The sequence below is a fragment of the Crocuta crocuta genome, unplaced genomic scaffold, assembly GCF_008692635.1.
Source record: "Crocuta crocuta isolate KB4526 unplaced genomic scaffold, BGI_CrCroc_1.0 scaffold170, whole genome shotgun sequence".
Classification (NCBI taxonomy): domain Eukaryota; kingdom Metazoa; phylum Chordata; class Mammalia; order Carnivora; family Hyaenidae; genus Crocuta; species Crocuta crocuta.
In genome coordinates, this window is record NW_027527853.1 from 4,170,606 (window position 1) to 4,242,694 (window position 72,089).

The following is a 72,089-nucleotide window of genomic DNA, read 5'->3' on the forward strand; positions in this document are numbered from 1 at the left end:
ATTCTTTTTCTTAAAAAGTTTTTAAACTGATGTGCCCATGACTACCTTCTGTTCAAATTGCCTGGCAGGACTGGAGAGAGGAGATAACACAAAGGGGAGAATGATAGGGAAAACTAAAGGGCAGAGTGGACAGTAGGAGACGTGATCCTTATGAGCGATGCAGAATCCCAGCTTCATGGCTGTGGTTTCGGCATAGTGAGCTTGTCTTAGTTGGTTTTGTTTTGTTTTTCTTAAGATGTGGCTACTTCTTTGATCAGTGTGCTTTTTTTCAAAATTCATTCTTCATAGCGAAGATGTCCAGAGTAGTGTTCCAATGTTGCAGTTGTGAAAATGGATACTCCACTTTCTACTACTGAAGAATAAAATAGATTCTGGAGGGGCACCTGGGTGGCTTAGTCGGTTAAGCGTCCGACTTTCGCTTAGGTCATGATCTCGCGGTTCGTGGGTTCGAGCCCCGCGTCGGGCTCTGTGCTGACTGCCAGCTCGGAGCCTGGAGCCTATTTCAGAGTCTGCTTCCCTCTCTCTCTGACCCTCCCCTGCTCACGCTGTCTCTCTCTCTCTCCTAGAAATAAATAAAAATATTAAAAAAAAATAGATTCTGGAATTTTGTGTGAAATGGTCTCAGATGGTTTTGCAGTCTGAGAAACATTCTAAGAAGTTAGCTTCAGGAGAAGCGAACTGCTATGACAAAAGATGTAGTAGCTAAAGGAAACTTACTATCCAAGAAAGTGATGTCCAGAAAAGTAGTGAGTACAGAGTAAGAATATCTGGGTCAATGTTTTTATTTTAGCGTTTTTTCTCACTATTTATTTATTTTTGAGAGAGAGAGCGGGGGAAGGGCAGAGAGGGAGAATCCCAAGGAGGCTCTGATGCTGACAGCACAGAAGGTGCTGACATGGGGCTCAGTCCCATGCACCATGAGATCATGACCTGAGCTGAAATCAAGAGTTGGATACTAAACTGACTGAGCCACCTGGGCACCCCTAAAAAAAGTAAATAAATTGGGGTGCCCAGGTGGCTCAGTCAGTTAAGTGTCCAGCTTCGGCTCAGATCATGATTTCATGATCTGTGGGTTTGAGCCCCGTGTTGGGCTCTGTGCTGACAGCTCAGAGCCTGGAGTCTGCTTCGGATTCTGTGTCTCCCTCTCTCTCTGCTCTTCCCTGCTCATGCTCTTTCTCTTTCTCTCCTTCAAAAATAAATAAAACATTTAAAAAAACACAAATAAACATTGCAAAGAGACAAACTTTTCTGAACTCCCCTTTTTATTTACCCTCTGTAAAACTGTCAACTCACTATTTCAACAAATTGTTTGGTGTCCGAGTCTGCAAGGTACACACTCAACAAATGTTTGTAGGATATAATGTTTGTAGTTGAAATACTTTCCAGTATAGAGTTCATAAGTCATACAGTTGACCATTGAACAACACGGGGATAAGGAGGAGCCAACACCGGTGTAGCTGAAAACCCACATATAACTTGACTATTAAAGTAAGACACACAGCTCTCAGAATGCGGACAACTCCTTTCATTCTAGATTATCTTACCTATTTTGTTGAAAACATCTAGGTTTTTAGCCCCTTTTTAATTTTTTTATTTTAATTTTTAAAATTTATGTATTTTGAGAGAGAAAGAGAGAGAATTAGTGGGGGGTGGGCAGAGGAGGGGGGCCACAGAGGGTCCAAAGTGGGCTCTGCACTGACAGCAGAGAGCCTGATGCAGCATTTGAACTCATGAACCATGGATCATGACCTGAGCCAAAGTCTGACACTTAACTAATTGAGCCACCTCGGCACCCCAGAGCTCCCTTTTTAAATGAAAAATAACTTAATTTCTTCAAGCTTTACAATCACCTTATCAGTCATTATTTAGACTCAGAAAGTTTTACTTGCATCCAGGCCAGAACTCAAGATGGTTGCACTCTTGTTGAGACATGCTGGCCGTCATTGCCTCTGTGCCCACCTTAGTCTTCAGCTCTGCATCAGAAACGCTGTTCCTTTGGGAACCACTGTCAAGGAAGAGATGGGGGAGGTTCTGGAATAAGAACACTGGTTCTGTCTCCACATATCACTATCTACAGTTGGTCTCTTCCCCTAGCAATGTTTGACACCGTGGTACAGGGATGGCCTTGAGTGCAGGGGTCTGTCTTTTTGACTTGTCAACCCTGTTGGTCCCTGGGAACTTTGTCTCCTTTGGAACTTGTGAAGTTGCTGTCTGGGGCCACCACTGATCCACACAACCATGCTTGCATTGTCTTCCCTCGCCTGTGTCATACCTGGAATGGGATCTGACACTCGATGTGGAGTACCTTATAGAAGTATGGCAGTGGGTAGAGGTCCAGTTTCCCCGTTTCTAAAGATGGAATGACTCAAAACTTCCCTTTTCCTGCCCCCAGCTTGCAGCCTGCTCTGGGCCTAGGATCCCTCATTCTCTCTCTGTGTTGGACCTTGATTTGTGCTGATGTTCAGCTTTCAGCTCCTTTGTCCTGAGACAGTAGAAGAAGGCCCAGCTCTATGGCCTCTGCCACGGGCACTGGGCACGGGGCTTTGGGTGCCACTGCTTGTGGGTTGTTAGCTTAAAGGACAGTTCTGTTCGTTGCTCTGAGCCCAGGGTCTTCAGCACCCACACGGTATGGCTGAAAATAGAGGGGTGAGGGTAGAGGGGAATGAGCCTATCCCAGCTAGATGGAAATGAAGAGGGTCAGTTGACTCTTGAAGCGAGTGCTTTGGAGAGAAGATATACAGCTTTTGATGGAAAAGGAAGATCTGGAAAATTAGCATTGAATCTACTACGGGTTCTTTCTTTTCCCTCTATTTCTGGAAAAACAGGCTTCTTTTATAATCCAGATTCATGTGACATCTTTTTCTGAAACTGAATTAAATACTCATTTTGTGCTTGGAAAAAAAAAGTTCTCTTTTGCACATTATTTTTGTATCCTGCATTCTCCCTGTTCTTGGATACATTTTTTTAAGTTTATTTATTTTGAGAGAGAGAGAGAGCGAGAACAAGCAGGGAAGGAACAGAGAGAGGAAGAGAGAGGATCTCAAGCAGGCTTCTCAGTGTCAGTGCAGAGCCAGATGCAAGGCTCGATCCCACAAACCGTGAGATCATGACCCAAGCAGAAATCAAGGATCAGATGCTTAATTGACTGAGTCACCAGGTGCCCCTCTGGATACATTTTTATTTCATTGGGCTTTTTCTCAATGATTTTGGAAATGGTTCAAGGTTATAAAATGTCTGTATGTTTACATGTTCAAAAATGTCTGTATTTTGACCTCATATTTGAATTCTATTTTGGCATAGAATAATAATTTTGAAAATCATTTCCTATTGAACCTTTGAATACCTTACTCCTCTGTAGTCTGTCATGTAAAAGCATCATATGTAGGAAGCTTTATTCTGAATTGATCATTAGTCTTTATAACTTCCCTTTTCTTTCCAGAATTTTTTAGATTTTGTTTTTGTTTTGTTTTATTTCTTGACGTTCTGAGGTCTCACAAGACTGCAGGAGTGTGGGTCTTTTTAACTTTAATCCTGTGGAATCTTTGCATTGTAGGAATGCAAAGTTCAGGAAAATTTTCTTCAATTTCCTTTGCTTATTTTTCCATTTAAGTATTTTTTTCTCTCTTCTTGAAATTGCTATCATAAATTCACTGGAATTTCTAGAACTATCATCCATACCACTTAACTTTGTGGTTTTCATTATTGTTACTTTGTATCCTACTCTTGGGAAACATTTGGTTTCCCAATATCTTCCTGCTAAATAAATTGAAATACAGCTAAATCTAGTTTATTACTCAGCATGTTTGTTCATTTAAAACATGTTTTTGGTCATCAAAATTAAAAGGCAGCTGACAGAATGGGAGAAAATATTTCTAAATGACATATCAGATAAAGGGTTAGTATCTAAAATCTTAACCAAAGTCAACACCCCAAAAAACAAATAATCCAGTGAAGAAATGGGCAAAAGACATGAGTAGACATTTTTCCAAAGAAGACATCCGGATGGCTAACAGACACATGAAAAAATGCTCAACATCACTCATCATCAGGGAAATACAAATCAAAACCACAATGAGATACCACCTCACACCCATCAGAATGGCTAACATTTACAACTCAGGCAACAACAGGTGTTGGTGAGGATGTGGAGAAAGGAGAACCCTCTTGCACTGTTGGTAGGAATGCACACTGGTGCTGTCATTCTGAAAACAGTATGGAGGGTCCTCCAAAAGTTAAAAATAGGACTACCCTACAACCCAGAAATTGCACTACTAGGTATTTATCCAAGGGATTCTGGAGTGGTGGTTTAAAGGGGCACATGCACTTTAATGTTTAAAGCAGCATTATCAAGAATAGCCGAAGAATGGAAAGAGCCCAAATGTCCATCAACTGATGAGTGGATAAAGAAGATGTGGTACATAGATAGAATATATGGCATATTACTCAGCAGTCAAAAAGAATGAAATCTTGCCATTTGCAACAATGTGGATGGAACTAGAGGTTACAATGTTAAGTGAAATTAATCAGAGACAAATATATGATTTCACTCATATATGGAATTTAAGAAACAGATGAACAAAAGGGAAGAAAAGCAAAAATAAGATTGAAACGGAGAGGGAGACAACCATAAAAGACTCTTAAATTCAGAGAACAGGGGCGGTTAAGTGGCCGACTTCGGCTCAGGTCATGATCTTGCGGTCCATGGGTTCGAGCCCTGCGTCAGGCTCTGTGCTGACAGCTCAGAGCCTGGAGTCTGCTTGGGATTCTGTGTCTCCCTCTCTCTCTGCCCCTCCCCCAGCTCGTGATCTGTCTCTGTCTTAAAAATAAATAAACGTTAAAATTTTTTTAAATTCAGAGAACAAACTGAAGGTTGCTGAAGGGTGTTGGGGGGGGGTGTAAATAGGTGATGGGCATTAAGGAAGACACTTGTTGGAAAGGCACTGGGTGTTATAGGTAAATGATGAATCACTAAATTCTGTTCCTGAAATCATTATACACTATATGTTACTAAGCTAGATTTAAATATAAATAAATAATGTTTTGGGGGCATGTGGGTGGTCCAGTCAGTTAAGTGTCTGACTCTTGATTTTGGCCCAGGTCATGATCTCACTGTCGTAAGCTAGAGCCCTGAATACTAAAGTGACTGTTTTTGTTTTCATCTTTACCAATGGGTCAGAGTCCACTGAAGATAAAAAAGTATCCAAAAGGTCAAAGCTTTAGTCCATGTTTGATGATCCGCTTGTGCTCAGTATTTATAAAATCTTTGGATTCCAAGCTTCCAACTGCATTTACACAAAGCACAACAATGGATTTCTTCGTAGTTCTGGTGATTTGTCTTTCTTGTTTGATTCCTTTTTTTCTTTGGAATCGAAACCGTGCCAAAGAGAAGCTACCACCTGGCCCCACTCCTCTGCCAATCATTGGAAATGTTCTACAGATAAATGTTAGTAATGTCAGCAAATCCATAAGCAAGGTAAGTATGATTACTTTTCTTCCAACTGTTCGCAGTTACAACCATATATCTAAATAAAATGTGGTCCCAGCCACCATGTTTTAAAGAAGTGATTTTAAAGGGAAGTGTTCATGCTAGGAATTTACCCAAGGGATATGGGAGTGCTGATGCATAGGAGCACATTTACCCCAACGTTCATAGNCCAAGTTTAAAAAAAAAAAAAAACCCTTCCAGGTAATTCAGATATAAACTCAAATAAAGAAATTAGGGTACTAGATGTTCCCAACGTCATTGCAACAAATTGATGAGACTTTATTAATGAAAGCAGTTTGAATTAAATGAAATGAAATGAGAGATTTTTATTGCATCTTACTTCCTTTTTCTTCATAAGGTCTGTTCTAATTGGATTGATTGCTTTCTAGGACTGCAGCACAACAGTCAAACAGATTTCTTTTCATGTACTCCAACTTAAAGAACAAAAAAAACGATGGTTATCTAAGATGTTAATATTAGGGGAAGCCGGGTGAAGTGTGTAAGAGAATTATCTGTACTCTCCTTGCAACTCTTCTATAAACCTAAATTATTCAAAATAAAAAATTAAAAATAAATAAATAAATAAATAAATAAATAAAGGGAAGTGTTCATTAGATACCCAGCTAGAAGGTTGCCAGAGGGGATGAGATCCATGAGATGATTGTTAAGATTCCCAAAAGGAATTCCTGGTCCATATTGTGAGCAGGTCCTCTTATTAGCAATTATTCTTTGGTGAACTCGAATGGCAATGAAACTGTTTTCAATTTTTAAAAAAGTTCTACTGATCTACAAATCACAACACTAAAAATTTCCTAAAAACACACATTGATTTAAACCCAGGAAATAACTTAAGGTTCCAGAAGTTTTTTTCTATTTGCTCAGTGAACATGTGAATAACTATCCTAGCTATTTATATAGCAATACCTATCTAAATCTTGAAGGGATTGTCTGAAATCTGTCTTCACTGAGACAGCTAGTTACCAGAGCACAGCTTCTGGAAACTCCTTTCTGTGTTTTGGGCTAAGAGATTCAACAAGATGATGTCAGCATCCTACCTCATCTGCTTGTTAACTCACAGCATTGGGTACGTTTTAAAAATCTCTCTGAGTGTTAATTTCCATTTCTTTAAAATAATAATTCTATTTTTGCACAAGGTCCTTGAATATATCATATACTCATCAAGTTGTTGAATATTTAGTTAGTTACTAGGCACTATGTTGAGAGCATGTGGGGGGGGGGCAGAGGGGGAGAGAGAGAATCCCAAGCAGGCTCCATGCAAAAGCCTGACTTGGGGCTTGATCCTATGTACCATGAGATCATGACCTGAGCCAAAATCAAGAGTCAGATGCTTAACTGACTGAGCCACCCAGGTGCCCCAATGCTGAGGATTTCCAATGGTAAATAAATAAAAAAAAAGACTGAGCATTATGGGATTTCCAGTCTGTAGGGTAAGCATGTTTTGTAAAATAATCATGCAGATAAATGTGTGATTACAAACTGTGTAATAGGGTCACAATAGAAAGAGGCCATGCAGCTTGGTGGAGCAGGGATGGGAGAATGTCAGCAAAGGATTCTCTGAGGTAGTGAAGCTGAAGCTGAGATCAAGCATTAACCAGAAAAAATACAGATGAAAGTTTGTTCCACGCTGTTTCAGTTTGAAGAAGAATTACTTGTTACTGCCTCTGAAAGAGGACCGATTTGGTTGTACACCAGAGTGTGTGCACAAAACATGGTGTGGAGAAGATTGGAGAAATAGTTGCCAGAAATGCAGGTCTTACAAGGCTTTTAAAAATATTGGTCCTGGGGTGCCTGGGTGGCTGAGTTGCTTAAGCGTTCAGCTTCAGCTCAGGTCATGATCCCATGGTTCATGAGTTCGAGCCCCACGTTGGGCTCTGTGCTGGCAACTCAGAGCCGGGAGCCTGCTCTGGATTCTGTCTGCCCCTCCCCTGCTCATGCTCTGTCTCTCTTTCTCTCTCTCAAAAATAAATAAACATAGAAAAAATATTCGTCTTTAGCACAAGAGCAATGTGATGCCATTAACATGCTGAAAGCACTCTCGTGTTAGCATTTGCCTTTTGAAAAGAACACTCTGGTTGCTTTATGGAGAATGAATTCTATGGTAAAACAGAACTCAGACCTTGGACAAGCTGAAAGAGTCAGTCAGTATACCAAAGAAGCTGCCATGACAGAAAGATCCCAATAGCACAATGGCTTCAAGAAGAGCTTATTTCTGTCTCACAGAATGATACAGAGGTGAGTGCTGCTGAGCTGCCTCTTTGCTTGAGGTCCTCTAGAGAAATAGTTTTTCTTAGTCTTGTAGTTGGCCATCCTGTAGCAGGGCTATTGTTCTCATGTGCATGGAGGCAGTAGGGTTGTCTCCATGCTGCCATTTCAGTCCCCGGGTAGGGGGAGGAAGAGAGGGCCTGCAATTACCATTTATATAATAGTGTAAGATTTGGACACATCATTTCTGCTAATATCGGTTCATGAAAACTTAGTCACATGGCCACGCAGGGAAGCTGGGAAATGTCTGCGACTACATTGCCATGTCCTTCTGTATTTAGAGGTCTCTAGTGCTAAAAAGATGTGCAGAGTGGATAATAAGGGATGATTAGTAGCCTACACATGGGACAAGATGGGGGAACTTCCCTTAAGCAGGACAAGAAACAGATTATTTATTGTAACTATAGGAAGAAAGAAATTTGGTGCAACTGTAGGTTTGGCAGATATAGGTTAATAAAAGAATATGAATAAAATCTATAATATCATAATATCAGGAGCTGAATAAAGGTTAACTATTTTTTTTAATAGTTTATTGTCAAGTTGGTTTCCATATAACACCCAGTGCTCATCCCCACACGTGCCCTCCTCCATGTCCATCACCCCCCTTCCCCTCCCTCCCACACCCATCAATCCTCAGTTCTCAGCATTCAAGAGTCTCTCATGGTTTGCCTCCCTCCCTCTCCTCCCCTATTTCCCCCCTTCTTCTCCCCCACAGTCCTCCGTTAAGTTCCTCCTAATCCTCCTATACGTGCAAACATATGGTATTTGTCCTTCTCTGCCTGACTTATTTTGCTCAGCATAACACCCTCAAGGTCCATCCATGTTGCTACACATGGCCAGATTTCATTGTTTCTCATTGCCATGTAGTATTCCATGGTATAGATAAACCACATCTTCTTGATCCATTCGTCCATTGATGGACACTTAGGCTCTTTCCATGTTAATAAAGGTTACCTATTGATGAAGATGATAATAATAGCAATGTGACTAATAATATAATTACCACTTAATGTGATTGATTAAATTACTAGTTCTAGAAGTTGAAATCTTTTATATTGGGTGAATGAATATAAAATGTCTCTTTAGTAGAGAGACTTATCTACATTTTTAGTTTTGAAATCCTCCCTACTCCTGCACCTCCTGTTCCTTTCCCAGCTAGCAGAGAGTTATGGTCCTGTGTTCACTGTGTATTTTGCCAACAAGCGCACTGTGGTGGTATATGGATATGAAGCAGTGAAGGAAGCTCTCATTGATCAGAGTGAGGCGTTTTCTGGCAGAGGCCCTTTCCCAGTGTTGGACAGAGCCATCCAAGGATTAGGTATGTCTCAATTTGGGGAACGTATGTGGGTTTGTAAGTTGCAAAGACTCCAAATAAGCTAAGGGATTGAGATATTGTAAGTATTTAGAGACACCTATGAAAACATAATTCCAGCATTTTTTCTGTAAAGGATCATTAATCCATATTTTACATTATGAAAGTGACAAGGTATCTCCATGAAACATAAAATGCAATGAAAGCAAATCATCTAACCATTAACATACTTAAATTTGTGTTCATTTCAAAATATGGCCAGTTAGGATAATGTTCATTTCAGTTAAGATAATGAGAGACAGAGAAAAAGAAGGAAGGGAAATGATTCAATTATACTAGCCACCAAACATTTTCCTTTTTGGCCTGAGTTATGGTTGCCAAGAGACTAGTTTAGGAAACTTGCATAGTGTGCGTGGAACCAGCATAGGTTTGAAATATTCCCAGTCTTGACTTCAATCTTTTATTCTTTTAAAGTAAAAGGCACAAGAAATATTTGAATCCAACAGAATACAATCCATAAAGCACAAATAATCCCTGGAAAGGGAATTATGGAAAAACACAGAGTGAGTACATATGGATTGAGAGTGAAATTAGAAAAGGTTTTTATATATTTTTTTTAATGTTTTTTTTTTTTTAGGAGAGAGAGAGAGAGAGAGAGACAGCGTGAGCAGGGGAGGGTCAGAGAGAGAGGGAGTCACTGACCGAAAGAGGCTCCAGGCTCTGAGCTGGCAGTCAGCACAGAGCCTGACGCGGGGCTCGAACCCACGAACCGTGAGATCATGACCGAAACTAAAGTCGGATGCTTAACTAAGCCACCCAGGCGCCCCAAAAAGGTTTTTATATTAAGTACTTGAACTGTCTTCCATTTGTTTCTGGAGCTGACCTTAAACTGTCCAGTCCTCTGTGGGTCACTGGGTTCCTGTAAAAAGAAATAAGGCCTGAATGGGGTCACTTCCTTTTCTACATTGTTCTTTAAATTCTTTATGGACAAGTCTCCTATAAGAATTGTTTTCTCTCCTGATACTGCCTTGGCTTCTGGAAGTCTGATATTGTCCTTTCTTGGTGTTAAAACTGTATTTCATGGCAGAGATATTGCAGACAGAAGGGAAATGTTAAAATGAGGAGGGCAGTGGCTGTGTCTCTTATCAAAGGAATAGATTTTCATGAATTTCCTTCCAGTGCACAAGAGTGTCTCTTCTTCTCTTGAGAATTGACTCTTTTAGTTGCCTCTCCTACAATTCGCTTACAACATACAAAAATCAGCCCTGAAAATTTCACCTATGACTTGAAGTCACCATGCTGTATTAGCTGTGTGACCCACAGAGCAAGCATTTTGCCTCTGTGATCATCAGTAAAATGGGGACAAAACACTTGGTTCACAGAGTTATTCTGAGGTTGAAGGAGATGGAGAAGAGTTAAGTAATATGTAAAACACAGAGTCTTGACAGATATGAGGCTTGGCTAACAGAAAGCAGGTAAAGCAAGGCTCATTGGAAATTCTTACAGCTGGCACCACACCATATTTACATTCCTGTTTAAGTGTCATTATCATTCGCTGAGATAAAAGACTCAGCTAGAATTCATGGCAATAGAGGTCATTCTTCTTTTTTGAGTCTTTTTTTTTTTTAACACAGGTCTTGAACTCATGACCTTGAGATCAAGATCTGAGCTGAGATTAAGAGTCAGACCCTTTACCTACTAAACCACCCAGGCATCCCTCTTTTTCTTTTTTTTCCCCCCCGATAGGAGTTGTTTTCAGCAATGGAGAACAATGGAAGCAAGTCCGGCGTTTCACCCTCATGGTTTTGTGGAATCTGGGGATGGGGAAGAAGACTATTGAAGACAGAATTCAAGAGGAAGCCTTGTATCTGGTGGAAGCATTAAAAAAAACCAATGGTGTGTATTTCTTTATGTATTTAAGAGTAATAGTTTGGGAGGACTCCATGCTCTTTCAAATAGGCTACAGAGAGATCTAATGGCTCAAGCACCATAGAAGTTTACTTTTTGCTCACATGATAGTAGTGAAGTGAAGGGGTTGGCATACCAGTCTCTTCAGGCACCAGGTTGATATCTTCAACATGTGGCTTCCAGTGTCACCAAGGACTCCTCTCTCTTCAGGGTAGCAGAAGGAGCAAAGAACAAAGAAAAGAGCAAATAATGTTTTCAGGGGGCCAGGAGTGGCAATGGCACACATTCTGTGGACTCTAACTCAGTCTCAGGATCACACCGGCTCTAAGGCGAAGTGGAAGATGTGGTTCCGTGAGCACAGGAAAACAAGGAGAACAAGGATTCGGGTAATGAGCTAGTAGTTTTGGCCACAGTAATTTGAAAAATGAAGTAATTTCTCTAGTAACTTCTTGAAAACATTGCAAACATTTCACAGTATGTGTATGTCAAATCATTATGCTGTGCACCTGAAACTTACACAGTGCTGTCAATCATATCTTCGTAAAATAGGGAGAAAACCCCATTCAGCACTAGGATTCCTTCTCTGTGCTTAGGGCTGCTATATAGCTCACTTGGAGGAGTATGAATATGAATGGAGGGAGCCTCAGTAGCACAAATTGGTTCAGTGTGTGTATTTGTGCATGCACATGCTAGACTGGGAGAGGAGGTAGAAGAGGAAGGGGTAGACAGGAGTCTTGGCAGGGAAGGAGTAAGATCAGGATTATAAGACATATATGGTTTTTGAACCTCAATCTTTAAATATTTCCCAAGAACAGTGTTAAGGAAATAGTACTGTTTTCTTTTTTTAAAACATGTTTTGGGGATGCCTGGGTGGCTCAGTCGGTTGAGCGTCCGACTTCAGCTCAGGTCATGATCTCACGGTTCGTGGGTTCGAGCCCCGCATCGGGTTCTGTGCTGACAGCTCAGAGCCTGGAGCCTGCTTCAGATTCTGTGTCTCCCTCTCTCTCTGACCCTCCCCTGCTCACGCTCTCTCTCTCTCTCTCAGAAATAAATAAAACATTTAAAAAAATAAAATAAAACATGTTTTGGAATGTTTGTTTATTTTTGAGAGAGAGAAACAGCAGGAGAGGGGCAGACAGGGAAGAAAACACAGAATACTAAGCAGGCTCCAGACTCTGAGTTGTCAGCACAGAGCCCGACACAGGGCTCAAAACCACAAACTGGAGATCATGACCTGAGTCGAAGTCGGGCACTTAACCGACTGAGCCACCCAGGTGCCCCATTATAGTACTATTTAATATATGGTGAATTGCCATGGTGGGTTTTTTCCAATATTATTTTTTTAAGTTTATTATTTATTTTGAGAGAAGCAGAGAGAATGTGAGTAGGGGAGGGGCAGAGAGCAAGAGNGGCTATGCTCCCTGCAATGTGATCTGCTCTATTATTTTTCAAAATCGTTTTGAGTATGATGATGAGAAATTTTCAATCTTGACAAAGTACTTTCATGAAAACTTCCTAATTTCAAGCACTTCCTGGATACAGGAAATGTCAAGGTTCTCTTTATTTTTATTCTTTTTTTAGTTTTTTTTTTTTTTAATTTTTTTTTCATGTTTTTATTCATTTCTAGGAGATAGANTTTTTAAAAATATTTTATTTATTTTTGAGAGATAGATAGATACAGCGTGGGCAGGGGAGGTCAGAGAGAGAGGGAGACACAGAATCCGAAGACAGTCTCCAGGCTCTGAGCCACCTGTCAGCACAGAGCCCGACGTGGGGCTCGAACCCATGAACCATATCATGACCTGAGCCGAAGTCAGACCTTAACCAACTGAGCCACCCAGGCGCCCCCAAGGTTCTTTTTAAATGGGAAATAATTTTTAGGGCACCTGGGTGACTCAGTGGGCTAAGCGTCTGACTCTTGATTTCAGCTCAGGTCATGAGCTCAAGGTTCATGGGTTCAAGCCCTGGTCGGGCTCTGTGCTGACAACGTGGAGCCTGGTTGGGATTCTCTCTCTCTCTCTCTCTCTCTCTCTCTCTCTCTCTGTCCCTCCCCACTTGTACATGATCTCTCTCTCTCTAAATAAATAAATAAATAAACTTAAAAATATAAAAATAAATGGGAAATAATTTTCTAGGTAATCTATTACTCATGCCTACCTCAATCTTTTGCTCTTTTCCACATGGCTAAAGTAATGTTTATCACATTATCCTTTGTATCCAATTAGTGACAAATTAATGTATTGAAATAAAATTTGAAACATGAAACATAGTAATAGACAAATGTAGTATAGTGCATCAATTATAGCAAGGTTTTTTTTGAGAAACCTTTTTTATATCCATAGATGGAGAGGATGGTGATGTAAAATGTATGTCTTACTAGAGTGTCAGAAGATGTAGTATCCTGTGTTGTATGATCATTAAGAACTGAAATTCTGTGTGGATCAAAAGGTCATGATATATTCCACCTGGAAAGGACTCTTGAGAACAAAGCATCTACTCATTTTTGAACCAGGAAACCGTCACCCAGAGATATTAAGCACATATTTTCCAAAATGGCCTAGCCAAGATAAGGAATGAGCTAGACCCAGAATCTAGACTTCTCAATTCTCCATCTAGTTTGATACATGCTACCAGCCTGAATAAGTTGCTTCAGTGCCTACCAAGGGTGTTAAATCACATGGTACTGTCTAAAGCAGAGTCTGTAAACTCTAGGACAAGCAATGACCAGATAAATAAGGGCAATGTGCATATTCTTAAAGGTATAAAATTCCTAAGTAAAAATAAGCTAACTAATTTGAGCATTTATTTAATTTTTCTGATGTAGTTTCTTGACTACAAAAAAAAAAAAAAAAGCCCTGCAAACCTTTTTAGGTGACTCTGTAGAAATACATATAGGTAAACTGGTATGAACACTAGGTTCTAGCTCTATTACTAGTTTGGTGTCCTAGAATGGTTGAGTGACCTCTCTGAACCTTTGTATTCTCCTTTGGAAAGAGGTGATATACTCTTGGATTCCTTCATAGAATTATGGTTAGGAAATTAAATGGTTTTGAGATTGCTTTGTGACTTTCGCATAACTTAACTCTGAACATTTTGTCAGTTCTCTCTCCTTCAGGTTCCAAGTTATGTTCTAGTGCGGGGAGCATGTCTTACTTTTATCTACTCAGCATAGAACTTGGTGTCTGATGCATACCATGAGCCTATAGAACTTTGTGAAGTAAATTAATAAGTGATTCTTTCCTCTTTCAGCTTTCCCTCTTTTATTACACTTTCCAGGAACTCATAATGTGTTACTTAAAAACATTGCTCACCAATGTAAATTTATTGTGGAAAAAATAAAAGAACACCAAGAATCCCTGGACTTCAGTAACCCTCAAGACTTTATTGACTACTTCCTGATCAAAATGGAAAAGGTATAATGTGCCCCTTCATCTTCGTGGGTGATGTGACTCATGGATTAGCTTTGTTCTTCCCAGTGAAATTGGGATATTAAAACAAGTGGTGCTTCCCAAAGATGTATTAGTTGCTTGTGTCACTTATTAATTGTACAAATCATATTGGGTATCTTGAGATATTTATAAATTCTCACTGAAAGTGACTTACGAGGTTTTATATTTATTATGTGAAAGCTGGGTTTTTATTTGGGAGCAGATTGAAATACATACACACTCAAGATTAATGATACATAACATAATCATCCTTCATCAAGTCAGTTCTGAGAATGGAAAATGTAACACATAAGGGAACACAGGAATGGATAGGAATCTAGAAAGGCTTACCTTTGGAGTGTCACTAGGAAATCTTCACAGATGAGGTAGGTTTTGAAGAAACTCTAGCTTAGATGAACAGAGATAACAAAGTAGGTCCAGGGAATGGTAAGTGCAGTGATCAAGAGTGGACCTTACAGAGAGGTGATCTTGATTGTAACTGAGCAACTGTCATGGGTAATGCCTGATGAGGTTGGGAATAGGGCTGCATTTGGGGGATGAGTAGTTCTGGAGGCTTGGATGAGAAAAATCATACATAATAAAAAAGGCAATTAGATGCTAGAATGGACAGTGAGTAGCAGTGAGGACTTGATAAAAATTATGTTTCAAAGAAATTATAGAGGAACTGGTCGACTCTAAGGGATGAGAAGTGAAGAATCAGAAAGGACTTGTTGGAAGTTTATAACTCTGGTTATATTTTAACTGTAGTGCTAACACCAAAAAACGGTGTCATATTGAGTTATGTTACCTCTGGAAGTCTTTCATTAATCAGGTAATTCTAACACATCATTTCTAGGAAAAACACAATGAACACTTGGAATTTACCATGGAAAACTTGATCATTACTGTCTTGGATGTGATTAGTGCAGGAACAGAGACAACGAGCACCACCCTGAGATATGGACTCCTGCTCCTCCTGAAGCACCCAGAGGTCACAGGTACAGTCACAGGTGATGGGCAGGATGAAATTCCAGGTAGACGTTGGAAGGCAACATGGACAACCATCCCGCTCTTCACCTGCCTAGACAATGCACAGGAAACATTTTCCATCATTAGGGGAACCTGGGTGGCTCAGCCAGTTAAGCGTCTGACTCTTGATTTCTGCTCAGGTCATAATCTCATAGTTTGTGGGATCAAGTACCAAGTTTGGCTCTGAGCTGACAGTGTGGAGCCTGCTTAGGATTCTCCCCCCGCCCCACCTCTCCACCACTTGCTCTCTTTGAAAAATAAACAAACATTTAAATGAAAAAATATTTCCAGGCACCTGGGTGGCTCTGTCAGTTGGGCATCCGACTTTGGCTCAGGTCATGATCTCACAGCTTGTGAGTTTGAGTCCTGCATCAGGCTTTGTGCTGACAGCTCAGAGCCTGGAGCCTGCTTTGGATTCTGTGCCTTCCCCTCTCTGTGTCCATCCTCTGCTTGCACTCTCCCTCTCTCTCCAAAACAAAGATTTAAACAACTAAATAGAAATATTTTCATCATTAGTACATCTTCCTGTCATTGGATAGATTAAATTCAAATTAGATTATAGTACAAAAAGATAATGAAATACTTAAACAGCAACAGAGATTTGAAGGACAGAGCTCATTCTTTTCCCTGCCATGGTGGAATGTCCCTGATTTGTGTTGGGACAGATGCAATAGCAGAGTTTTCTTAGGATAAAAGAGTCAGCCTTCCACTTTCTCTAAAAAGATGTCACTTGATGTGTCTTCCATGTCCAGATATATTTTTGTCAAAAGATCTTTTTTTAAGTTTATTTTTGAGAGAGAGAGGGTGAGAAGGCTCAAGAGGGGCAGAGAGAGAGAGAGAGAGAGAGAGAGAGAGAGAGAGAAATCCCAAGCAGACTCTGCACTGTCAGCACAGAGCTGGATGTTTTGAACTCACAAATGATAAGATCATTACCCAAGCCGAAATCAAGGGGTCCAACACTTAACCAACTGAGCCACCCAGGCACCTGTGTCAAAAGATACTTCTACTCAAATGCATTTGTAGTGTAAGGATTGACTCAACAAAATTACAGTCTTTCTTTATCAAAGAGACTCACTCTCTGAAACTTTATTTAAATGAATTCTTTTCAAATATATCCTTTTGGGCAAATGAATTCTTCCTCATAAACATAATTTGCAAATACAACCTTTCCATTTTTCCTCCTCTTTTTTTATTGAGTGTTCATCTCAGGATATTTCCTTCACTACTGTCTTATGTTCTGTGCTTTGGCACATTAAGACACTTTTAGTATAATTATCTCTCAATAAGTTTTCTTCATGACATCAGCACCAGATTTTCCTCCTTTGTTGAAGGTCCTTCTGCCCTCCCATTATAAAGTTCTTCTTTCCAAATGGTGCAATTTAGAAGCATAGCCTCAAAATTCCCTTGCTTTTATACTTTGTGGGATATAGTGATGCTGTTTCCTGTGAATGACATAGACACTTTCAGCCAAATAACTTCCTAACTCTTATTAGACCTATGTCAACTATGACTATGAATATCATATGGCATTTTTCTCCAGACCTTTAAATCTTGTGTACATTGCAGAAGCCCTTTTTGTGTCATATTTCCCCATTGCTTTCATTTTCATTTTTTCTTACATCATATCCATGTATATTTTCCTTTTCTTTCTTCCTGTTTTCATCCCTTACTGTGCCACTCTCTAAGCATTCTCATTTTACAAGTAGTTCCTAACCACTTTATATAATCACTGTCTTCTAGATAAAAATCCAGCCTTTCAACCTGAGAAGGTGAAGTTTAAAACTTCTCTAAAATTCCTAAGTCTTCTTTTTTAAAAAAATCTTTTAATGTTTTATTTATTTCTAGGAGAGAGAGAGAGAGAGACAGCGTGAGCAGGGGAGGGTCGGAGAGAGAGGGAGACACAGAATTTGAAACAGGCTCCAGGATCTGAGCGGGCAGTCAGCACGGAGCCCGACGTGGGGCTCGAACTCACGAACCGTGAGATCATGACCTAAGCAAAAGTCGGACGCTTAACCGACTAAGCCACCCAGGTGCCCCTAAAATTCCTAAGTCTTCTTGATAGCTATCAAACCGCAGAATTTCCACATGATCCATTAACAAAGACACCTTCTTCAGGTAGTAGATGAATACCATTTGACCAAAGTAGCATCATGGTACTGGAGAAAATTAACTATAGTGGCTTCAGATTCTGACTTTATTAGTAAGTAGCTGTGTGACCTCAGACTAGTGACTATCTCTCTGCATATCTTGGTCCCTCATCTGTTTAAGGGAGATGATAATACTTCCTAACATTCATAGACCCTCTCCCTCATAGGAAAAGGTTAATAAATGTTTGTTTTAACTAATGAATAGTCCACCTTAAAACTACACATGATATATTTTGCAAATAAAGGAAGAATATAATTCATTAACATAAATTACTTTCAGTAATCTTAATCAATTACTAAGATTGTGGGTTTGGAAATGAGAAAGACCACATAATACCTGGGTGTCCTTAAGAAGTATATTTACATTTATGGACCTGTTTCTTCATTTAAAAAATTAAAAAAAAAATTTTTTTTCTGAGAGAGAGAGAGAGAGGCAGCATGAGCAGGGGAGGGTCAGAGAGAGAGAGGGAGATACAGAATCTGAAACAGGCTCCAGGCTCTGAGCTAGCTGTCAGCACAGAGCCCAATGCAGGGCTCGAACCCATGAACCGTGAGATCATGACCTGGGCTGAAGTCGGATGCTCAACTGACTGAGCCACCCAGGTGCCCGTTTTTCATTTTTAAGACACATAAAATAATACCAACACATAGAACTATTTTGAGGAATTATAAAGTAATGTAATATGTTGTACAGCATGCCTGTCATATTTTGCATTCTAAATAAATGTTAACTTCTTGTTCCTATGTGCTGAATCAAACATCTTATTCAGTTGTTCTATTTATTAAGCATCTGTGGCACTGGGTAGTTCTTACCCTCTTGGAACATATTTAAAACAAAAACTGGGGGTGTCTGGGTTGCTCAGTCAGTTAGGTGTCTGACTCTTGATTTCAGTTCAGGTCATGATCTCATGAATCCTGGGATCGAGCCCTATATTGCGCTCCATACTGACAGCACGAAACCTACTTGGGATTCTCTCTTTCCCTGTCTCTGCCCCTTCTCCATTCTCTCTCTCTCTCTCAAAATAAATAAATAAACTTTTTAAAAATTTCTAAAAAAATCTGGCAGACACAAAGTGTTAGCATGGTCTGTAGTGAGCCTTCAAGATCATAGATCCTTGATTTATCAAACAAAAGTACACAACACAGAGAATCAGAGTTGAACTTCAGGGTACAATTATATTTTGTATGTACATATATTCAAGTCTCTAATGGGGTCCCAATTTGCCTGGGAAACAAATTGTTTCTTTTCTTTCCCCCTATGGTTATAATCATATGTGATTTTCCCTTCTTCCAATCTACCACAATGTAACCATGATTAAGAATATCAAATCAGAAGACATTTCCATTTCACATAAATTCTCATTCCTATCTTGCCAGCTAAAGTCCAGGAAGAGATTGACTGTGTGGTTGGCAGACACTGGAGCCCTTGCATGCAGGACAGGAGTCGCATGCCCTACACAGATGCTGTGGTACATGAGATCCAGAGATTCATTGACCTCGTCCCCAACAATCTGCTCCATGCAGTGACTAAGGACACTAAGTTCAGAGGATACCTTATTCCCAAGGTGAGAGATATTTCATCTGCACTACTCCTTACGAATCTCAGGTTATCAGCCATCACAATAGTAGGATTGTAGATAACCATCTACAGATATGGCACAGTCATAACCCAGGCATCTTACCCTCTGACTACATGCTCCTGACCTTTTACTCTGTTGATACAATTTTATATATAATCATGCTCAGACTCCCATGGGATTTTCTTCATAGTAATCATTGCTACTGCCTATGTTTTCTTCTGGGAGTTTTATGGTTTTATGTCTTATGTTCAATTCTTTAATTCATTTTGAGTTAATTTTTGTGTGTGGTGTAAGATAGGGTCTAGTTTTATTCTTTAGCATGTAAACAATTTTTCCAACATTATTTATTGGAAAAAACTGCTTTTCTTGATTGTATAATTGGCTCCTTTGTTGGAAATTAATTGGCCATATATACATGGGTTTATTCCTGGGCTCTCTATTCTGTTTCATTTATCTATGTGTCTTTTTTTATGCCAATACTATACTGTTTTAATGACTATAGCTTTGTAACAGAGTTCGAAATCACAAAGTGTGATGCCTCCAGGTTTGTTTTTCTTCTTCAAGATTTCTTTGGCTATTGAGGATCTTTTGTGGCTCCATACAAATTTTAGGATTAGTTGTTCTATTTCTGTGAAAAATGCCATAGGAATCTTGATAGGGATTGCATTGAATCTATATGTGGCTTTGGGTTGTATGGACATTTTAACAATATTAATTTTCCCCAGCCCATGAGCACACAATATCTTTCCAGTTATTTGTGTCTTCTTCCATTTCTTTCATCAGTGTCATACGGTTTTCATTGTACAATCTTCATCAGTGTCATACAGTTTTCATTGTACAATCTTTCACCTCCTTGGTTAAATTTATTATTTTATGCCATTGTGAATAGGACTGTTTTCTTAATTTCTTTTATAGTTTATTATTGTATAGAAATGCAATAGACTTTTGTGTACTACTTTGTATTGATTTATTCTAACAGTTTGGGTAGAAGCTTTAGATCGACAATATCATGTTATCTTCAAATAGTAACAGTTTTACTTCCTCTCCTATTTGGATACTTTTTATTTCTTTTTCTTGCTAATGTTTTAGACTAGGACTGTAATACTATGTTTAATAAAAGTGGTGAGGGTGGGCATCCTTTGGTTCCTGATCTTAGGAGAAAAGCTTTCAGCCTTTCACTATTGAGTATGAACTTTTCTGTAGTCTTATCATTTATGGCCTTTATTATGTTGAGGCACATTTCTTCTTTATCTATTTTGTTGAGCATTTTTATCATAATTGAATGTTGAATTTTGTCAAACGCTTTTTTCTCAACCTACTGAGATGATCATATGGTTTTTACCCTTCATTTTTAAATGTATATCATATTCATTTGTGGATGTCGAACCATCCTTGCATCCCTGGAATAAATCCCACTTGATTATGCATATGATCCTTTTATTTTACTGTTCAATTCGGTTTGCTAAGATTTTGCTGAGGATTTTTACATGTTTATTCATCAGAGATATTGGCCTTTTCTTATGGTATTCCTTGTCTGGTTTTGGTATTAGGATTATGCTGCCTCATAAAATGAATTTACAAGTATTCTTCTTTTTCTATTTTTACATAGAGTTTGAGAAGGATTGGTATTCTTTCTTCTTTAAATATTTGGTAGAGGGGCGCCTGGGTGGCTCAGTTGGTTAGGTGTCGACTTTGGCTCAGGCCATGATCTCACGGTTCGTGGGTTTGTGCCTGCATGGGGCTCTGTGCTGACAGCTAGCTCAGAGCCTGGAGCCTGTCTTCAGATTCGGTATCTCCCTCTCTCTCTGATCCTCCCCTGCTCATGCTGTCTCTCTCTCTCAGAAATAAATAAGACATTAAAAAAATTAAAAAATAGGGGCACTTGGGTGGCTTAGTCAGTTAAGCGTCTGACTTTCACTTAGGTCATGATCTCGCGGTTCGTGGGTTCGAGCCCTGCGTCGGGCTCTGTGCTGACTGCCAGCTCGGAGCCTGGAGCCTGTTTCGGAGTCTGTGACTCCCTCTCTCTCTGACCCTCCCCTGCTCACGCTGTCTTTCTCTCTCTCCTAGAAATAAATAAAACATTTTAAAAAATTTAAAAAAAATAAAAAATATATTTTGTAGAATTTGTCAGTGAAACTGTCTGGTCCTGGACTTGTGTTTGTTGAGAGGGTTTTGATTCCTAATTCAAGCAGAGTAATAGGTCTGTTCAGATTTTCTATTTCTTTATGATACAGTCTTCGTATGTTATATGTTTTTAGCAATTTATCCATAACTGCTAGGTTGTCTAATTTGTTGGTGTATAATTATCCACAGTAGTCTCATGTTCTCTTGTATTACAACTTTGGTATCAGTTGTAATAGCCTATTTCATTTCTTATATAGAGTCCTCTTGTTGGTGAGACCAACTAAAGGTTAATCAATTTTGTTTATCTTTCTTTTCAAAAAACAAGTTCTTGGTTTCACTGATCTTTTCTATTCTTTTTAGTTTCTATTTCATGTATTTCAATCTTAATCTTTGTTATTTCCTTACTCCTCCTAACTTTGAGCTTCATTTGCTCTTTTTATAGTTCATTGAGGTATAAAGTTAGGTTGTTTGAGATTTTTCATATTATATGATGTAGGCATTTATTACTATGAACTTTCCTCTTTGAACTGCTTTTCCTGTATCCCATAAGTTTCAGTATGTTGTGTTTCCATTTTCATTTCTCTCAGGGTATGTTTTTCTCTTTTTATTTCTTCTTTAACACATTTGTTGTTCAGTAGCATGTTGTTTAATCTCCACAAGTCTGAATTTTTCGATTTTGTTCATGTTTCTAGATTCATATCATTGTAGTCAGAAAATATGCTTGATACAATTTTAATCTTTGCCATTTATCAATGCTTACTTTGTGCCCTAACATATTATCTTTCCTGAAGAATATTCCACATGTGCTTGAGAAGGACATGTACTCTGTTGCTTTTGGATGGACTGTTCTGTGTCTGTTAAACACACACTCATATATTCATATGCTTTGAACCTCTTACTTGATAAATCTGACAACTAGTGTACTATGGGGTATGTTTCTATGGATTATTTTTTTCTTTAATTTTGGGTCACGTTTCCTTCTTTTCACATGTTTAATAATTTATTATATGCTTAATGTTTTGAATGATGCCCTGTGGGAAGTCTGGATGATGCTGTCTTCCTTTAAAGAGCATTGGCATTTATTTTGGCAGGCAGCTAAATTACGACAGATGCTTTTCAGTCTGTGAGGTTTACTATATTTCTTTCATTCTGGATTAGTTTCAGTTCTGAATTTAGTCTTTGTGCATGGCCTTTAGTCTGATATGAGTTCCTTAGTCCAATGATTTAGAAGTTTGGGGTCACCTTAGCATCTGAGGTGCTAAGAAAGTTCTCTCCATCCTAGCTGGGTTGGAATCTCAATTCCTCTATCACTGCACAACATCTGTTATTCACCTGCAGTTCTCAAGCAGTCGTACTCTGATAGGCTTTCATGGAGTTTCCTATGTATGTGCCTCCCAACCCATAATCATGGTCTCACAGAGTCTTATGATGTCACAGGTCTTATATACCTTTGAGATCTTCTCTATTTGTAGATTCTTCTTGTCCTGTATCCTTTTTCATGAATTCTAGATGCCAAATTTTTATCTCTCTTTATCACTTGAGATAGCTCAAGTGCTATCAGTGTCACATATAGACAGAGTGCTAGCTCAAAAAGAGAAGCACTTTGCTTGACCTTCACCTCCCTGAACTCTAGGAGTAAAGTGTTGTCAGGCAGAAATCCAGTGTGATTGTAGAGTCTACCTAATTTCTCTTTAGTGAAGTATTACAATCCTGGATTGCCTCTTGTTCAGTGCCAGAGAGCTATTTCTTCATATATTATTTTTCTGGATTTATATTTGTGTTAGTTGTGAGGACAACTCCAAAGCATTTATTCTGTTATAGTCTGAAGTGGATGGTACCATTAGCCAGGAGAAGTGTTTTGTAACTAACTTTATATGGAAGCCTATTCTAGGGCTGACCATACTGTCTGTACTTCATACTCAGGCCATGTCTCTAAGTCTATCCAAGGGCAGAAAATGAATCACAACAGTAACTGGTCTATGGGGAAGACGTTCAGTAAAGACTGAAACATCAGTTTCATTTATCTACATGGAAATGTAGTCTATGCATTTGATCCATGACCTTTCATTCAATGTGAACTATATCATGTATTTGGAAAGGCCATACAGTACACCAGAAAGCATCCAGACAGATCAGGATTTGCATTTTGTCTCTGCTATGTAATAAATGTATGACCTTAAGACCCCAAGATTTTGAATGAAGTCATTATCATAATAGTAACAGATTTCTCTCTCTTTTTTAAATGTTTATTTTTTTTAATGTTTTATTTCTGAGAGAGAGAGAGACAGCATGAACAGGGGAGGGTCAGAGAGAGAGGGAGATACAGAATCTGAAACAGCCTCCACGCTCTGAGCTAGTTGTCAGCACAGAGCCCGACGCAGGGCTCAAACCCACAAACCATGAGATCATGACCTGAGCCGAAGTCAGGCACTTAACTGACTGAGCCACCCAGGCACCCCTTCTCTCTCTTTTAAAATGTTATTTATTTAATAAATAAATAAATAAATATATATATATATTTAATATTTATTTAAGCATATTTATTTGAGAGCAAGAGAGAGCATACAAGTGGGAGACAGGAAGAGGAGGAAAGAGAGAATCCCAACCAGGCTCTGCACTGTCGGCGCATAGGTTGATGTGGGGCTCAAACTTACGAACCGTGAGATCATGACCTGAGCCAAAATCAAGAGTCAGATGCTTAACCAACTGAGCCATCCAGGCAGCCCATCAAATTTCTCTTTATTGAGCATTTTAGCATGTGGTAATCTTTGTGCAAGAGTATTTCATATATTATCTCATTTTACATTTACAGTGAACTAGTGCAGATGTACAATTTACATTTTACTAGTAATGAAAATGAGGCATGGGAATGTCAAACAACTAATCTACGATCACAGAGCTTAATTTAATAGAAAGATTCAATTGATTTTGAAAACTAACCTCCAGGTTGTTGTGTTACACTGTATCTATTAGTTTAAGAACACCCTACTAGGAAGCAGAAATAATCTCTCATTTCTACAATAATATGCAACAATGCAATTGAAAGAGCATAGCAGGAGGAGGGAATACTTACCCATTTGTTATCTTTAAAAAAATTTTTTTAAAGTAAGGTTTATGCCCAAAGTGGGAACCCACGACCCTGAAACCAAGAGTCACACTCTTTACCAGCTGAGCTACCCAGGTGCCCCTAAGTTTGCCATCTTGATGGGAAGATGAAGGGCTTTCAAGAATATGGCCACTCAAGTAGAGTTTTGAAGACCTCATACTTGGTTCCAAAGAGAATGAGCTAGATTTTCAGTGGCATCAGCACCTTGAGACAATACTGCAATCCATTTGTCAACAATGCACTCTAGGGAGCTCCCTTAATTTTCTGAAAACCAAGTGCTAGTGTCAGGCTACAAAGTTTGAAGCCAGTTAACAGTGTCTTGGACTGCCATTACATGATTTAAAACCTCTTAGGGTTGGTCATTAGTTTGTTCTGTGACATGGAGTAAATAAATTATTTTTGTGCCTCAGTCTCCTCATCTACAAAACAAAAGGATTTTAAGCTCCATAGCCTTCATCATAATCCAGTTTATCTGTTTCTCTTTATATTAGGGCACAACCATATTAACATCTCTGACTTCTGTCCTGCATGATGACAAAGAGTTTCCCAACCCAGATCAGTTTGATCCCAGCCACTTCCTGGATGAAAGTGGCAACTTTAAGAAGAGTGACTACTTCCTGGCTTTTTCAGCAGGCAAGCAAACTTCGTTTTTATCTATGCATTGGGGGTCAGTGAGACGAGGCAGGCTTTGCACAGAGGCTATTCTGGACTGGACAAATTGTCATTTGTATGAGACTAGAGCCATCACTCCCAAAGCCCAGGTTATTTCTTGTTTGATTGGAGTCTGCCCTCACTGAGTTTGGCATCAGGACCCACCACTGAGATTCCTAAAAAGGGGCAGGGGCAGAGGGTAGAACAGATAGAGGCTAATGGAAATTTGAGTATCTTCCTTCAGTTTGTCCTGGGAAGAAACAGGTGGCATGCTCAAAATGGCTAATTAGAGAGAATGCAATGATGAGACTATTTTCAGAGGGTGGGTAGGAATAAGGTAAATAAGAAGATATTATAAAGTACTCAGGGACTGGCATCAGCGGGAAGAGGTTACCATCCTAAGTTGGAAGGGATGAGGGAAGGAGGGCATCACTGTTTGGAAAGAAAGGGCGGATGCCTCAACTGGAGATGTGTCTATAGTAAAGCAGCACAGCCACTGCCTGAACTATAGCCTGGCAGGCTAGGATTGAGGAATAAATACTCTGACTTTTTCAGTATCTAATGCTCTGAATTTATTCAGAACCCAGAATAACTTCTCGGTTTATGCACCCATAGAAATCAGCTTGCTGAACACAGAGTAGGCATAAAAGACAAACACAAAATAGAGCTGGAAGGAAGGAGAAATGGAGAATTTTCAAAACACTTCAAAGGGAAGACAGGAGGGTAATAGGCCTTTGCTATGGAAGTAATTGAAAGAGACAAAACTAGGAGATGTGCTTCTTATTGAATATCTAAGAAAATTATGTGCAATGCCCAGAGATGATCTTAAAGCCAGATACTGCTGTATCACTCCTTACCTTTCTGCCTATATTTTGGGCCCATTACTGCATAATGAGACTCCTTGAGATTTCTGTTCAAGTCACAGGGCTTGGAGACCTGCTTTGCCCTGCCACTGTGGGTGTCATTACAAGATCTGAGGCCTTAACCTTAAGAGCTTATGTTCCAGTATGTGAGATAGGTTAATAATTATAATTTAATCTGAAACATGCTGTTTTAGAAGCATTAACTAGTGTGATAGAAAACAGATAAAGAAGTGAGTTATGTACTCTGAGGACATCAGAGAACTTTGCATAAAAGAAATGACATCTGAGCTGGATCTAGAAGGATGTAGAAAATATCAGCAGGCAGAGTAGAATGGAAGCTATTTCAGCTGAAGGAATAACTGGAAGAATCTAGACAGCCTTTGGAATCGCCAGTCTGGGAATTAGTGATTAGTTATTATGCTTGTGGCTGATTTGCAATATTTCTTTTCTTCCCCACCCTCGTGGCTCAGGATGACATAAATACCTTATTTTGCCTGATCATCTTTGGAATTTCCAGATCTCTGTGGATTCTCTGCACATGTGAAATTAAATTTGATTTTCTTCTGTTTATTTGTCTTATGTCAATTTGATTCTTAGTCCAGCTAAGAGGACCTTGAGAGGGACAGGAAATTCCTGCTCACCACCAGACAATTGGTGTCAGCAGGACACCTTAACTCGCTGGACACTGCTTGCCCCACACACTGCTATAGCCAAGAGCTCCTTTGGACAGCTGGCAGAAGGTAGGATTTCTTAGCATGTCAGTGTCTGAGAGTCTCTATCTGAAGAGTCTGATGATGACAGTCCTTTTTCTCTCTTTCTAAATTTAGATTAACAGGTTCCTTGGGCTTAGTGACTCTTGCTGAGTTTGGTAGGATACTCTTTGGTAACTGACCTATTTCCCCCCAGAGATGTTCTTTGTTTTCCTTTGTGTCTTTTATGTCATTTGTCATACAAACTTTGCTTTATGTTAATGGGTGTATGAAGTCAAGGCTGTTGCTAACAGACCTCTCGGAAGCCAAAACTACAAAACTGGTGGACACGGGTTGAACACTTAAAAGAAGTTAGAACTAAGGTTCCTGGCTGGCTCAGTCATTGGAGTGTGTGATGTGATCTCGCGATTGTGGGTTTGAGTCCCATGTTAGGTGTGGCTCTTGCTTAAAAAATAAATTTTTTTAAAAGAGAATGAGAGAGAGAGCATCCCAAGTAGGCTCCTCACTGTCAGTGTAGAGCCTGATGTGGGGCTCGAACTTACAAACCCACCATAAGATCATGACCTGAGCCAAAGTCAGATGCTTTGACTGAGCACCCAACTGAGCCACCCAGGTGCCCCCACAAATAAAATATATTTAAAAAAAAAGTCTCCTGTGATAGGATAAGTTGGTCACAGAACAGGTTGGATTGATAATAGATCACCTCCTAGCCTCAAGAAAAAGGCACTCTGTAAAATAACACACAATTCCCAACCCTGCGGTACATCCTACAGGTATTAATGTGGCTCCAAGCCCCCCAACACTTAGCTAAAGCTGTGAATGTGCATATATACAAGATAGGATTTTTCCTTTTGTCTTGTTCTTTGTCCTAAGAGCTTGACTTTGTGACCAGTGAGAATATTCTCTTTGGTCTCCACCATCTGGAGGAGGCACTTAACAGTGCCTTGGTGGCCAAATAGAATGGGGCTCCAAGTCTTTCTCTGGCCATGACAGTTCTTCAGGGTATTTGTCATGAGAGGTCCCAGCCCACCAGCTGTCATCTCAACCTTTGTTTCCTGCTTGTGCCAGGAAGTCCCATTACAGGAGTGCCTGCCTGGTATCACAGATTAGCAGATATGTGATGGAGGCACCTCACTTTCACAGTGAACTATAATACCAGTATTTTTAGACTGGCAAATTTAAGAATACATTTTGTAACTTAGAAACATATACTTCATCATAGTACAGTCTTTCAGTAAAGGACAAACCAGGTTTACTAACAGACACAAATTTAACTGTAGTTTCTCTGTAATATGACAAAAGTAGAGGGATGCCTGGGTGACTCAGTCAGTAAAGTGACTGGCTCTTGATTTTGGCTCAGGTTGTAATCCCATGGTTTGTGGGATCAAGCCCTGCATTGGGCTCTGCGCTGACATTGCAGAGCCTGTTGATTCTCTTTCTCTCTCTGTCCCTCCCTTGCTCACTCTCCCTCAGAATAAATCAACAAACATTAAAAAAAAGACAAAAGTAGATAAACCTATGTTCAGTACTTATGTTTCGTTATTTTATCTTATTTGGAAATGATCTAGATATTCAATGAATTTAACTTAGCCAAAGTTTAAAAATTCAGGTTACTGAAGATTTGGTATCTATTTAAAAGCTTACCTACAAACCTTTTAATCTTATTTACATCTATTTATTTTTATTGTTTTTTTGGGAGAGTGTAAGCAGGGGAGGGGAGAGGGGAACAGAGGATCTGAAGTGGGTTCTGTGCTGACAAGCTGACAAGCAGTGAGCCCAATGTGGGGCTCAAACTAATGAACTGTGAGATCATGACCTGAAGTTGGACACTCAACTGACAGAGACACCAGGCACCCCTACATCTATTTAATTTACTTGTTCTGAACAGTTATATTTAGACTAGTCACAAAATTTTATAAGGCATTGGACAAAGTCAACCATTATTTTAAGGTTTTTTTCTTGACAAATTTTGTAAGCTATAATGTGGACTTATTTGACTTTTAGTAAACACAGGCAGAATAAAAGTTTTATATTTAATCCTGATAACTCTGAAGACATGGCTATTTTAATTAAACAATTTTTTTTTTGAGAGTGCATGCGAGCAGGAGAGAGGGAAAGAGAGAATCCACGCTGAGCATGGAGCCCAATGTGGAGCCTGATCCCATGATGCTGTGGATCATGACCTGAGCTGAAATCAAGAGTCAGAGGCTCAACCAACTGAGCCACCCATGTTCTAAACCAACAACTTTAAATTAGCTTTGATATTGAATATTTTCAGGGTGCCTAGGTGACTCAGCATCCAACTTTGGCTCAGGTCATGATCTCACGGCTTATGAGTTCGAGCCCCACATCAGACTCTGTGCTGACACCTGCTTTGAATTCTGTGTGTCTCTCTCTCAAAAATGAATAAACATTAAAAAATATTTTCTGTGGGGCGCCTGGGTGGCTTAGTCGGTTAAGTGTCCGACTTTTGCTTAGGTCATGATCTCGCGGTTCGTGGGTTCGAGCCCTGTGTCGGGCTCTGTGCTGACTGCCAGCTCAGAGCCTGGAGCCTGTTTCAGCCTGTGACTCCCTCTCTCTCTGACCCTCCCCTGCTCACGCTGTCTCTCTCTCTCTCCTAAAAATAAATAAAACATTAAAAAATTAAAAAAAAAAATTTTTTTCTGAGATCACATTAACTTGAAAATTATTTAGGTTAGCTTCTATCTGAGTTTTAGAATGCCCAATCCTTAAAGTACTTGCCTTCAAGCCAACTAAATGGAGCCTTTTTACAAATTTATTTTTTAAATGTCTGTTTATTCATTTTGAGAGAGAGGGAGAGAATGCATGCATGAGTGGGAGAGGGGAAGAGAAAAAGGGAGAGAGAGAATCCCAAGCAGGCTCCAAGTTCAACACAGAGCCCAATATGGGGCTCCAGCTCATGACTGAGATCATGACCTGAGCCACTATCAAGAGTCTGATCCTGGGGTCTGGGTGGCTCAGTCAGTGAAGCATGAACTCTTGATCTCAGGTCATGATCTCATGGTTTGTGGGGAGAAGCCCTGAGTAGGCACTGTGCTGACAGCTCAGAGCCTGCTTGGGATTCTCTCGCTGCCTCTCAGCCCCCCACTCTCTTAAAATAAACAAACTTTAAAAAAGAAAAAAAGTCAAATACTCAACCTGAGCCGCTCAGGTGCCCCTGAAGTTTGTATTTAAAAGAAAGACTTTTACATCTTCGAGATGATAAGCATAGAAAATTTATATCACAAAAGCACAGAGAAAAGTATCCATGTTTTTTTCCAAGTCTGAACAGAAGAGGCATTTTAGCAGTTTGTATTTGGAAAGGCCTCTTCCCCTACGACTGTCACCCTACCCCACCTCTTGCTTTTTTTTTTCTTTCAGTCTTAGGTGATTGTGGGCTGTGTTCAAAGACATTAGAGTTATAATTTCAAGGGACAGAGAAGGTAAAAAAAATTTTTTTTCTCTTGTTTCAGGGTAATTGCTCTTTAAAATTTACTCTTTCTTTTCAGTACTCAGCAATACTCTTCCAAATCGTAATCTTTTATCGTATCTATAAATATTTTGAGAGAAATAGACCAGGTTTGAGGATTGGTAAAGAAAGAGAGGTAAGCTTTGACTTCTTTCTAGAGTTGCATCTCTGGTTTTGTAGAGCTTTGAAAGAAGAGTTGCTTCTAAGTCCTCAAAGGACTGGCCCCCTTTTTAAACTAAATTTCCTTTTTTTTTAAAATACCTTTTTTATTTTTATTATTTTTTTAATGTTTTATTTATTTCTGAGAGAGAGAGGCAGTGTGCGCAGGGTAGGGTCAGAGAGAGAGAGGGAGATATAGAATCCAAAACAGGCTCCAGGCTCTGAGCTAGCTGTCAGCGCAGAGCCCGATGCGGGACTCAAACCCACAAACTGTGAGATCATGACCTAAGCCGAAGTTGGACCTCAACTGACTGAGCCACCCAGGTGCCCCTAAATTTGCTTTTTTATATCAGGCAGATTTTTTTATTGAAATGGGAATCAAAAGATTCATGGCTTTGTAAAGTCTGTATGAAGCATTTTAACAAAAGCCTTCTTTCTGGTTGTACAGTTTAATCTGGGCTTCTATCAGTCCCTAAATATTGCCCTTTCCCTGATCATTTATAGGAGGGCCTAGGAGAAATTTTGGTCACGTTTCCTCCCTGAAGAGAGGGTTTCTCTCTGAACGGAGGGTTGTGACTAGTGATTAATCTTTTTAATTTCTCTGTAAATTTGGTAGGATCCTTTGAACATAGAGGTTAAAAGGGCTTTATAATTTAAAAGCTTTGCTGCTGTCCAGGGGACACAAATTCGTTTGCCTTGGGGGTCTAGGATACAACAGTCAAGTACATTGCATAGGAATGCCTGAAGCTGTCATAAACTGCCCTGGAAGGTAGAAGCAAAGGGAGCCTTACTGCTTTTGTTAAATTCCTTTCCTGGCTTTCAGCAATTACTTGAGGAGCCTGTAAAATTTGAACCTAGAGATGAAGTTGGAGTGCTCTCTGTAAATCTTATAGGGAAAGGGAAGTTAAAATAGGCAGATAAGGCTGTATTTATGTTGAATGTGGATATTTAAGTTTAGTTTCTCTTCTTTCATCTTCCGAAGAGAGTCCCTGAGGCTAGCTGTTAAACTAACTTTAAAATCTTTTTCTTCTTTTTTCAAACATTAGCTAAGTTAAAGGATCCATCATCTGGCTATTGATAAATAGGATCTGTTATGAGCAACTCAAACCAATAAGCCTTTTAATGCCTTAACCAAAGATACAAGAGGCGTCTAGAGAAAGGGCATAGATGACACAGCCCTCATGATCCAAAGTTTACTCCCATAATTAAAGAAAACAGAGACCCTCATTGCTGGTCTCCAACAAAATCTTGAGATGCCTCTAGTCACAGACAATAATCTGTGACACCAGGCATGTGCTCCTATGATGAGAGTTTCCAGCACTAACAAGAAATGAAGGTTGAGAATATAAAGGCTCCTATGGGCTGGGACAAACACCCCGGAAAGCTGGCATGACCAAACAGAGAGACTCATATCCCCCTTCTTTTCAACTGGCTATTAAGGTGCACCCGGATAGGTGTACCCTCCAGATGGTAGAGAGCAAAGAGCATATTCTTACTGCTCACAAAGCCAAGCTCTTAGGAGCTTGTTCTATGAACAAGACAAAAGGAAAAATCCTATCTGGTTTTTCTTTCAGCTAAATCTTGGGTCTCTTGGAGCCACACTCATTCCTAAGAGGAATGTGACACTGGGTTGGGGATTGTGTGCTGTTTTCCAGTGTATCTCATTGCACAGCTGTTTCCTTGAGGTTGGCAGGTGACCAAATATTAACCTAACCTGCTCCGTGACCAACTTATCCTATCATAGGAGACTTCTTAAGGTGGCCAGTGCTCTAACAGCTTTTAAGTGTTCGACCTGCACCCACCAGTTTTGCAACTTTGTTTTCCAAGATGTCCTTTAGCAACAGCTTCTAAACAGGTGCCAGTCTGATGAGAATCATGAACTCATCAGCCTGGGGGACTGGCTCAAACAGCAGGTTTATAGGGCCTATGCTTGCTTTCTGCCCTATGCTAATTCCTTTTTAGGACAAACAGTGTAAAATAAACAAAGGAAAACAAAGACCATCTCTGGTTAATTTACCAAGAGTTGCTAAACCCAAGGACCTAGTTCTCCAAGTATTTTCTCCTGCTAATCTCAATTTAAAAAGAGAGGAGGACTCTCACCATTCTTGCTTCATCAGACTCTTCAGATTTCAGGAGACTAACATGGTAGGAAATCTTACCTTCTGCCAGCTATAGGTCAGATGTCCCAAAGATCTCCCAGCCACAGCTGTGTTTATGACAAGCAGCATCCAGTTGTGACAGTGTGTTACAGTGGACTGCCAAAGATGCCAGGTGTCTGGGATGAGTAATTTTCCTCTGCCTTTCAAGGTCCTTCCCAGCTAGACTAAAAGAGAAATTGACAGATTAAGAGAAAATCAGATTGTTTCACAGGTATGAAGAATCCACAGACATGAAATTTCAAATACAGTCAGGCAACATGAGGCTCCTATGACATCCTGAGTTAAGGCGAGAGGAAGGGGTCTGGGGATTCACAGGAGAGGAAGACCATTAGCAGGAAGGTGAAAGAGCTGTTTCAAAAACAAAGGTTGCTCTTTAATGCAGAGAAGTTTCTTAGGTAAAGAAGAATCTCTGTTAATTGCTCTCTTCTTGGTATAAGCTGGCAGTTGAGGGAGAAGTAAGGAGCTTTCCTTGAATCTGCTGGGTTTTGCTTGCTTTTAACTAAAAATAATTTTTATGCTAAAGTGGCCCATCTTGTGGTGACCTGCCCTTGCCTTTACACATGCACACAGAAATATGTACTGAGGAAATGAAGGTAACCAGTTTTCGGTGTAGATAAAAGAAGGCATAGTTTAATTAGTCTGTTAATATATTTATTTTCTTCCTTGTGTGCTGACTCAGGAAAAGGAATTAAATGAATATTAACGTGTCATTTTTAGGAAAAAGAGCTTGTGTTGGAGAAGGCCTGGCCCGCATGGAGCTGTTTTTACTACTAACCAACATTTTACAACATTTTACATTGAAATCTCTGGTTGATCCAAAGGACATTGACACTGCCCCAGTTGTCAATGGGTTGGGTGCCCCACCAACTGCATATGAGCTGTGTTTCATTCCAGTCTGAAGAAAGGGCAGGCTGCCAGATTGCCGAGTGATGCTCTCTGGGCTCATCTGCACAAGCCAGATGCTTTCTGTCCTGTGTGTTAGCTGTTGTTCACCTCCAGGAATGACATTCCTGACCCCATCTCTTCTAATTTTCCTCATCCTTTAAGATTCAGTTCAGATTTTCCCACATGGAACAAAAACTCTGTTAGTTTCTTACAAAATTCTTTTTGTAATACAATGCTGAGATCTTAAGCTGTAGCTCATCTGCAGTGTATATCAAATGTAAGAGACCTTATTAATGTCATATTTTCTTCTGTTAAAAATTATCCTGTGAGTTAAAAATGTTTTTCAAATATATAAAATTTACTTACCTCTTACTCCAGTTAGTTCTCCAGGGGAATATGCTCTTGATAGTTTGGTATGTACAATTTGTTTTTTTCCAATGGTTATTAAAACAAAATTTTGGCGGGGGGGGGGCATGTGGATGGCTTAGTTGATTAATGCATCCCACTTGATTTCAGCTCAGGCTGTGATCTGACAGTCATGAGATTGAGCCCCATGTTGGGCTCCGTGCTGAGCTTAAAGCCTGTTTGGGAGTCTCTCTCTCCCTCTGCCCCTTGCCTGCTTGTGCTCACTCTCTCGAAATAAACATTAAAAAAAATAATAATTGTGTGTGATGCATGTGTGTGTATGTGTATGTATATGTAGGTATATACATGCAGGGAGAAAACTGGAGAAGATCATTCTAGCCAGAGGCAATAACATAAGGTAAAACTTGAATTTGCTGCTCTGTCCATGGATGCCCTTCTTGTTTCCCCCCACTGGTTAAACACACGAATGGTGGGGCACCTGGGTGACTTAGTCAGTTAAGCGTCCGACTTTCGCTTAGGTCATGATCTCGCGGCTCGTGGGTTCGAGCCCCGTGTTGGGCTCTGTGCTGACTGCCAGCCCAGAGCCTGGAGCCTGTTTCAGAGTCTGTGACTCCCTCTCTCTCTCTCTCTGACCCTCCCCTGCTCACCGCTGTCTCTCTCTCCTAGAAATAAATAAAACATTAAAAAAAATTTAAAAAAAAACACACGCACGGAGACACACACATACATGGACATAGGCAAAGAAGGGGGAATATAATGTGTATATATGGTTATATTTGAATATACATATCAGAAATATGAGTTTTTATGTATGTGTATATATACAGATATTTAGGGATAATATACCTATGATTTGATTTGGTGATACTTCTATATTTTTACAAGTCATATAAATAGAATACCCTGTTGCATAGCTATAATAATTTTTTAAATTATCTCCTTATTCAAGGGTATTTTTGAATTTTTGTTACTATAAAAATGCTGCTATATGTGTTTGCCTTTCATTATTCAGGAATAAATGTGAAGTGGTTGCACATATATGTGCACTTTTATTTTTCATAATACTGAAGCATAACATAAAAAATTGTGTTTACTTTTCTATCATGAGTATATAATAATAACACTATTTGACCAAACCCTTGTATAATACTGAGGATCGAATTCTTTGGTAGATTTAGTAATTTTTAACTAAAAATTCATAGATTTTCAAGTAGGAAATCATATCACCTGTAAATATTTCATTGCAATGACCAGGAGTTTCCAGAAATAAATAATATCTATATACTAGGTCTTTCTGTCTCTTTCTAACTTATCAAACACACATGTACATATAAATTTGTCAGCATGGGAAAGAGATGAAAGCTGTGAGGATTTGTGGGGACAAGATAACAGAGGGCTTAGGAAATCCATATTGAGAAGCCTGATATTTGTATGATTTTATTCTTGAGGTGATTTCTGATTTGAAATCAGGTGGTAAGTGGCTGAAAGACTATAATATTATTTAGGAGCCTTAGAATCTGAAAAGAATTTTTGCAGATTCTCAGAAGAAAAAAAAATGGACTTCAGAGCTGGCCAAGTAAGAAGGACCAAGTAAACACTTTCACTTGAGCTAAAATTTGAAAGTCTCAGAGAACTGCACCCAATGATCAAGAATAAGCCTGGGGGTGCTGGCTGGCTCAGCTGGAAGAGCATGCAACTCCTGATCTCGGGGTTGTGAGTTTGAGCCCCGTGATGGGTATGGAGGTTACTGAAAAATAAAATCTTAGAAAAACAAAAGCCGGAAGCTAAACAGGCTGATTACTAGTAAAGAAATTTAATCAGTAATCAAAAAACTCCCAATAAAATAAGTCCAGGACCAGATGGCTTCATGGGTGAATTCTACCAAACTTTTTTTTTCAAAAAATTTAATGTTTATTTATTTTTGAGAGAGACACACACACACACACACACACGGAGTGTGAGCGAGGGAGGGTCAGAGAGAGAGGGAGACACAGAATCCGAAGCAGGTTCCAGGCTCTGAGCTAGTTGTCAGCAGAGAGCCCGACATGGGGCTCAAACCCACAAACTGTGTGATCATGACCTGAGCTGAAGTTGGCCGCTCAACCAACTGAGCCACTCAGGTGCCCCTAATTCTACCAAACATGTAAAGAAGACCTAAAACCTATTCCCCTTTAACTAGTCCAAAAAATAAGTGAAGGATAAAAAAAATCACATGATCTCAATACATTCAGAAAAAGCATTTGACAAAATTCAACATCTATTCATGATAACAGCTCTCAACAAAGTGGGCTTAGAGGGAACATACCTTAACATAACAAGGTCATATCTGACAAACCCACAGCTATCATCAACCTCAATGGTGAAAAACTTAGAGCTTTTCCTCTAAGATCAAGAAACAAAGATGCCTACTCTCACCACTTTTATTCAACATAGTACTAGAAGTCCTAAGCACAGCATTTAGATAAGAAAAAGGAAAAAAAAAAAAAAGAAGAAAACATATCCAAAATGGTAAGGAAGAAATAAAATTGTTATTATTTGCAGATGATGTGATACTATACATAGAAAACACTAAAGCCTCCTCTGTGTGTAACTTTTGACTCCCTCAAAACTTCACTACTAAAGCCTACTGTTCACCAGAAGCCTTACTGATAGAATAAACAGTTGATAAACATATATTTTGTATGTTATATTAGGTAGCGTATTCTTACAATAAAGCAAAGCTAGAGAAAAAAATATTGAGACAATCATAAGAGAACATATATTTACAGTACTGTATATTTATTTCAAACCTATGCTGATCATGGGTCAAGAGTGTTATTTAGCCATAAAAAAAAAAAATCCTGCTATTTGCAACAACATGGTTGGATCTTCAACACATTATGCTAAACGAAAGAAGTCAGAGAAAGACAAATACTGTATGATCTCACTTATATATGGAATCTAAAAAACTGACCAGATTGACACAGAGAACAGATTAGTGGTTGCCAGGGGTGGGTGGTGGGGTAAATGAGTTAATATGGTCAAATGGTACAAACTTCCAGTTGTAAGAGGAGTAAGTTGTGGGGATGTAATGTACAGCATGGTGACTATAGTTAACAAAACTGTATCATATATTTGAAAGTTGCTAAGAGAATAGATCTTAAAAGTACACCCCATATGCAAAAAAATTGTAACTATGGAGGTGATGCTTGTGTTAACCTTATTGTGGTAATTTATTTGTGATACGTACATATTTATATTTATACAATGTTATGTCAGATCTCAATAAGGCTAGAAAAAAATTCCTTATATAAATTTTTTTAATTAAAAAATATACTGATTTTTATATGCCTGTAAGCAAAGATAAAGGACTTTTCAGAAAGGGTTTTTTAGTATTTACAACAATTATATCAACATATAAATGGATGTTGTACTGGGAATTAATGCGTCTAGCTCATCAGGAGCTTCATGCCCTCCTGTTGGTAAATACATGAGAAATCTGAAGTGTTCTGAGTATGTAATTTTTTCTCTTTCATCTCAAATAAAAGAGCCACACACAATGGCATAAATGAGCTAGGTCAAAATATAAAGGAGAGTGCCAAATAAAGTGGAGTTAAAAATTTTGGAGAGAGAGGGTGCAAGCAGAAGAAGGGCAGAGAGAGAGAGAGGAGGACAGAGGATCTGAGGCGAGCACTGTGCTGACAGGGGAGACTGAGCAGATGTGGGGTTCAAACTCACAAACCTTAACATCATGACCTGAGCCAAAGCCAGATGTTTAACCAACTGAGCCACTCAGGCACCCCACTCCCCCAGGAAGGACTTTAAAGTTAAGTCTTTAGCTCAAGCCACATGGTCTGACCATACAATTACTGCAGAAAATAAAGAGCAAATAAAGAAATGGAAATCTGGCTATGAACTCCAAATGGATTCCCTAGCTTGCTAGAGTTTGATAGAATTTTTTCATGTTCTGAGTATGAAATATTTTCTCAACAAATTAGCTTACCTTGACATCTCCAAATTAAATAACTAATGAATTAGATTATAAATTTTCCTAAATTTAACAGAACTCTTTTTTAACTTGACTATAAGGGTTAATAAACATTTATATAAATTTAAAACAAAAGAAAATCTCTAGAAAAGAAACCTTGAACTTCTAACACTTTAAATGGAAGCTTTTTTTTAAAACTCTAACTCAGAGCAGAAAATTTTAACTGTGTCTTAAGATAAATGACCTGAATTACTAGTTTGCAAAATAATAAGCTAATGAATGCAAATTGAAAGAAAACCATACTAAGTAAACTTTAGTAGTAATTTAAAAAATATCAGATAACATGAAAACCCCAAATATATGAAAATTAAACCACACATGTCTAAATCATCATTAGGTGAAAGAATAAGTCACAAGAAAAATATTTATAATTGAATAATAATGAAAATACAACCTACCAGAATTTATGGGGATACAGCTAACACAGGACACTTAGAGGAAAATTTAAAGCCTTGGAATACCTAAAATAGAAAAAGAAGACCCAAATCAATATCATCTCCCACCTTGATAAAATATAAAAGAGAATATTAAATTCAAAGCAATCAGGAAGGTGGAAATAAAAAAGCAAAAATGAATGAGATAAAAGAGAGGAGCATCTGTGTAGCTCAGTTGGTTGAGAGTCCAACTCTTGATTTCAGCTCAGGTCATGATCTCACAGTTCATGGGATGGAGCCACATTGGGCTCTGCATTGATGGTGAGGAGACTGTTTGGGATTCTCTCTCTCCCTGTCTCTGTCCCTACTCTACTCTTGTGTGGGTACATGAATGCATGTGCACTCTCTCTCAAAATAAATAAACATTTTTTTAAAAGAGAGGGAAAAGCAAAGAGAAAAACTAATGAAAGCAGAAGTTGATGCTTTTTTAAAAAAATTAAGTTTATAAACCTCTGGCTACAAAAAAAACCACATTGTACCAAAACCAGTAATAAAAGGGACATCACTATAGTGCCATCAGAACATTAAAGAATAAGAGATTATTATAAACACCTTTGAAGACCCAGAAAAAATGGACATGCATGGGTGCCTGGGTGGCTCAGTCAGTTAAACATCCAACTCTTGACTTCAGCTCAGGTCATGATCCCAGGGTCATGGAATCAAGCCCCATGTTGGGCTCTGCACTGAGTGTGAGTCCTGCTTAAGATTCTTTCTCTCCCCCTCTCTCTGCCCCTCCCTTGCTTGTGCTCTCTAAAATTAAAAAATTAAAAGAAAAACAAGATCAAAATCCCATATCTAACCCAACAAGAAAGAGAAAGCTTGAACAGCCCTATAGAAATTTTAAAAACTGTATTATTAAAAACTTTCCAACAAAGGAAACTCCAGGCTCATATAGCTTCATTGGTTAATTCTAACAATTAAAGGAAAAAAATCAATACTACACAAAATCGTTCAGAAAAGTAAAGACACTCTGAACTCATTTTATGAGGCCAGTAATACCCTGATTCCAGAACTAGAGACATCACAAGGTAAAAGAACTATCAATAGCTCAAAAGATCAATAACTTTCATAAACATAGATGCAAAAAGCCTTAACAAAACATTAACAAATCGAATTCAATATTACACTAAAAGGATCATATGTCATGATGAAGTGGAGTTTATCTTCAGCGTGCACAGTTGATTTAACATCTGAAAATCAATCAATATAATTCAAAATATTAATAACGGACAAAACTATGTGATTTTTTTCAGTGGATGCAGAAAAAGCACTTTACAAAGCTCAATACTCTTTTCTGTGTTAAAAAGAAAACCACAGGCCCCCAAAAGAGTCACTTATATTAAGGTCCCACATCAGCAACCCAAGACATAATGCCTAGCCTAACTGCAGTTTCAAACCACCCAGGAATGTAACCTTTAACCTGTCAACATACAATTCACTAGTTAGCACTAGGAAATTTACTGATAGACAACTTCTGTTCCCCCTTAGGAGGGTTACATTACCTAAAATAATGTATCTTTTCCAGCTCCCTCTCTGCCTTTAAAAACCATTCTGTGGGGCACCTGGGTGGCTCAGTCGTTTAAACAACTGACTTCGACTCAGGTCATGATCTCACAGTTGGTGAGTTCGAGCCGTGTGTCCATCTTTGTGCTGACAGCTCAGACCCTGGAGCCTGCTTCAGATTCTGTGTCTCCCTCTGTCTCTGCCCCTCCCCTGCTCATACTCGTCTCTGTCTCTGTCTCTCTCAGAAATAAACGTCAACAAACATTTTAAAAATAAAAAAATAATAAAAATAAAAACTTTCCTTTTCTTGAGCTCCATGGAACTCCTTTCCATTTGCTGGATAGGCTGTTGCCTTATCATGAATCGTTTGACAAAGCCAATTTGATATTTTAAAATACTCAGTTGAATTTTGTTGTTTAACACATAATTAAAAACGCTTAGCTAACCAGGAAGGAAACTTTCTCAACCTGGTAAAGAGCATCCACGAAAAACCTACAGCTAGTTACATATAAAATGAGGAAAGGCTGAAGTTTTCTGCCCAAGATCAGGAATAGAGGAGACATCCAGTCTCACCATTTTTATTTAACATTGTACTAGATATTCTAATCATTTATTAAGACAAGGAAAAAACAGAAAGCATTTCAGTTAAGGGAAAAAAGTACAATTGTCATTATTTGTAGATGATATGAAACACCAAGGAATGCTGCAGGCAGAAAACACCAAGGAATCCACACACACACAAAAAGCCCCTAAAACTAATAATAAATAAATTTAGCAGGATATAAAGCCAATGTCCAAAACTCAAGAACAAAATCAAATGTTCTATATCCTAGTAACAAACTATCAGAAAATGACATTTCAAAAAAAATTCCATCCACCAATAGCATCAAAAATAATGAAAGATTTAGAATTAATTTAAGAAATGATGTGAAACACATTTATATAGGAAACTATAAGATACTGCAAAGATAAATTCTAGAACAATTTTCAACTTAATTTCAATTATCAACATGCAAAATAAATTTAAATTTTGCTCTGTACTTCTTGAAATCATGTTTAGAACCCCAAAGATCAGATTTTTTTTTTTTTTTTTAAGTACAGACAATGTAGGGCTAGAACCCATGACCCTGAGATTAAGTTACATGGCCTATTGACTAAGCCAGTCAGATGGCCCTCAAACATCAGTTTTCATGGGGAAATCATGCTGCTTTTGTGGTCTTTTAGCATATTGCCATATATAATCATGTTCAGTATAAATTTTCTCCAGCTTGCATTGTGAGAGGGCTCCCATTGATTTCATGTCACTTACTTGAGGCAAAGTTAATGCAATGAGCTGGTTAAGACTCATCAATAAAATGTTTGTGTTTACTGAACCACTGCTATCAATAAAAGGAAATCTTTTGAGTCAGCCAATTGCTAAATAAAGTTCCTTCTTAACTGAAATATTAATTCTAAATTTGGAGCAGAATTTCTATATTCTTTGGAAAGACTGAAGTCACTAAGAAATGATTTCCCTTCGTTGTCAAGTGAAAAATTAAAGGGCTGAGAGACACTTCAGAAGCCAAGCTGATCTTTGGAGCCCCTCAGTGGCTGTGGTCCAAGCGTAGCCCAGGCCAGTGAGATGGTTGCAGGCACAGTAATCACAGGGCACAGTGCTGGGAGGGGACAGTGGGTGCAGAGAGCCAACTTAGCAGGAGGCCTAAACAGAGTGGTTGATCAGTTATACAGCTCCAAGGTAATTTCTTTTTTCTTTTTTTCTATAATTTATTTTTTTAATTTACATCCAAGTTAATTAGCACATACCACAAGGTGCAACAGTGATTTCAGGAGTAGATTCCTTAATGTCCCTTACCCATTTAGCCCATCCTCCCTCCCACAACCCCTCTAGCAACCCTGTTTGTTCTCTATATTTAAGAGTCTCTTATGTTTTGTCCCCCTCCCTGGATTTATATTCTTTTCGCTTCCCTTCCCTTATGTTCATCTGTTTTGTAGCTTAGTCTTCATATGAGTGAAGTCATATGATACTTGTCTAATTTTGCTTAGTTCCATCAATGTAATTGCAAATGGCAAGATCTTTCTTTTTTTATTGCTGAGTAATACTCCATTGTATATATATACCACATCTTCTTTATTCATTCATCCATCAGTGGACACTGGGCTTTTTCCATACTTTGGCTATTGTTGATAGTGCTGCTATAAACACTGGGATGTATGTGCCCCTTCAAAACAGCATAATTATATCCTTTGGATAAATACCTAGTAGTGCATTTGTTGGGTCATAGGGTAGTTCTACTTTTAAATTTTTGAGAAACCTCCATACTGTTTTCCAGAGTGGCTGCACCAGTTTGCATTCCTACCAGCAGTGCAAAAGAGATCCTCTTTCTCCACATCCTCACCTACATCTGTTGTTGCCTAAGTTGTTAATGTTAGCCATTCTGACAGGTGTCAGGTGATATCTCAGTGTGGTTTTGATTTGTATTTCCCTGATGATGAGTGATGTTGAGCATTTTTTCATGTGTCTATGAGCTACATGGATGTCTTCTTTGGAGAAGTGTCTATTCATGTCTTTTGCTCATTTCTTCACTGGATTATCTGGTTTTTGGGTGTTGAGTTTGGTAAGTTCCCTGTAGATTTTGGATACTAATCCTTTATCTGATACGTCATTTGCAAATATCTTCACCCATTCCACTGGTTGCCTTTTAGTTTTGCTGATTGTTTCCTTCGCTGTGCAGAAGCTTTTTATTTTGATGAGGTCCCAATAGTTCATTTTTGCTTTTGTTTCCCTTGCTTCTGGAGACATGTTGAGTAAGAAGTTGCTGTGGCCAAGGTCAGAGGTTTTAGTCTCCTTTTTCCTAGAGGATTTTGATGGCTTCCTGTCTAACATTTAGGTCTTTTATTCATTTTGAGTTTATTTTTGTGTAGGGTATAAGAAAGTGGTCCAGTTCATTTTTTTGCATGTTGCTGTCCAGTTTTTCCAGCATCATTTGCTGAAGAGACTGTCTTTATTCCATTGGATATTCTTTCCTGCTTTGTCAAAGATAAGTTGGCCATTCATTTGTGGGTCTATTTCTGAGTTCTTTATTCTGTTCCATTGATCTGAGTGTCTGTTTTGGTGCCAGTACCATACTGTCTTGATGATTACAGCTTTGTAAATAACAGCTTGAAGTCTGGGATTGTGATGATTCCAGCATTGGTGTTCTCTTTCAATACAGGCAATATCTTTAAAAGAAAAAAGAGCTAAGGGCGGATTCACAGAAGACAAAGTAAACAAAACTCAGAAAGTTATTGGTCACAGTAGAAATCTTGCAAAAGACAGGACTAATCTGTATCATTCCCTAAAATACAGAAAATAAAAGCAGCTATTAGAGAATCATTATGCTGTTATTTGATATGCTTTGATTTTTTTTAAAGGAAAAACAAGGCATACTGGATTGATAACTTAAACTCTGACATGGAGTTATCCTTCAAAGATGGCCTTGGAACAATATTATATTGAAAGATTTGGTGTAAAGTGTTTGGAACAATGCCTGGCACACAGCATTTATTACTACTTGTATTTATTACTACTAGTAGTAAATACTACTACACAAGTATTTATCATTATACTATCACTTTAGAATTTTATTTGTTGTCTGCAAGCTGGCCTTGAACAAAAACTTTCTGAAATAGGATAGTACACAAAATGCTGGCAGAAAAACAACATTGCCCATTGGATGATTATAACAGCTTGTGACTCAAGCTTCATACATCCTTGTCAGGGTTTAAGGGTTTGAAATCTGGCTAAAACATGCTGTAGGTAATGGACTCTGCCTGTAAGTGTGCTTCTTTTTCCTTCCTGTAGGTTAGGGCAGCCAGGATTCCATGAAAAAAAAGTGACTTTTCCTCCATGACTACCAGATCCCCAGGTCACCCATCTCTGGAGATGCAAGCCTCTCTGCAGAAGCAGATGGTAGCTAGGAGAGGTAGAGTGACGGCAAAATGCTACAGGGTCAGCATTTTGTCTTCGCCCTCACTTCCCCAGCAGGTCCCAGTATGACTTCACTGCTTTTCTACCCAGGAACTGTTTTGGCCACAAAACGTTCAGAATGTACCAAGCCAGAAAGGCATGTTGTAAGAAAATGTGTAGATAGCTTCCATTTAAAAGAGAACAGTACAGGCAGGGATTTCCCCAATGTTTAAAAGTAGCTACTGGGTGGTGAAATGACGTGATTTCTCTTTTGTTTGTTTAAAGTATGTGATGTTTTGACTCAGTCAACACAGAACATGTATTAGTTAAATTTATTTTTTTAAGTAATCTCTACACCCAGCATGGGGCTTGAACTCACAACTCCAAGATCAAGAGTCCCATGCTCTACCAACTGAGCCAGCCAGGCACCCTGGGAACATGTATTAGTTTAGCAAAAAAGAAAACAAAATAGCACAAGTTATCTGGAAACAATGGTTTTTTGTTTTTTTTTTTTTTAAGCCTGGAGAGTTTCTGCACATGCATTTACCAGACTGGTCTTAAATATTTTATTATTTGGCATCAGAAATCATTTTTATCAAGATTAACACTGTAATCAGAATGCAAAACATGAAGCCCTGCTATACTTTGAAAGTGATATAGGCAGGCTGGGTCCAGAGACCCAGAGGGGTTCTGTAAGGCCAGCCGAGTGGGCCCTTGGCTTCACACAGGATGGAAATCAAACATGAAGCAACACGAGGTAGAAGCAGAATTTATTGAAGACACAGAGAGAGCAGATACAGACTGAGTGTTCAGAAGACTCAGAAAGGAAAGGAAGGAGTATCGTCTTTGCTTGGCATCTGGGGTTTTTACTGATGATTGGAGTGTGGTGCACATGTCCTCAGGTGTCCAGGAACTGGGCAGAACAAGGATAGGGTCCAGGTGTCCTTCATAAGTCACTCGTTCCCTGAAGCCCTTGGTCTTGGTGCCAAGATGTTTGGAATCAGTGGTCTTGGAGAACGTTTATGATGGCCATGCCTGGTCACTCCTTAGATGTTATCTATTGTGCTGGAAGACTCCAAAGAAATCATTAACTCCTTGACCTTTACAAGGAGGACATACATCAAGGCATGTGTAAAGCGGGAGTGCAGGTCCCAGCAGGAATAGAAACAGGAAAAGCAGCAAAGAAAAAAAATGGCATTTTTTCATGGCATTTTTTCACCTTCTCTGTCTCAAAAAGACAAGTATACAATATGGTCAGACTAGATCAGGATATGAGAAAAGGCTTACTTTCAGATACTTGAAACACCTTCCCTTTTTGAAATGGCCTTAAACATCTTGCTCACTTGGGGGACACTGAGGCCTTCTGGTAAGAGCTGAGTTTACTGCTTATACAGTTTCAACAACCACCAATACCTGAGTAACCACATCATATCAAGATACAGAACAATCCCATCCTCCTGGAAAATTCCTTCCCACCTCTGGCTGGCAATCCCCATCCTCAGAAGCAACCACTGTTCTAGCAATTAGTTTTACCTCTTTTAAGAACATCATAGAAGTAGACATTCTTGAATGATGAAATTGGTTCTTTGCAAACACAATACTTAGAGGTTTAAAATTATCTTTAATAAGATTATCTTTTTAAATGATTGAAGGAAGCCTTCTAGTTTTGGAAGTCTACCTATTTACTATGACATTAGTAATACCATCAGATTAATTAATTAACACTATCAAATGCTATTATATTTACACAGCAGAAAAATAAGATATGGGTAGCTACATCTAATAATCCTAGGGAAGATAATCACTGGGAAGTCTGGGTGTGATTGCTTCTGTCTCTTTTTAAAGAAACACTTCAAGTAAGATCAGTTTAAATAAGCTTTTTTAAAAAAAAAACCAAAATTTAGCTGAGTAAATTTGAAGATCTAACTGATTCCTGAATCAGGCATTTATCCCATCTAGCTAACAGAGGGGGCTCTAAGAAGATATACAAAATAGAAGGTTTTTATAGGAGAGTAGGGCAAGAGTGTTATTAGCAAAAGGATTGTTTCAAGATAGGGCTGCTTCCTAGGGGGAATCATGCAGATTGACTCATCTTTCTTTGGGGGAGTGGAGAGGACCCAAGTGGCAGATTCATTGGCACTGACTGAAAAATTCTGGACTAAGATTACGTTTCTGGCAGAGGTTGAAATTGCAGTTAGTCCCAGTTTGGGACTTCAGCCTAAATGACATCATTTTGGGCCTGTAGATTATTTTTCTAAACAACCTAACTAAAATAAAAAAAATAGAATAATTAAGACATATGAGGACTTCTCACAGGAGTTGAGGGACTCACTTATATCCTAAAACCCTCTTTGAAGGTCTTCTTACTCTTTAATCTATGTGTTTATTCAGTAAATATTTATTGAACAATTAACTCCAGGGTGTGGGCTAGGAATTAAGGCAAGTGCTTAAGTATCATATTTCTTTGTCTAGATGTCCCTGTCTTAAGCCCCAGGATGGGTAATTATACACCTTACAGGGTAAGAGGAACTGTGTAAATACAATTAGTTCAGAATTTTAAAAATAAGGAACTTATCCTAAATTAGCCAGGTAGATCAAATGCAATGGCAAGGTCCTTAGGAGAGAGAGGGAGGCAGGAAGATTAGAGTAAGTAGAGGAATATAAGCCAGAGGATGGAGTGATAGGAGGAAGGAGTCATGAGCCAAGGAATTCTGGCAACAGCTCAAAGCTGTAAACGCAGGGGAATGGGTTCTCTCCTAGAGCCTCAGAAGGAAGGAGCCTTGCCAGCACCTTGATTTTAGCCTAAGGAAACAGATATTGGACTTCTGAACTCCAGAATTATAAGATAGTAAATCTGTGTTGTTCTGAGCCTCTAACTTGGTGGCAATTTGCTATAGCAGCATTAGGAAATGAATACAAATACTATCTGCCTCTTAAGTTTATGAGAAAGATGAATGAATACAAAACATGAGAAGCTGCAAAAGCATTGTAAGGAGATTCAGAATCTGAAGGATGGGGAAAGTGGCAATGGAGAAGAGATTACAAATTTTAGTAAGACTCTCAGGGTAGGTGTCATGGAGACGGTAACTTTAGAACAAGGCACTGTGCGTTGACACACATGTTTTCTAACACTACCATTAAAATATTTTCATTTACCAACCTCTGCTCCTTCCCCACTCATGTTCTTTCTCTCAAAATAAATAAATAATAAAAAACTTAACAAAAGGGAGGGGGTGGAGCGCCTGGGTGGCTCAGTCAGTTAAATAGCCAACTCTTGATTTTTGTTCAGATTATGACCTCACTAAGCCCCACATCAGGCTCAGCGCTGATAGCTTGGAACTTGCTTGGGATTCTCTCTCTCCCTCTCTCTCTACTCCTTCCCCACTCACACTCTCCTTCTCACAACAAATAGATAAATAACTTTTAAATTCCTTTACCAATCAAGGTTTAAGAGAATATAATACAGTTTTAGTTTGTACCTTTTATTTTAAAAATCTTTTCATTTGTTTAATAACCATTTTACATCTTATTCTGTAATCTGTCCATTCAAATCAACTGCTCATGTTTTTATTTCTTAGAATTTTCCCTGTCATACTGTATGGTAGAAAACAACAAGTTGTAGAATATTATATATAATAGGAGCCCAGCTGTAAAAAAGCATTTTAAATCTCATATGTATATGTGTATATATAACATATATTATGTGTGAATATATACTTTGGACATATGTATATGTACATCTATCCCCATATGCTATCTTAAAAATGCATGCTGAAATAGAAATGGTTTCCTCTAGGAGGTGAGCAGGCAAAAGGTTAATAGATTTCATTTCATACACTTAAAGCAATAAGAAAAAAAAAGATGAAAATTATTGGACTTGTATATGATGTTCAGTTATCTATGTTTTAGATAAAGTTTTTTTTTTCTTTTAAATGTTTATTTAGAGAGAGAGAGGGTGCACATGATTGGGGGAGGGGCAGAGACAGAAAGTGAGAGAGAGAATCCCAAGCACTGACAGTGCAGAGCCTGTGGGACTTGATCCCACAAACCATGAGATCGTGACCTGAGCTGAGATCAAGAGTCAGATACTCAACTGACTAGGCCACACAGGAGCCACAATAGTGTTTAGGTAAAGACTTTAGGATCTTAGCATCACAATGCCATCACACTTATGTTAGGTATAAAATGATGTGCTGGAGAGCAGAAGATGATGATCTAGAGATGCCCCCCAGGGATTTTGTTCTAGGTTGGCGAGAAAAAAAAAAACACATAGAAAAATTGATTAGGGGCACATGGGTGGCTCAGTCGGTTAAGCATCCAACTTCAGCTCAGGTCTTGATCCCTCCGTTGGTGAGTTCGAGCCCCACATCAGGCTCTGTGCTGGCAGCTCAGAGCCTGGAGCTGTGACTCCCTCTCTCTCTCTACCCTTCCTTCATTGTACTGTCTCTCTCTGTCTCTCAAAAAATGAACAAATGTTTAAAAAAATTTTTAAAAAGAAAAACTGATTAGCAATATGAAAGCATATGTTATTAGAGGACTCTAAGTTTGAAACACAAAGTAATGAGAATATGTAAATCTTTGGTGTTCACAGAGGCACCAAAGCAGAGGAATGAATTCTAATGGTAATTATTCCTTCCTCCCCAGTGTTGATCTTCCATTACTCAGCTCCTGGACATAACTTTGCTCACTTTCAAATCCAAACCTCAAGTAACTCTAGGTGACATACAGCCAAAAAGCTTTTCTGTACTCTCCCCCTTTGCTCCTCTCTGTGCTTATCAGTATGAGGACCATGTGGCCTTTTTGAACTCTACTTTCTTCCATTTGTTACCTGTATCATGCACAAAAGAAGGAAAGTCTAACAACTGGCTCAGCAAATAACAGTGCTTTCTATTTAGAACATGCAGAGGACAGATGGCTGCATGTTAGTCATTTTGTTTTGTTTCACGGTGATAACATAGTAATAGCCCAATATTTGATAAGTATTAGCATATATGGTGGCGAATACAAGAGCTATTGAGTATAAAGAACAGCACAGCATACCATTTGTGCAATGAAATTCTGGAAACTCTCCTTTAATGGAGGCTGGATGTTCAGTGGGTGTGGAGGCAACGGGGAAATATGAGGTGAGAGGTCAGAGAAAGCACCCCAAATAGTGAGAAGGAGGCGGGTGACACCCAAGAGGACGAGGAGTTACAACAGCACAGCAGCAGCCGGATGGTCTGCCCTTCCTCACAAAGGAATAAAGCAAAGCTGGTAGGGAGGTGGGATACGTCCAAACCCACTGGCGACTGGGGTGGTGTCAAGGTCTTTTAGGTCGACCAGAGGTTTCAGGGTAAAATTCTGTAAAATGGAGGTCAGGAATAAAAACAGCTCCATACGGGCCAGGCTTTCTCCCATACAACTCCGTTTTCCTGAAAATAACAAACACAAGGGATTTGTTCCTTGAACATTATGTTTTGAACTGTCACAAGTATGTCACAAGAAGTATCTGATGAATGGCTGAACCGATGGAGAGCTGGCTGGAAGGGTAGAGGGACAGACAGATGGAAGGATGGAAATGCCTACTATTCATCTAGTATTTTAATGGGAACCTTTCATGCAACAAATACCTTGAGCATTAGGCCTACATCAAGCACCTCATTATGTATTCCCACATTATAACTACACTTTTCACATTTCCAGTTTCCATACATCTTTGCAGAAACACACCCACTTGTCCAAGTGCATCGGAGGGAGGAGGACTGAGAAAAGGGAGCTCATAAACCTGTGTCTCCCTTTCTACCTCTAGTGCAAAATTTAGACAAAGTTTTTTCTTCATGTGATTTCAAAAGCACATGTCTAAATGTGTCCTCTCTTGGGGCACTGGGTAGCTCAGTTGGTTATGCAAATGACTCTTGATTTCAGCTCAGGTCACGATCTCAGTTTGTGGGATCGAGCTCCGCATCAGGATCCCACCTGACAGCATGGAGTCTGCTTGGGACTCTCTCTCCCCTGTCTCTCTGCCCCTTCCTAATTCACACACATGTGTTTGCACACTCTCTTTCTCAAGATAAATATTTTTTTAATAAAAATAAAAAATAAAAAAATAAATGTGCCACTTTCTCAATTTAAAATAGTAAATGACTCCTTGATCATATTAAATGACTCTCCCTGATGAGATGAGGTCAAATGGGTTGAACTGGCCTTCCACATTCTGTTCCCAGTCTGATGAGTCGTATCCCTCCTCCCATCCTTCCACTCTTGGCTCTAGCCATACTGACTCTTCATTGATCTCCAACATACCGAGAAGTTTCCAGCTGTACTTCCTGCTGTTCTGTTGCCTTTGGTTAAGGTGCACTTCTCTCATACTTCTTCCAGGACCTATGTCACATGTCATTTCCTCTTTATAATCTTTATGATCACCCTGGGAGCTACAGTCTTGCTCTCTCTGGCTTTCCTCAGAATCTTACTTACTCTTCAATTAAAGAAGGGATCATCACCTTGAATCGTGATTCTCTGTTTATTTCTCCTACCATGTTAAAATGTGTGTTCCTTATAGGGAAAGGTCAGTCTTTGACATCCTGGTATGTATGGCACAAGACCCAAAGCAGGCATCAAAAGCCATCAGATAAAGAAAGGTGACTCTGTGGCCAGAGATTCAGGACACACACTGTAGACATGGACACCCATGATCCAAGATCTCTGATCTTGAGCACATGAAGATCAGGTGCTTTTGAATCCTGCAGGGTATTCTGCCATGTATTCAAGGTTTACTTAATGCTGCAGTTACTTAGCAGGTTCTGACTGCCTTGTCTATTGAAACGTTCTGCTCCTATAGTCCACTCTCTAAAAATGCCCTGCCTTCTCTTCTTTCCCTTGCTCGCTGCCCCTGTGAGGCAGCTCAAATTCCCTTCCTATTAGAATGATGCTTATTCCATTTTATGCCTCGTAAAGTGATCAGGAAGCAGGTGGCTTCCTCCTCTGGCCTCCTGAGCAGCTGTGCTTTCCTCTTCCACAACAGTAGCCTTGCTGGATTACAATAATCTATTTACTAATCTGTTTCCCTAACTAAGTTAGGTGTGAGCCCTTTTGGTGCCCATTCAGTTCTTGTGGATACTTAGAACTCCAGAGCCCACTCTGGGGGGTGGGAGATATCACATAGAAGATACTTAACTCAAAGTTGAGGAGTTATATTCCTTTTTCTTGGTGGTTGAGTAAAGTCTAAATGAGTTTCACCTGCTAAGAGGAGCTCTCCGTAGCTGTGTGATCTCTCTAGAGGCAGAATTCAATGAACCTATTCACTTTGGAAGAACTGGGTCACCAAGCCAAAGTTCCAATAATGGGGGTGTAGAGTAAGTGGGGCAAGTGCATGGGCACTGGAGTGATGCTTCTGGTCATGGACAAAGAACAATTCTACCCACCCCAGCTAGGCACAATGTAAGTTTCAACGGATCATCAGAAGATATTCTTGGGTGATTTCTGGTCATGGACAGAGAACAATTCTACCCACCCCAGCTAGGCACCATATAGTTTCAACAGATCACCCAAGATATTTTTGGGTGATATCTAAGAAAATTAATGTTTATTACCTGCTGAGAAAGGCATGAAGTAGTCACTCTTCTTAAAGTTGCCACTATCATCCAGGAAATGGGAAGGGTCAAATTTCTCTGGGTTGGGGAATTCTTTGTCATCATGTAGCACAGAAGTCAGTGATATTAATATGGTTGTGCCCTGGAATGAACAGATGACAATAAATTTCATTATAAAGAAGTTGTGGAGGTGGAAGCAATGTTGCACATCACTTAGTTCAATCTTTTGATCCACGCATAAGGAATCCCAGGTCTAAAGAAGGGCAGTGGCATTTCTAGCCAGACACACCAGTAATAAACAGGGATGAGATTAAGACCAGTGCTAGTAAGGTGGCTAAAGTGGGCTCCAATAGGATTTGAAACGCTGAGTGCTTGGTTACTTGGGTGCCAGACCTCTAAATCCCCTCTACCGATCACTATCTTTGTTTTTTTAAAAATGTTTTTATTTATTTCTGAGAGAGAGAGAGAGAGACAGACAGCGTGAGGTGAGGGTCAGAGAGAGAAGGAGAAACAGAACCTAAAACAGGCTCCAAGCTCTGAGCCGGCTGTCAGCACAGAGCCTGACGCAGGGCTCGAACCCATGAACTGCAAGATCATGACCTGAGCCTAAGCTGGATGCTTAACCGACTGAGCCACTCAGGGGCCCCCCGATCACTATCTTTGGGCAATGGTGTAGGCCCCACCCTCTGCTTTATTTCATCACTTTGGTTTTCATGCATCTCACATGGCCTATGGTTTAAAATGGGAGCTTCTGGCATCCAAATTGGCAAGGAAGAAGTCAAATTTCACTCTTTTCAGATGACATGATACTCTATGTGGAAACTCCAAAAGACCACCAAAGAACTACTAGAAGTGATACATAAATTCAGCAAAGATGCAGGATATAAAATTAATGTACAGATATCTGTGGCATTTCTATACACCAATAATGAAGCAGCAGAAAAAGAAATCAAGAAATTGATCCCATTTACTATTGGATCAAAAGCTATAATATACCTAGGAATAAACCTAACCAAAGAGGTAAAATATCTGTATGCTGAAAACTATAGGACACATATGAGAAAAATTGAAGAAGACACAAAGAAATGGAAAAACATCCCATGCTCATTGACTGGAAAAACATATTGTGAAAATGTCTATACTGCTCAAGGCAATCTACACATTCAATGTAATCCCTATGTAAATAACACCATAATTTTTAACAGAGCTAGAACAAACAATTCTAAAATTTGTATAACACCAGAAAAGACCCCAAATAGCCAAAGTAATGTTGAAAAAGAAAACCAAAGCTGGAGGTATCACAATTCTGGACTTGAAGCTATATTACAAATATGTAATTGGGGCGACGGACGGCTCAGTCAGTTAAGCGTCTGACTTCGGTTCAGGTCATGATCTCATGGTCCATGATTTCAAGCTCTGCATCAGGNGTCTCTGGAGGCAAGGGAAACCAAAGCAAAAATGAATTACTGGACCCCAATGTTCATAGCAGCACTCTCAACACTAGCTAAAACATNTGGGGCCTGAACACATGAACCACGAGATCATGACCTGAGCCGAAGTTGGACTCCCAACCAACTAAGCCATCCAGGCGCCCCTAAAATGTTTATTTATTCCTGAGAGAGAGTGCACACGGGAGAGGGGCAGAGAGAGAGGGAGACACAGAACCTGAAGCAGGCTCCAGACTCTGAGCTGTCAGCACAGAACCTGACATGGGGTTCAAACTCACAAACTGTGAGTTCATGACCTGAGCCGAAGTCGACACTTAACTGACAAAGCCACCCAGGTGCCCCTACACTATGTTAACTAACATGGATTTAAACTTAAAAATAAAATAAAATTTAAAAAATTAAATAGAATACAATGGAAGCCTCTGCTGGCTCTTGAAAAGTCACGACTATTTAGAATCTTTTCATGGGGCTCTTTAAATTATTTTTTTAATGTTTACTTATTTTTGAGAGAGAGAGAGACAAAAGAGAGAATGAGTTGGAGAGGGGTAGAGAGAGAGGGAGACACAGATCTGAAGCAGGGTCCAGGCTCTGAGCTGTCAGCACAGAGCCTGATACAAGGCTCGAACCCATGAGCTATGAGATCATGACCTAAGCCAAAGTCAGACGCTTTTAACCAACTGAGCCACCCAGGCCCCCTCATAGGGCTTTTTAAAATAGAGGTCTGATCTGATTTAAAATGACTCTGGCAGGGTGCCTGGCTGGCCCAGTTGGTAGAGCATGTGACTCTTGATCTTGGGGTTGTAAGTTTGAGCCCCATATAGAGCACAGAAATTACTTCCAACAAATGACTCTGGCAAATGTACATAGATAGAAACAGATTAGTGGGTGTCAGGGGCTGGAGGTGGGGAGGGAATGACTGCTTGATGGGTACGGTATCTCCTTTTGGAGAGATGACAATGTTCTGAAACTAGACTGTATCTGTGGCTGTACAACTCTGTGAATGTACTGTTTCCCTGAACTGTGCACTTTAAAATAGCTAAAATGGTAACTTTTACATTCTGTATATTTTACCACACAAAAAAAGAAAATGTTCCCAAAAGGAAAAATGACTTCTTAGAGTATATTAACAAATACACTAACAAGTACTGAGAATTTATCTTTGGAATGCAATTTGTCTCTAATTTAAAACTGTAGGGGAATTCTTTGTTATAGATGAATCCTAGCTAAACACACACACATTGAAAAAATTATCATTTTTCAACAATTCAGGTAAAGATCATCAATTAGTGCTAAAACTGTTGGATCGATGATTTGGGAAACAGGATATTTATAAGGTCTCATAATCTAGGCCACAGATGTTTTATTAATTACCTAAGAAAAACAGAATTTCAGCAATGGAGATTTATGGCAGATATCTCTTTTTTATTAAAATGTTTATTTATAGGGGCGCCTGGGTGGCTGAGTCGGTTAAGCGTCCAACTTTCGCTTAGGTCNGAGGGTCAGGGAGAGAATGAGACAGAATCTGAAGCAGGCTCCAGGCTGTGAGCTGTCAGCACATGACCTGAGCCAAAGTCGGACACATAACCTATTGAGCCACCCAGGCATCCTATGGCAGATACCTCCTAACAAGTGATTACCTTAGCATCATCAATAATGATATAAATTGGTATTACATGTATCCAGCCAAAATGTGATACACTGGGACATATACAACATCATGTATGTAATGTTTTTCCACAAAACACAGAACTGGAATCTTATCTTTAATAAAAAAAATCACACTGGGCACCCAGGTGGTTCAGTTGAGCATCTGACTCTTGGTTTCAGCTCAGGTCATGATCCCAGGGTCATGATCCCAGGGTCATGGGATTGAGCACCACATCAGTCTCTGTGCTGAGCATGGAGCCTGCTAAAGATTCTCTCTCTCAAAAAAACCATCAAAAACAAAAACAAATATCATACAAAACCAGACTGAGGAATATTTTACATGACAACTATCCTGGACTCTTCAAAACTGTTAGTGTTTTGAAGTGAACAAATTTAAATAAAGGAGCTGTTCTTTATAAAAGAGGTATAAAGGGACAGATAATCAAATTATACATTTATTCTTTGATTAGATACTAGATATCCCCTCAAAAAAAGCTATAAAAGATATTTTAGCAGGGGGTGCCTGGGTGGCTCAGTTGGTTAAGCAATGATTTTGGCTCAGGGCATGATCTCACTGTGAGTTCAAGCCCCTGATTGGTCTCTCTGCTGTCAGCATGCCCATTCAGATCCTCTGTCTCCCTCTCTCTCTGCCCCTCCCACACTGGCATTCTCACTCTCTCTCAAAAATAAACAAACACGAAAAAAAAATTTACATTAATCAGTTATCCTACATTTTAGGATGACTGAAAAAATGTAATTATAGGTATATTTTAGATAAAGTTATTGTATATATGATAATTTCTTGCATGTGAATACTATTATTACTATGCAGGATGCTCTTGTTCATACAAGACACATACTGAATTATTTAGGTGTTAAGTGTTATAGATCAATGTATACAGAAAGATATGTACTTAAATATTTTTTTATGTTTTCATTTATTTCTGAGAGAGAAAGACAGTGTGAACAGGGCAGGGAGAGAGAGAGAGGGAGACACAGAATCTGAAAGAGGCTCCAGGCTCTGAGCTTGCTGTCAGCACAGAGCCTGATGCGGGGCTTGAACCCATGAACCATGAGATCATGACCTGGGCTGAAGCCGGATTCTTAACCGACTGAGCCACCCAGGTGCCCCAGATATGTACTTAAAATACAGATGTATACACATTTTCATATGTATTATTTATATATATGTAAAACTTTATACAGTAATTGTGTGTGTGTGTTTAAATGCTAGATTTTTTAATTTTTAAATTCAAAATTGGAAGAAAATTCCATCCTCTACGTTTATCATAGTTAAGGTCTAATAATTTTGTTTTCAAAATTATTGCCTTGTACATATTAAGACAAGTAATATGTAACAGTGTTACTTTAAGATTTAAAAAGCAAGTATATATTCAATAATGGTGCTGGGACAAGCGGGTGTCCCTTAACAAAAGGAATGAAGTATAATTACTACTTCACACTATAAGTGAAAATGAGCTTTAAATGGATCATTACTTAATTACAAATCTAATTGCATAAAACTTGTTGAAGAAAAGAGCAAATATTTGGGAACTTGTGTTGGCAAAAAAATTTCCAGATAGGACACAGAAGCACAAGTCAAAAGAGAAATAACTGATAAACTGGACTCCATCAAAATTCAAAACTTCTGCTCTTTGAAAGACATTCTTTAGAAACTAAATACAAAACAAAACAAAAACAAAACAAAAAAACCTTCACAGATTGAGATTGAATATTAGCAACTTTTACATATAATAAGGACTTGTGTATAAAACATATAAAGGATTGCAGTTATTAAATAAGAAAAACAACCCAATACAAAATAGGAATATAATTTGAGCACTGTACCAAAGAATATATATGAATAGTCAATCAATACTTGAAGAGAAGCCAAACATCATTATCCATCCAGAAAACAGAAATAAAACAAAATGTGATGTCACTTCACAACCACTTATAGTACTAAAATTTAAAACCACCAACAAAGTGGCACCTGGGTGGCTCAGTAGGTTAAGCACCCAACTCTTGATTTTAGCTCAGGTCATGATCTCACGGTCTTGAGTTCAAGCCTCGCCTCAGGCTCTGCACTGACAGCATGGAGTCTGCTTGGGATTCTTTCTCTACCTCTCTCCTCTGCCCCTCCCCTGCTCGTGTTCTCCCTCTCTCTCTCAAAATAAATAAATAAACATTAAAAAATAAAACAAAACACCCCAGCAATGGCAAGTGGTGGAAGGAACCTGGAACGACTGGAACTCTCCTACATTGCTAGTGGGAATGTAAAATATCACAGTCACATTTAGAAAACATTTGATGGGTTTTTATAAACAGTTAGGCAAAAGCCCCACTCCGCATTCACACAAAAGAAATAAAAATTTATGTCTACATAAAAACCTGTATACAGGGGCACCTGGGCGGCTCAGTTGGTTCAGCGTCTGACTTCGGCTCAGCTCATGATCTCATGGTTCATAGGTTCGAGCCCCGCATTGGGCTCTGTGCTGACAGCTCAGAGCCTGGAGCCTGCTTCTGATTCTGTGTCTCCCTCTCTCTCTGCCCCTCCCCTGCTCATGATCTGTCACTCTCTCTTAAAAATAAATAAATGTTTTAAAAAAAGAGTCTATTATAAAAAGAAAACCTGAATACAAATGTTCATAACACTTTTATTCAAATAGTCTCAAATTGGAGACAACCCAAATATCCATCAAGTAGTGAATGGATAAATAATCTGTGGTAGTCTGTAGGGTAGAAAATCACTCATCAAAAAAAGAACTAATGACACATTTGATAACAAAGATAAATCTCAAACACATTCTGTTACATAAAAAGGATAAAGGCTTATTTATATTGATTACAAGCTAATCTATTTATGTTGCATTCTATTATATTGCATACTTGAAAAGGCAAAACAGATCAGTCGTTGCCAAGGGTTGGAACTGGGGGAAGTGGATTGATTGTAAAAGGAGAATGAAGGAAATTTCTTGAGATAGAAATGCTTTACATCTTAGTTGTGATGGTAGTTACTTGACTTCACATTTGGTCAGAACTCATTAGACTTCACCCTTAAAAATGTGAATTTTCTTTTGTATAACTTCTACCTCACGTTAAAAATAGAGGAATGCACTAAGTCACAAAAAGCACTTATGGTGAAAAGTAGGTCTCCCTCCCAGCTAAATACTTTCCAAAAACAACTATTCACAACTAGTAATAAGTCCTTTCAGGGAATATGCTCTTCCATAGAGAATATATATATCAGACGAATAAATCTACATGTTTATTCCACCTATAACTTTATTGTTTTTTATCAAATGACAAGCATTCACTTCATCTTGATTTTTTAAATTTTACTTGAATTTGAGAGACACAGGAGGAATTTTATTAGAAATTCTAGATTCATTGATGAAAATCATTACAAGATGCAGTACTTCTGTAGATGCATTGCTTAGCGTTCTAAACAAGATATAATTTGAAAGTGCATTTAGCCTTAGAGGCAACGATGTCATTGTCATGCTATAGTACTTGTTTCATAAAAAGAAACAAAAACATCTTATTTTTTATTTAATAAAATAATTTGGTACTGGCCCATATCGACATATATGCAGCTGCCTTATTCATGCTATAAAATATGAATGTATCAATACACTACTGATGAACATTTAGATCGTTAAGAATATTTTTAGGGGCACCTGTGTAGCTCAGTTGGCTAAGCATATGACTCTAGATTTCGGCTTGGGTCATGATCCAGGGTTGTGGGATCAACCCCATGATGGGCTCTGTGCTGAGTATGGAGCCTCTTAGGACTGACTCTCTCTCTCTCTCTCTCTCTCTCTCTCCCCCCTCCCCTGGTCTTTCTCTCTCTCTCAAAAACAAAAAGAGTATTTTTTATTATAAACAATGATGCAAGGACATATTTTTTTTACACATTCCTCCATTAGCACTTGTAGTAGATGCCAAGAATTATCATTCTTGTATTAGAAGATTCTATATTTTATTTCTGATAGATATTGCCAAAATGTCCTCCAAAAAAGATGTACTTATCTATACTCTTGCCAGTGGCAATTGAAAGTGCTCACTTACACACATCTTCACTAATACAACATTTTCTCAGCCTTTGACTTCATCAGTCAAAGTGAAAATGGTATCTCATAGTTTTAGCTTGAATTTTATATATGTTACCTGGTTGGATTCTTGCAATATTCTAGTGGGGGTAAAGAAGGTCAGTGCTATAAACAGTTTACAAATGAGAAAACCAAGGATTAAGAAATGTATTCAAGATTATAGTAAAGGGTAGCCGAGCCAGAGTTTCTACGGAGGTTCTCCTGAACTTATCTCCTGCTGTCTTGCAATTCAAATACCTACTTGAGTTTTCCATTTTTAGGACACATTTGGCAGAAGGAAGTACCTGATTCATTTAGAAAACCCAGAAGAGAAATAGCCCTCTCTGCAAAAGTGTCACTTCTTTCACCCTTCTGCTCTAAGCATGCAACTGTGATTCTGACCAGACATTTCCCTGGTTTGGAAATAACCTGAAAACCAGATGAAGCGCAAATGGTTATCTGCAACTCAGAGGAAGTCATCCCTCCTGCAAATGTTTTTTGTTTGCTTAATATGTAAGTCATATCTTTTTATTATTGTTTTAAAGAGAGAGAGAAAGCATGGGTGTGTGTGTGCTAGTGGATGAGAGGGGCAAAGAGAGGGAGAGGGAGAGAAAGGAAGAGGAAGAGAGAGGGAAAGGGAAAGAAGGAGAGAGGGAGAGAAAGAGATACTCCTAAGCAGGCTCCATACTCAGTGTGGAGCAGGACATGGGGCTCAATCCCAAGACCTGGGATCATGACCTGAGCTGAAATCAATAGTCAGATACTCAACTGACTGAACCACCCAGGCACCTCAAAGTTTTTTTTTTTTTTTTTTATGTATTATTTTTAGTGGTCTCTACACCCAGTGTGGGGCTTGAACTCACATTCCCATGATCAAGAGTCACACGCTCTACCAATTGAGCCAGCCATGTGCCACCCCTCCAAAGTTGTTTTTATCAACCATTTCAAAGTTATATATAGCATGACTATTTTAGCATCTTCTCATTTTTCTACATCAGCCAATAAAATATAAACACTTGTTTTCTTGAAAGTATAAATACACAATCATTCATCTGAACCTCCTGAGGCCTAATGTGTTTTCAAATTCAGAACTGTTTGAAGATTTTAGAAAGATATCATGATGTATGTGCCATAAATTTTAAAATACTTCCAATAATATGGTATCATATAATCAAACACACTGATACTTCTTTAGCAAAACATGAGTATTCACACAAAGTGCATCAATAAGGAATATAGACAGATTCACTTCAGTTCAAGATTTTGGCCACTGAAAGAAATTGCACTTATATTTTTAATTTTCTGAGTTTTATAGTATTGCAGAATTAAGGTTTTAGGATAAAGTTTTAAGTATTATATTAAGAAAAACAAACAGATCAGTTCTGTCCAACACAGTAGCCTTGAGTGATCCATGGTTATTTATTTTTAAATTAAAGCTAATTGTAAGCATATAAAATTTAAAGTTCAAGTATTAATTAATAAAACAAATATTGAGGTGCCCATGTGGCTCATTTGGTTAAGCATCTGACTTTGGCACAGGTCATGATCTCACTACTTGTGAGTTTGAGCCCCACTTCAGGCTCTGTGCTGACAGTTCAGAGATAGAAGCCTGCTTCAGATTTTGTGTCTCTGTCTTTCTCTGTCCCTCCCCTGCTTTCTCTCTCTCAAAAATAAACAAACATTGGGGTGCCTGGGTGACTCAGTTGGTTCAGCATCCCACTTCAGCTCAGGTCATGATCTCACAGTCTGAGGGTTCAAGCCCCACATTGGGCTATATGCTGACAGCTCAAGCCGGGAGCCTGCTTCAGATCCTGTGTCTCCCTCTTTCTCTGCCCCTCCCCTGCTCATGCTCTATCTCTCTCAAAAATGAATAAACGTGGGGCACCTGGGTAGATCAGTCACTTGAGCATCTGACTTCGGCTCAGGTCATGATCTCACACCTTGTGAGTTCCAGCCCTGTGTTGGGCTCTGTCCTGACAGCTAACTCAGAGCCTGGAGCCTGCTTCAGATTCTGTGTCTCCCTCTCTGTCTGACACTCTCCTGCTCACACTGTCTCTGTCTCTCAGAAATAAATAAAACATTAAAAACATTCATATTTAAAAAAAGAATAAGCATTAGAAATAAATAAATAAATAAATATTTAAAAATATATTAAACCAGATTGAAGAATTGTGTTTATAGAAATTACAAATAAATCCACAAATTATTAGCAATGATGAGTGAATTTGGAAAGGTTGCTAGATGTAAGGTCATCAAAACAATAAAATCAATTATATTTCCATATCACAAAAAGGTAAAAAAGGCAAAGGTAAAAATTATACAATCTATAATAACATCAAAAATACCACTTATCTAGGTAAAACCTAATAGATATACATGCCACTGCAAACAATATTGAATAATATTGAATACTGAAAACAATATTGAAAAAGTTAAAGAAAAAAGGACCAAATAAATTGGGAGAATATACCATATCCATGAATTGAAAGATTCAAGATGCACACATGTCAATTCTTTCTAAATTATTTTATTATGACCCTGATAAAAATCACAGCCAAATGCTTTGGATAACTGATAAACTGATACTCAAATTTATTTGGAGATGTAAATGGCTAAGAGTAGCCAAAACAATTTTAAAGAAGCAGAACAAATTTGGAAGACTTACACAGCCAAATATCAAAACCTGTCATAAAAGTCCATAGCCTCAATGGGGTACCTGGGTGCTACTTAGTAGGTTAAGCATCCGACTCGATTTCAGCTCAGGTCATGATCTCATGGTTCATAAGGTCACAATCTCATGGTTCATGAATTCGAACCCTGCATAGAGTTCTGTACTGGCAACGTGGAACCTGCTTGGGATTCTCGCTCCTCTCTGCCCCTCCCCCACTCATGCTGTCTCTCTCTTAAAATAAACAAATAGGGGCACCTGGGTGACTCAGTTAATTAAGCGTCCAACTTTGGCTCAGGTCATGATCTCAAAGTTTGTGGGTTTGAGCCCCGCTGACAGCTCAGAGCCTGGAGCCTGCTTCAAATTCTGTGTCTCCCCCTCTTTGGCCCTCCCATGCTCATGCTCTGTCTCTGTCTCTGAATGATAAATAAACATTAAAAAAAAAAACTTAAAAATAAACTTAAAAAAAAAGTCTGTAGCCTTAAATTGAAAACAACACAAAACCCATCAAGCTGCCACATACATGAGTTTTGCACCTTTCCCATCTTGTATTGGTGAAGGACTGGACCAATACTGGGAATAGGGGAACTTTAAGAGCACTAAAGTCAGTTTAGAAGAAATAACTCTTACCTTGGGGATGACATAGTTTCTGAATTTAACGTCATGCGTCACTGCACGAGGCAGGTTGACCGGGATAAGGTCAATGTACCTCTGGATCTCATGCAACACTGCATTCATGTAGGGCATGCGGCTCCTGTCCCGCATGCAGGGGCTCCGGTGTCGGCCAATTACACAGTCAATCTCTTCCTGGACTTTAGCTGAAAAAACACAAATAAGACTGATGAAAAAAGTGAAAAGTACACACACATTTGCAGGCCAATTCAGGTTCTATGCACATTCTGAAGGTGTTCTAAGGGAGGGGGACAAACCACAAGAGACTCTTAAATATAGAGAACAAACAGGGTTACTGGAGGGGTAGTGGGAGGGGGGATGGGCTAAATGGGTAAGGGGCATTAAGGACTCTACTCCTGAAATCATTGTTGTACCATATGCTAACTAACTTGGATGTAAATTAAAACAAAGAATACTGCATATTCAGAATAAGGAAAGATTTCTTTCTCTGTCTCCTTCCTTCCTCCCTTCCTCCCTCCCTCCTCCCTTCCTCTCTCTCTCTCTTTATTTTTTATTTTTTAGAGAGAGAGCGCAAGCAGAGGAGAGTGGCACAGACAGGGACAGAAAGAGAGAACTTTAAGCAGGCTCCACAGTCAGCACGGAGCCCAGTGCGAAGCCCAATCCCATGACCCTGGAACCATGATCTGAGTTGAAACCAAGAGCCAGATGCGCAACTGACTGAATCACCCAGTGATGCCAAAAAAGATTTCTCCAAGAACATACCTACCATTCAAAGTAGCCTCTTAAGACAACTGATATTCAATTTATGCTGGCCGTGCTGGCTACAAATCCTTTCCCCTAAAATCTAGACTTTTTTTTTAATCTATAAGTTCTTTTTATTGATGAAATCCATAGCTTTCTGCCTTTGCTATTATTACTCACAGGGTCTTCACTTCTCAGTCATCTTCCACTATGGTATGAATTTGCCTCACTTATCTCCCTCTTTTATTTTTGGACAAATTAGAGCTGATGGCACAGGAATTTCAGTAATGAAGCTTCTCTAAGAGAAACAAGATGGGGAAGACCTAAGACTCTCTTCCCAACATTATTTCTGAAATTGACCCTGCCCGCCATGCTCGCTGTACCTGTGACTTCTGGATATTTCAGCAGGAGCACAAGAGCAAATCTTAGGGTGGTGCTTGTTGTCTCTATCCCAGCTCCAAACAAATCGCTTGCAGTGGCTACCAAGTTTTCACAAGTGAATTCCAACTGCTGTTTGCGGTTTTCCTAGGAATTATTCNAATGAGGTTCTCAGAATCCCCAAGTGACCTGTGACATGCCTAACATGTAATCAACTCCATTAAGACAGACTTAACCCACTCAGTAGATGTATTTGCTAAACCCACTGTTAACATCAACTTCACACAGTTCTACGTTTTCAGCCCAAAATTACCCTAAGGCCAGGAAAAAGAGTAGGACACTTTATTTTTTAGCATTTCCTTCTGTTGAAGTGAATTTAAAGAATCAGTGCTTACATACAAATGGATTATCAATTTAAGCCAATTTTTCCTGTAAGTTTGCCTAAGTTTTCTTGTAAGAGTTTTACATTTTTAGTTCTTACACTTAGGTCTTTGATACACCACACTTCCTTCTAAGGTTAAATACAAAGTTATCATATGGCTCAGCAATTCTACCAGCAGGTATATACCCAAGAGAAATTAGAACATAGGTATACACAAAAACCTGAACATAAATGTCCACAGAGGCTTATTCATAATAGTCAGAAAACAGAAACAACCACAATGTCCACCAACCAATGAGTAGATATATAAAATATGGCATATCTGCTACGGAACAGCATTCAACCAAAGGGATGAAGTACTGATAATAAGCTACATCAATGAAACTTGAAAACATTGTGTTAAGTGAAAGAAGCTAGAACAAAAGACCATATACTATAGAAGTCCCTTAATATGAAACATCCAGAATAGCAAACCTATAAAGACAGAAAGTAGAGGAGTGATGCCAGAAGCTGGGAGGGTTCAGGGGCAATGGAGACTTACTATTAATTGAAATACGAGAGATGTCAGAGGCATTATTAGCCCAGGATCAGTGAAGAGGCTTACTACTATTAAGGAAATTCCTCAAAATATGTGCAAAAAATTTTTATATGTAGGTCCATTCTACTGGGAAGATGTCCATACTTTATAATCAGATTCTCAAATCAGATGATCACCAGAGAGATAATAATAATTGCCCTATCAGTAGAGAAAGAAGAGGGTGGAAGTAATTTGCTTCATCCTCTTCCAGTTTCTTCAAAGCATTCTGTCTTCTTCACTTCATTGCACCCAGAATACATGAATTGAGCAGTCCAGTTGATACCCATGGACAATTCTTTGACAGTCACCTTCATGCGCATCTTTGACTTCTTACTATTTTAGCTTACTAGCTAGTTTGCTGTTTCTCTCCAGAGTTACAAGGTGACTGGATAAAATAAAGATGGCCTCAGATGAAGAAAGGTATTTCCTTCTCTAGAATTAGCTCCTTACAATGCATTCTGGAGTCAGTCTCTCCCCAGTTCAAAGAGGACTTTGTACCTACACAAGTGTCCTTATGGCATGTGCATTATTGTTGTCACATGATTTCCAACTTGATCCTACCTATCACTGATTCAGATTTATTGTCTACATCTTTTACTCCTTGGTTAAACTTCTCAAATATCATACCTGTTCTTATTACTAAAACTTCCCATACAATCCCTACTTATCCTCTCCTCCAACTAAACCAATCTCTATAGATCTCTGAGATGTGACCAAATGAACAACTTGATTTGATTTCAGGATCCTCTGTATTTCCATGGTCCAGACTGTCATCAAGCCAAAGTCAAAAGAAATGAATAATCTCACAGTTGGTCCTTGAGTCCCATTCTTATCATACAGATCATTCTATAGGACTCCCAGGCTAATTTTCTCCAATAATTTATGCATTCCACCTTGTTGTGGCTCAAATCAAAACCTGTCATGTCAACACTCAGGTTTACTGTTATCTGGCAGACACCAATGTCCAACTCTGTATCTTTACAAATTTATGTTCAGTTACACTCAGTGAAGACTTCTCTCTTCCATCCATGCAATCTCTTTGCCCATACACACCTCTAAACTTCTCATCATACCACTCTACCAATCTGAAATTCCCTCCCCTATTCCTTACTGCAAATATCTGAGGATCTACATCAACCTTCAGAATAAGCAGGAAGCCTAACAAGGTTAAACCTTTCCTTCTCACTCTTACGTGCTGTGTGACATGATCACATCCACCTTGATTTTATGGCTCAGTATTTGTCATTTTAAATCTGTCTGTATTTTCATTTCCCCTAAATTGTACATTCTCTTTCTTTTCAGGTAGAAACCTAACAAACAGGTTCCGTGTATTCCAGTCATATAGCAATTCAACCTTAGATCTTCCATGATGCTCAATCCAGATCCATGCATACATAAGAACCTAAAGTGTTTGTCAAGCATTTCTTGCCTGACCATTTAAACATCCCCAGTAAGTACAGAACTAATTGGTAAACCCCCAAAATGCAGGCAAACAAATAAATTATCTGTCACCAACATTTTACCTGTTCTATTTTGATCAAGAAATAATCAATGAAGTCCCGAGGATTGTTAATGTCCAACGATTCTTGGTGTTCTTTCATTTTCTCCAAAATATAATTTTTTGTACAAGCAATATTTTTATATATTTTGCGATGACTTCCTGGGAGATAATCGATGAAAGCAGGGAAACAATTGTAGACCTTAAAGATTAAAAAAAAATTTTAAATTATTAAATTGAAAATATTAAAGAAATGAGATGAAGAAAAAATGGTCTCTATTTCTGTTGGAGCATTTTATATTGTACATATAAAGTAATCGTCTAATGCTCAGAGATATTTAAGGGAGAAAACTCTGGCCAGATGATGGAAGATAATAATTTCCTATATGCATACATCAACCTTAAAAGGTTATCATTATATCAATTCCCTAATTTTTTAATTTAAATTTTTAAAATAAATTTATTTTTTAAAGTTTATTTATTTTGAGAGAGAGAAAGGGGGGGCTCAGACAGAGAGGGAGAGAGAGAATCCTAAGCAGGCTTCGTGCCATCAGCACAGAGCCCAATGTGGGGCTCAATCTCAATCATGAGATCATGATCTGCGCTGTAATCAAAAGTTTGGATGCTCAACCGACTGAGCCACCCAGGCATGCCTATTTCTTGATTTTTAGAGAGAATGAGAGAGAGTATGAGCAGGGCAAAAGCGCAGAGGGAGAGAGAAAGAGAAATTTTTTTTAAGAAGTTTATTTATTTTGAGTTCATAGCAGTACTCTCAACAATAGCCAAAACATGGAAAGAGCCTAAGTGTCCATCAACAGACGAATGGATCAAGAAGATGTNTGCAAGCTGAGAAAGAATTGAATACAGTCTGATGAAAGCATTGAAGGAGTATCCCAGCACAGAGCCAATCTGGAAGAGTTCCTTCCTCCCTCTCTCCCTACCTTCCTCCCTTCCTTCCTCCCTCCCTTCCTCTTTCCCTCCAGTTCCCTCTCTCTCTCCCTCCTTTCCCCTTCCCTTCCCCCCCCCACCTCCTCTTTCTCCCTTATTTTCAGCTCCTCACATTCAATGAAACTTCCACCAAAACGTTAGCTTAATACAAGCTAAAGGAACTGAGAATTCAGAGACCCCACATGACAAAGAAGAGACTTAGCAAAAAGAGTTCAGAAAAGTCACTAAATAAACATCTACAGCCTATAGAGAGCAAAAGAAACAAACAAACAAAATCCAACACAAACCCATAGCAAGCAAAACAAACAAAACAAATCTCAGGGAGGGAGAAGAATCTGAAATCCACAGTTACCACATTATAACATCCAAAATGTCTAGTTTTCATTCACTTCACAGCATGGTTCATACAGAATTTTGGACTTGTCGGAAAAAACAGTATAAGTAGCTTCTAAGGAAGAGAGGATCTTGACTTCACCTGGATCCATGGGGAGCTCAAAATCTTGGAGTTTTCATTAAATCTTTCCAGGAAGCCAATTAAGGTCTGATCTGTATAATCAAAACGATTCTGGAAAATAACAGAGCAGACCACATTGCAGGAAGCACAGCCCAGGACAAAAGTGGGGTCACACGGTAAGGCTAAAGAATAGGAAAGATTAAAAAAAAAGAAGAATAGGAAAGATTTATTAAATACCATTAAAATATACATATAAAAGTCTTTGTTGTTGATAACAAATAAAGGTAATTTTAGAACCTCTAAAGCAATAACTACCTATCAATCCCCTTATCAGTGAAAATTTCAGTATGCTTAAAATCAACTTGTCACTTTTCCCTTAAAAGTGAAACCCATTCCATCCTTGCTTGGTTAATAATTGTTTTTCCAAATACTCTATTTACATTACTACATTTGTTTACTTGATTTTAACCCAAGGGGACTACTATTTTGGAGAACAAAAGAAAAAAATTAAAGAGGCCACTTCCTCCCTCCCTCCTTCCTTCCTTCCTTTCACATTTTAGTCAATGCAGGGCTTCAACTCATGACCCTGAGATCAAGACCCAAACGAACACTTAACCTAACCAACTGAGCCCAGCAGATGCTCCAAGAAGCCACTTAAAAGAAAATACCTAATAGGTGGAGCATGCAAATGTTGATCTTGGGGTTGTGTGTTCAACCTCCACATTGGGTGTGGAGACTACATAATAATAACAAAACCAAATTAAAAAAAAAACACATAATAATTCAGGTCATGAATGAAAAATCACACCTGTCTGGTAAGCTTGTAGACAATGAGCACTCATGTAGGAAGAAGAATATGGCTAAGGACCTGGAAACCTTTTATGTAGAATGAAGTTGAAGTGAATCATGTAAAATCAGCAGAGGAAAAGATGAAAGGAAAGAAGATTATGGAAAAATTCAGATATCTGATGGAACAAAGATAAAAAAGCAAAAGCTATTCTTGTGGTAGAAGAAAAACTAACATAAATGAATACAAATAATACTACAGATTTGTCTATCTAAAATAAAAGTAAAATAAGAAATCTTTATTTCAAAGGGAAGTCACAGATAAGGCAGACAAAAAAGATTAACTTGAGGGGCACCTGGGTGGCTTAGTCGGTCGAGCGTCCGACTTTCGCTTAGGTCATGATCTCGCGGTTCGTGGGTTCGAGCCCCGTGTCGGGCTCTGTGCTGACTGCCAGCTCAGAGCCTGGAGCCTGTTTCCGAGTCTGTGTCTCCCTCTCTCTCTGACCCTCCCCTGCTCGCGCTGTCTCTCTCTCTCTCTCCTAGAAATAAATAAAAATATTTAAGAAAAAGAAAAAAAGATTAACTTGATAGTCCTGGGAAGCCTGGCTGGCTCATGAGATCAAGCTTCATGTTTGGCATGGAACTTACTTATAAAATTTAAAAAATAAAGGCAATAAATAGAGTCCTTTTATTTCCTTGTTGCAATACAGAAAAGAATAATAATTTCCTTCCCTAGGAAATAGTGTCTATCATCACCAATAGTGTCCAGCAGGCCCCACATTAATTTGGACAGCTTGCTCTCTTGTGGAATTCTGGAATACTGCTATATATAGGGATATTAAGAAGCCCACATTATTATAAATTTTTTAATTGGACTATCATATAAGTCACTTCTGTCATTTTACAGATAAATTAAAGCAGAGGAAAAGTTTTATTTTTTTAGTGGGAAATATTTAAATGAAACTCCTTTAATCAAATGATCAATAAACTTTATATGCAAAAGGCCCCCAAATTCACAATATCAATGTAATTAAGGTAACCAGAATAAAAAATGAGAAATGAGAGGAATTAAAAAACAGGAAACATGTTTAGTTAACTGCCCCCATTCCAGACTCCGTCTCAGTTGAAACATGCAAGGACAGTAAGTTTATGGAAAAACTTATTTTAGAAGGTAGGGAGTAATTTAGGAAGGCCTTGAGATTTCCGTGTGCTTGTGTGTGTGTGTGTGTGTGTGTGTGTGTGTTTCAGAGCTAAAATCTGGTTTTTAATCTTTCACTGCATTTGAAAGAGAGAACTAAAAAGAAGGGTAATTTGGAATCCGAACTAAAAATCAGATTCACTGTGACAAGTACTTCACAGGTCACTAGAGCTGGCATGGTGGGGGTGGGGTGGGGGGGGCAGTAAATAGTTACCATAATATTTGTAACCCCAAATCCAATTATTTCAAAATGCACTTGGCACCGTTATTATTTAGATGGTGAGGTCAATAGACCAGGAGAAGATAGCAATTGAAAAGATAGTTTATTACTTGGAGTTCCCAAGAGGAGGAGCAATCACCCGAGAGGGAAGCACCAAGGTAGATCAGGAGGCAAAGGAATAGGGGGAAAGCATGGGCCAGAGCCTTTACTGGGGTTTTCATGGGAAGGAGTGGGCAAGGCAGGGCAGGTATGCTGAGTACATTTAGGATTAGATAGTTTGAATAACTGCAGAAGGCTCTGGGTATAGGGGTGTTCCCTAGTTCTTCAGTAACTGGCTCTGGGTTGATTTAGAGCAGGGAGAGTATTGGCTTGGTGTGTGAGAATTTGGTAAAGGAAGCAGGTGGGGGTAAGGGCCTAGGATAGATTGATTTACAAATCAAAGATATGCTCAAAGACAAAATGTTTGCTATATCTAGCAATTCATTACCCCTGGGAGGGGAGGCTGTTCCCTGGTTCCACAAGGCCACTAAGATGTCAACACATTACAAAATAGAGAACATTATAAACATGATTAATAGAGTAATAAAGAGGGAGAGTAATATGAGGTAAGTTGAAAACAGAGCCAACTAATAAGGAAGGCAGGGTAAAGAGTTACTAATAGCTAAAATTTAAATCATTTTATAACTTGGTATTTGTGTTATTTTCAGGATTATGCTATAGCATATATTTCTTAACATATATTAAACAATACTACAATAAATAGGGAGCAAGCAACATTAAATAACTCTAACTGATAATTTAAAACTAATTGTTTACACTAGTACAGCTATCCTGGAAAACAGTATGGAGGTTCCTCAAAAAATAGAACTACCCAATGGTCCAGCAATTCCACTATTAGATATTTACCCAAAGGATACAAAAATACTAACTCAAAGGGATATTTGCACCCCAATGCTTATAGCAGCATTACATGAAATAGCCAAATTATGGAAACAGCCTAAGTGTCCACTGATGAATGGATAAAGAAGTGGTGTATACACACACACACACACACACACACACATAAAACCAATGGAATATTATTACTCAGCCATCAAAAAGAATGACATCTTGCCATTTGCTATGACATGGATGAAGCTTGAATGTATTATGCTAAGCGAAATAAGTCAAATCAGAGAAAGACAAATACTGTATGATTTCATTAATAGGTGGAATTTCAGAAACAAAACATATGAGCAAAGGGGAAAAAAGAGAGAGAGAGAAAGGCAAACCAAGAAACAGACTCTTAACTACAGAGAAAAAACTGGTGATTTTCAGCATAGAAGTGAGGGGGATGTGTTAAATAGATGATGGGGATTAAGGAGGCTATTTGTGATAAGCACTGGGTGATGTATGAAAGTGTTCAATCACTCTACTGTACACTTGAAACTAATATAACACTGTATGTTAACTAATTGATATTTAAATTAAAAAAATTTTTAAATAGCTGTTGACAGGGAAATCACAACTGATAAGAGTTGCACTAAAGATGCCTGAGGAATTACAACCATGAAAAAGTATTATTACTGCCAGAAACGTAGACACGGGCGTGAGAAGAAACTCACAGACAGCTGACCAAAACACATATAGACCAATGAAGTAAAAGCACATGTCATTTGTTACATGTGCTCCATCAGGGGGTGATGAGGTCGTTTCCACCGTGTCCACTTGACAAGTATTCCCTGGTGGCATGTTCTGAAATAGGTAATCCACATTTACATTATGAATTGAATGTAATACAATACATATTGAAAAAATGAGTCCCCAAACTTTCCGCCTTCATGATGTAATGATTCAGAAATAAACAAATTTGGGACAGAATAGGATTAAATGACCTTTTATATACACACTCTATGCAGTCATGAAAGGACACACATAACAAGCATAGATACACAAAAGCTTCCCTGGTTCTCTGCTGCACAACCTTTCTCTTCTACAAGAGGGCTGAAATGTTTCCAAAGACATTAGTAGATAAGAGAACAGCCTGCCAAGGTCAGAGTTATAGAATAACCCACCGTTGGTTTTTCTCAACTCTTCTACCAGGTAGTAGGCTTCCTCTTGAACTCGGCTCTCAAGGCCACTCTTCCCCATCCCCAAATCCCGCAGGGTCATGAGGGAGAAGCGCCGTATCTCCTTCCATGTCTTCCCATTGGAGAAAAGGACTCCTATCAGAGGAAAGAAAGAAACTGGGACAGATATCCTAGGCAAGGAGGAGGCCTTGTGGATGGGCCAAGTTCTGCTGAGTTGCCCATTCAAATTCTTGTTTTCCATCCTTCCTACCCCCATAACAGGTGCTGAACATGCATACCAGCACACCTACCATGTCCGTTATTAACTCTTTCAGCTAATGGGAAACTTCCTCTTGCAGAAAACTGTTCTCCTAGATCAATCAGGGCTTCCTTTACTGCCTTATATCCATGCAGCACAACAGCAGGCTTCATGCCCAAATACAGAGTGAAAACCGGGCCATAGGTTTTTGACAGCTGAGGAATGCAAGGAAAATATATTTATTACCCAAAGAGGTCACAATTTGGCTATATTTTGTGCATGATTCTTTTGTGTGTGCATGATTAAACCTGGTATCATCATCATATTGCTGATGTTTTTATTCTGAATGTAGCTTCACCTATTTTGAGATTTTATGTATAAATAGATTATTACAGCTGACACAGAGAGAGGGCCTCTGATGTGACAGGCAATGACCCCGACTATTCATACTCAGATTATTACAACTAATCATCATATCAACACTTTGTGCTAGATTTATTTACCCTGTTGTACAGATAAAGAGACTGAAGTTCAAAGAATTTCCTATACATTTCCAATGTCTAATAATAGAACACCCAAAGTTCAATCTTGCTTAGCAGACCTCTGATGCCTGAGCAATTTACCAGTCTCCAGTGTCCACCTTGGGACCAATACCCAGGTGATGGTTTCAGGATCATCTATAAAGCTCATCCCCTGGAGATTCTGACTTTGTAGCCATGATGGATACTAGAAATCTATATTTAAAAAAAAAAAATCACCACAGATGATGCTAAGGTGCACCCCACTATGAGATCTGGTATTACTAATACAAAAAGGGAGCAAGCATCAGAGAGACAGTGTTAGGACATGAAGCATCTGATGGAAGGACAATTGCTTCTCTCCTGCAGCATTCATGGCGGACAGACAGCGGCTTTGTACATGTACCATCCAGCTGGTCCTGAGGATTTCTTTTTACTTTCATTTATTCATGC

General features: G+C 38.9%; 2 protein-coding genes across 7 annotated transcripts in view; one reads left to right on the top strand and one right to left on the bottom strand.

Annotated features, from left to right (window-relative positions):
• The first annotated feature begins 5,291 nt into the window (after window positions 1-5,291).
• Window positions 5,292-33,312, top strand: LOC144245224 (cytochrome P450 2C21-like). Of its 5 annotated transcripts, none has more exons than XM_077780667.1 (10): window positions 5,292-5,473; window positions 8,924-9,086; window positions 10,827-10,992; window positions 12,398-12,535; window positions 13,633-13,640; window positions 14,238-14,401; window positions 15,273-15,414; window positions 18,970-19,157; window positions 24,894-25,035; window positions 33,131-33,312. In XM_077780667.1, the coding sequence occupies exons 1-10, from the start codon at window positions 5,306-5,308 to the stop codon at window positions 33,310-33,312; spliced, it is 1,461 nt and encodes a 486-aa protein (XP_077636793.1). In that variant the 5' UTR covers window positions 5,292-5,305. The 5 variants fall into 5 exon arrangements, with proteins under 5 accessions (XP_077636793.1, XP_077636784.1, XP_077636777.1 ...); XM_077780658.1 differs by lacking the exon at window positions 13,633-13,640 and adding an exon at window positions 12,154-12,170 and having other exon boundaries at window positions 10,827-10,978; window positions 12,392-12,561; window positions 14,256-14,401; XM_077780651.1 differs by lacking the exon at window positions 13,633-13,640 and adding an exon at window positions 12,154-12,170 and having other exon boundaries at window positions 10,827-10,978; window positions 12,392-12,547; window positions 14,242-14,401.
• Window positions 33,313-48,616: 15,304 nt separating this feature from the next.
• Window positions 48,617-72,089, bottom strand: part of LOC144244317 (cytochrome P450 2C41-like) — a 24,823-nt gene continuing 1,350 nt past the window's right edge. For both annotated transcript variants that reach the window (XM_077779605.1, XM_077779610.1), the window contains exons 2-9: window positions 71,171-71,333; window positions 70,866-71,015; window positions 66,629-66,789; window positions 65,231-65,407; window positions 62,754-62,895; window positions 61,627-61,814; window positions 51,143-51,284; window positions 48,617-48,985 (exon numbers count right to left, since the gene is read on the bottom strand). In XM_077779605.1, the coding sequence (XP_077635731.1) occupies window positions 48,804-48,985; window positions 51,143-51,284; window positions 61,627-61,814; window positions 62,754-62,895; window positions 65,231-65,407; window positions 66,629-66,789; window positions 70,866-71,015; window positions 71,171-71,333 (1,305 nt within the window). In that variant the 3' untranslated portion in view covers window positions 48,617-48,803. The remainder of the gene's footprint in view (window positions 48,986-51,142; window positions 51,285-61,626; window positions 61,815-62,753; window positions 62,896-65,230; window positions 65,408-66,628; window positions 66,790-70,865; window positions 71,016-71,170; window positions 71,334-72,089) is intronic.